At 43.1% G+C, this 59,061-nt stretch overlaps 1 protein-coding gene, 1 long non-coding RNA gene and 2 pseudogenes across 5 annotated transcripts; 3 read left to right on the forward strand and 1 right to left on the reverse strand.

The window, feature by feature from the left end:
• The first annotated feature begins 22,250 nt into the window (after nucleotides 1-22,250).
• LOC136466509 (uncharacterized) lies at nucleotides 22,251-23,602 on the forward strand. Its single transcript, XR_010761360.1, has 2 exons — nucleotides 22,251-22,739; nucleotides 22,850-23,602. It is a non-coding gene; the product is annotated as an uncharacterized lncRNA (long non-coding RNA).
• A 50-nt stretch (nucleotides 23,603-23,652) lies between these two features.
• On the reverse strand, nucleotides 23,653-30,089 carry LOC136466507 (beta-amylase 8-like; annotated as a pseudogene).
• A 168-nt stretch (nucleotides 30,090-30,257) lies between these two features.
• LOC136465018 (pentatricopeptide repeat-containing protein At4g02750-like) lies at nucleotides 30,258-32,555 on the forward strand (annotated as a pseudogene).
• Nucleotides 32,556-33,925: 1,370 nt separating this feature from the next.
• On the forward strand, nucleotides 33,926-37,602 carry LOC136462500 (protein LPA3-like). Of its 4 annotated transcripts, none has more exons than XM_066461594.1 (8): nucleotides 33,926-33,934; nucleotides 35,176-35,223; nucleotides 35,309-35,348; nucleotides 35,680-35,780; nucleotides 35,980-36,172; nucleotides 36,272-36,370; nucleotides 36,567-36,684; nucleotides 37,093-37,602. In XM_066461594.1, the coding sequence occupies exons 1-8, from the start codon at nucleotides 33,929-33,931 to the stop codon at nucleotides 37,214-37,216; spliced, it is 729 nt and encodes a 242-aa protein (XP_066317691.1). In that variant the 5' UTR covers nucleotides 33,926-33,928; the 3' UTR covers nucleotides 37,217-37,602. The 4 variants fall into 4 exon arrangements, with proteins under 4 accessions (XP_066317691.1, XP_066317694.1, XP_066317692.1 ...); XM_066461597.1 differs by lacking the exon at nucleotides 33,926-33,934 and adding an exon at nucleotides 34,054-34,078; XM_066461595.1 differs by lacking the exon at nucleotides 33,926-33,934 and adding an exon at nucleotides 34,064-34,078 and having other exon boundaries at nucleotides 35,167-35,223.
• Nucleotides 37,603-59,061: the final 21,459 nt, after the last annotated feature.

Here is a 59,061-nt window from a genome sequence, read left to right on the forward strand (position 1 = left end):
ATGCTATTACAAGCCCATCCACTACACCACATTGCTTCATGTCACAAGGTGACACTAAGGTATCAAATGATAATGTGGTTGATCATGTTGCTTCATATGATGAGCTTCCCTGGGCAACCCATTTCCCTGGGCAACACCACAAGGCGAGGCGGAGACAGCGTTTCCTACCGAGGCTTCCCTGGGGAGCCTCGCCGGGCTGTCGAGACCTCCTTCTCGGGGCTCGAGGCGAGGAGGAGGAGGACCCAGTGGGCCTGGTCGCGACAGAGAGGGGCCCACGACTTATCCTTTTGCTTTTATCATCATTATTATTTTTTAGATGGGACTTGGGCAACCCATTTGACGTTTTGCTTGGGGTACCCCATTCTAAGGTACCCGACACCATGTTAGGTAACTAGATTCTATTTGCTTCAATTGTATTAGATTTAAATTTTCCTACAATTGGTATCTTTTAGCATCTAGTTACCATTTATGCCTAGGTTTGCATTTGCATGCTTATATCTTTTGTCATGCATACACTAGGTTTTTCATATGGTAGGCTTGCTCAGTTTCATTCTTATTCCTTGGAGTAATCCTACATGGTTTAAAATTGTTTAGGAGCACGGCACATAGCTTGTCCTACAATTGTTCATCTAATATGTGCCAAAGTCCAAATTGTAGATAATTTCTCCCAAATATTGCCTTCGAAAATGACTCTCACATTCATGTGATGTCATCTTTCAAGTGGTATTTTTTTATTTTAAAATCAATGTGCATGTTTCCAACAAGTATTCCATACTTGTGTGCACAAATTTAGGGGAGGTTACTCTACAAGTTGACTGCTTTGAGACTAATACCTTTTCAAGCTTATCATGTGTGTAGTCTCATTGCAAGGAAAATAGAGTCCCCGGAGTTAAGCATCATACTTTAAAGATCCACCACCAGTTGCAAGTGATAGAAATCAAATTGGTTTCCGCATGTGGTATTTCTAAACTAATATCATCATGTTGATTTTATTTTGATATTTATATGCTTTCTCCATGCATTATATAGATTAAATTCCTGTGAGCAAAAATTTGCCAATTATGCATATGCTTTGCACTCTATCATATGTATGCATATATTTAGGGAGAGCTTTGTCTATATAATGCGAGAGTTAAATTTTGTGATCTATTTCACTCTACACACAAAGGATCATAAAGTTTGACTCTCCCTTGTGCTACTAATTTCTTCCTTTTTGGTGTTTGATTCCAAAGGGGGAGAATTTAGAGGACCAAAAGCAAGCATTGATTTGTAGTAATGGTCTGAGAAAAGGAGGATAGTGGATTATGGATTAGCCTAAGTAATGGGAAAACTTGTAGGAAGCAAGGCTTAAATCCATAATACCACATGGGGACATTTGCAAAAGAGCAAGATAAGTTTCTATATAGTCTTACAAGTAGTATCTTTTAGCATCATATAATCTTGCCCCTTGCATTGCATCCTAGCAAGTAGGTAGTTTTTAAATTTCAAAATTCTATTATTTGCTTGCTTTGGTCGTGTTGTCATCAATCACCAAAAAGGGGAAGATTGTACGAAAAATGGACCCTTGACCCATTTACTTTGGATTTTGGTGTTTGATGATCAACACAACCAAATTGGACTAATGAATTTGCAAGTAATTGTTTTGTAGTTCAATAGGATGCAGGACGTGACTTGGACAAAGGCGACGTGATGATCCAATGATCAACACCTTAAGCAAGACCTTAGAAGCACAAGAGAAGACCCAAGATATCAAGCAAAGTCTAAGCATGAAGATAGGAACCAAGCCGCACGCAAGATCACGAAGAAACGAACTCACAGAAGTGACCGGACGCTGGACCAGACGCTGGACGAAAAGCGACCGGACGCTCCGATCAGAGGCTCGGCAACAGCAGCAGCAACCGGACACTGGACCGGACACTGGCGGCAAACCGACCGAACATAGAATAGCAGTATCCGATCGAGTATAGAGAGGTTCCAGAGCGGTGAAAATGCGACCAGACGCATCCGGTGGCAAGTAACCGGACGCTGCCAGCGTCCGATCAGTTGTTCGCAGCTCCAATGGTCGGGATGATCGGACACGTCCGATCAGGACGACTCCAGCATCCGGTCAGTAACAGAAAAGCAGAATTTCATCCCCAATGGTTACTTTCTCAGTGGGGCTTATAAATACAACCCCCAACCGGCCAAACGAGTGGAGTGGAGCTGAGGAAACATACCAAGGGTGTTGATACACCATTTTAGTGATCTCCACTTGCATAGTGCTTAGTGTTTCATTAGGTGATTAGCATAGATGCTTTGTGAAGTGCTTAGGTTGATTAGACCAGTGCTTATGCGCTTGCTCTAGGTTTAGGCCTAGTGTTTAGTGAGGTTTGCATACCTCTTACCACTAGGTGCTTGCACGCACCATTGTTGTACATCAGAGGGGCTTGTAGTCTTGCGAGATCACACCAACCGCGTTTGTGGTGTGGCCACCACCGTATACCAGAGGGAACAAGGCCCGCGGTGTTTTGGCCGGAAACTTGATAGTGAAGACGGCGGGGAGCATCCGAGAGAGGCTTGCCGAAAGGCACGTCGGAGACCCACTTGCGCGTGGAGATGGCCTGAGGCTATACACGGAGTTACCCGACTAGGAGCTTGGCCCTTGTGAGGGATTCCTTGCGAGGGGCTCTAACGAGGACTAAGGGGAAGCTTGCACGCTTCTCGATATCTTGGTAAAAATACCAGAGTCGTCGATGGGAGTTTGCATATCTCTACCTTGCTCTTTAGCTTCCGCATTTACATTGATTGTATTACTCTTTTTACGGTAGAGATAGCAACACACTAGCAAAACCATAGTTGCACACTTAGATAGTTTATCTTTTACATAGGTTTTGCTAGGGTTAGAAAAAGAGGCCATAGTTTAGAGTTAGAATTTTAAGTTGCCTAATTCACCCCCCTCTTAGGCATCACGGTCCCCCTTCAGAGTGGATCATATCATTGTTGATCATGTTGGTGCATGTGTTGCATCAACATTAGAGGAGTTAGAATGCAATGCACAAGGCAAAGGTATAACCTAGGGTTTTTCATTTCATCGGTCATAGGTGTGTAGAGAAGTTGATGACCGGGTTTAGGATAGATGGCCATACTATCAAGAGGGGCAAACTTATTTGCATATCAGTCATCTAGTGCCACTCGAGTGATCTAACTTTGTATCGTTGCTAGGATCGAGTGGCATGGCAAGTTGAGTGCTTAACTCCTTAAAAATGATTGTGAAAATGCTAATACACATACACATGGTGTTGTACACTTGGTGGTATTGGCACATTTACAAAGAAGAAGTGTTTGGAGTTGAAACGAATCAACTCGGTGAAGAAACGGAGGCAAAATAGGTCACTCGAGGTGACCGGACACAGGCCTCACTTGGACCTGTGCCTCTGGTCATGTGTTCCAGTGAGCGACACTAAAAGTGATCGGACTTGCAGGAGGCAAGTCCAGTCGCTACTGACGTATGGTGACATCATGGCATGAGGAGCAATAGTGACACATGGCAAGCGGAGAAGGACCGGACGTTGGTGCTGAGTCTGGTCAAGTTGGACCTGATGCGTCCGGTCATCATTTGGTCCTCTCTGGACCTCTCTAGAAATGATTGGACGCTGGCCAACGATGCGTCCGGTCATTGATTCGGTGGCGAGCATGTGTATGGGACCTGGCGTAGTGGCGGTACGTCCGGTCAATGTCTGGTGAGTTTGGTCTATAAAGAAAATGGACCCTAGGCCCATTTACTTTGGATTTTGGTGTTTGATGACCAACATAACCAAATTGGACTAATGAATTTGCAACTAATTATTTTGTAGTTCAATAGGGTGCAAAACGTGACTTGGACGAAGGTGACTTGATGATCCCATGATCAACACCATAAGCAAGACCCTAGAAGCACAAGAGAAGACCCAAGATATCAAGCAAAGTCCAAGCACGAAGATGGGAACCAAGCTGGACGTAGGATCGTGAAGAAATGAGCTCGACAGAGGTGACCGGACATGACCCTATGAGGACTAGACGCGTCCGATCAGTTGCTCAGCAACAGCAGGCGTCAGCAGCTATAACTAGACACTGAGCGAGGCAGTGATAGGACACATGGACTTCACTATTCATCGTCGTGGCAACAACTCACAAAGTGCAGCGTAACTAGATGACCGGACGTAGCAGCACTGGATGACCGGACGCACAAAGTGCAGCGTCTGATCATATCAAGAGAGGTTCCAGAGCGGCGCAAATGCGACCGGACGCGTTTGATTGATGATGACCGGACTTGGCAGTGCAACCGATCCCTACGCGCATGCTCAATGGTTGGGACAACCAAACACGTTCGGTCAGGACGACAACAGCGTCCGGTCAATAGCAGAAAGCTAGGTTTCACCCCCAACGGCTACTTTCTCTATGTGGCTTATAAATAGACCCCCCAACCGGCCATTTGAGATATGGAGAGCTGAGAAAACATACCAAGGGTGTTGATACACCATTTTAGTGATCTCCACCTGCATAGTGCTTAGTGATTCAATATGTGATTAGCATAGGTGCTTTGCGAAGTGCTTAGGTTGATTAGACCACCGCTTATGCGCTTGCTCTAGGTTTAGGCTTAGTGTTTAGTGAGGTTTGCACACCTCTTATCACTCGGTGTTTGCATGCACCATTGTTGTACATCGGAGGGGCTTGTAGTCTTGCGAGATCACACCAACCGTGTTTATGGTGTGGCCCGTGGCATTTCGGCCGGAAGCTTGATTGTGAAGACAGCGGAGAGCGGTCTGGGAGAGGCTTGCCGAAAGGCACACCGGAGACCTACTTGCGCATGGGGAAGGCCTGGGGCTATCCATGGAGTTACCCGACCGGGAGCTTGACCCTTGCGAGGGATTCTTTGCGAGGGGCTCCAACGAGGACTAGGGGGAAGCTTGTGCGCTTCTCGATACCTCGGTAAAAATATCGGAGTCGTCGACGGAAGTTTGCATATCTCTACCTTACTCATTAACTTCTGCATTTACATTGCAATCTTGATTTGTGCTTTATTTTTCTAGCTTAGTGATAGGCTAGTTGATAGGTTTGGAACCTAGGCTGCATAACTCCTTTTTACGGTAGAGATAGCAACATACCTAGCAAAACCATAGTTGCACATCTAGATAGATTACTTTCTTGCATAGGTTTTAACTAGGTAGAATTAGAGGCCATAGTTTAGAGTAGAATTTTAAGTTGCCTAATTCACCCCCCTCTTAGGCATCATGGTCCCCTATAAGTGGTATCAGAGCCGGTTGGCTCAATTTAGACCATTGGCTTCATCGTCGTTGAACCAACGCTATTTAGAGTGGTTGGGATGGATACCTCTAGGCCTTTGCACTTTGACGGCACTAACTTCTCCTACTATAAAGCTAGAATGGCTTGTCACCTTAAGGTGGTAGATTTGAGTGTTTGGAGAGTCACTCATGATGGGATAAAATCCATTAAGAATCCTGATAAGCCCACAAAGAGTGAAGAAAAAGAAATTTATTTCAATGCTAGAGCTAAAAATTGCTTGTTTGAATCTTTTAGCATGGATGTGTTTAACCAAGTGTTCACTTTAAATACAGCACATGAAATTTGGTTAAAATTTCAAGAGCTCCATGACGGCACAACTAATGTCCATGAGCAAAAACATTGCCTAGCTAAACAAAATTATGATTCCTTTAAAATGAATGATGATGAGCTTGTTCGTGATATATATTCTCATTTGAATCTAATTATCAATGAGCTCCATTCAATAGGATTAACGAAGCTAGATGATGCAGACATCGTGAGGAAGATCATCTCCGTGCTACCACAAAAGAAATATGCAAGCATCATCACCATCCTTCATAACATGGAGGGCTTGAGCACTATGACCCCGGCCATAGTCATTCGCAAGATAGTGGCATTTGAAATGTCATGCAAGATGGGTCAAGAAAAGCCTCTTCATCAAGAAAAGGCAAAGCTCTCGCATGTAGTGAGAAAAAGAAGATGAAGGGCAAGCAAGTTGAGACAAGCTCAAGCTCAAGCTCCTCAAGTGAAGATGAAGAAGAAGATGAGGATGATGAGGATGAAGAATCAAGTGATGATGATCAATCTTCTTCCTCCACCTCCGACCTTGATGAAGAATCTATCAAACTTATCAACAAGGTGGAGAAGATGATCCAAAAACTCAATGTCAAGGGTGTGCCCATCCAAGTTCAAGATTTCATCTTCACCAATCAAAGAAATGAGCAAAGAAAGAAGGGATGCTATGGATGCGGCGAGTTAGGGCACTTTGTGGAAGTTTGTCCAAATAAAGACCACACCTAAGACAAAGAAGAAGGCAGTGCAAGGACAAAGTCCTCACATCAATAAGGTCATGGGATGATTCTTCAAGTGAAAAAGAAGACCACCACAAGAGGCACAGGCACAAACACTCATCATCAAGCACCTCACGTGTGTGCCTTATGGCACGAGGTAACAAAAAGCCTATCTCTAGTGATAGTGATGATGAGCTACCTTCTTATGATGAAATTATGCAAGAAAATCTTAACTTTGCTAAAGTTTGCACTAGTTAACAAAAGAAGCTTGAAAAATTAAAAGAAAAACTAGATAGCTCACAACAAGCTTATGCTACTTTGCTTGAGCAATATGAAACTTTTACCAATCTTAATATGGAGCTATCTACTAAAATTGAGCACCTTGAGACTAGTGCAAACACAAATAATTGCACAATCAATAATGAGCAACTTGTAAAGAAAAATGAAAAATTAAAGGAAAAGTTAGCTAGCTCACAAGATGTTTATAAAAGTTTGCTTGCTAAAATGGAAACCATGTGCAAACATTATGATGAGCTAACTAATAAAGTTGCTAATCTTGAAGCCATCGATAGAACCCTCACCAAGGCACCTAAAAAGAAAAGTTCTATCTTTGATATGCCTAAAAAGGATGCTTCTACTTCTTGCAATGATTTATGTTTAGACTCACCCTTGTGCAACCAAGTTTGTGTTAAAAAAGTTGTTGTAGATATATGCACACAAGAGGTCGCAATGGAGAATGAGCAACTCAAGCAAGAAGTGGCTCACCTCACCAAAGACTTGACTCAAGTGAAAGGCAAGACGGAGCAAGCCCAACTTCATCAAGATAACACCAGTCAAAGGAGTGAAGAAGCTTGATGAAGGACAAACCATGGTTTGCTACGTGGACCACAAGGAAGGCCACAAGTCCTATGAGTGCAAGGTGAAGAATGGGGGAGGAGAAAAGAAGAAAGAGAAAAACAAAAAGCAAACAAGCAAGCTCTCCAACACCTACACCAACAAGGTAGACAAGAAGACCTCCACACCTTATCTCTTGAAGAAGAAGAAGAATGACAAGGTGGTGGCCATCAAGGTGAACAAGCAAGCTAACAATAGGGTCAAACATATTTAGGTGCCAAAGGAGATCATTTCCAATATGAAGAGCATCAAGAAGGTTTAGATCCCGAAAGGAAAGTGAGAAGTCCGATGGACGTCGGGGAATTTAGAGACTTGGCAAAGTATGGATGCATTTCATGGGGTGCATCATTATAGACAAGGTAATTGCCAAGTGGGTTAGTAAATACTAGATTTAATTTCTTGCAATTTTAATTAGCATCTAGTTCCTTTTCATGCCTAGGTTTGCATTTATATGCTTAAATCTTTTATCATGCATACACTAGGTAAATCATATGGTAGGCTTGCTCAGTATCACTTTTACTCTTGGAGCAAACCTACATGGTTTAAATTATTTAGGAGCATGACACATAGCTTGTTTTACAATTGTTCATCTAATATGTGCCAAAGTTCAAATTGTAGATAATTTCTTCCGAATATCACTTTCGAAAATGATTCTCACATTCATGTGATGTCATCTTTTAAGTGTTATTTTTTATTCTAAAATCAATGTGCATGTCTCCTACAAGTATTCCATACTTGTGTGCACAAATTTAGGGGGAGGTTACTCTACAAGTTGGATGCTTTGAGAAAAACACATTTTTAAGCTTATCATGTGTTAGTCTCATTGCAAGGAAAATGGAGTCCCTGGAGTTAAGCATCATACTTGAAATATTCACCACCTATTACAAGTGGTATAGATCAAATTGGTTTCCATATGTAGTATTTTAAAACCAATATCATCATATTGATTTCACTTTGGTATTAATATGCTTTCTCCATGCATTATATAGATTAAACTCCCTTGAGCATTAATTTGCCAATTATGCATAAACTACATTCTCCATCATACGTATGCATATATTTAGGGAGAGCTTAGTCTATGTAATGTGAGAGTCAAATTTTGTGACCTATTCCACTCCACATACAAAGGATCACAAAGTTTGACCCTTCCTTGTGCTACTAATATCTTTCTTTTCGGTGTTTGATTCCAAAGGGGGAGAATTTATAGGACCAAAAGCAAGTCCCGATCATAATAATTTACAAGTGGTAATGGTCCGAGAAAGGGAGGATAGTGGATTATGGAGTTAGGGGGAGGCTTAAATCCATAGTGCCACATGGGGACATTTGCAAGGGCAAGATAAGTTTCCAAAGATGTTTACATATGGTATCTTTTAGCATCATATAACCTTGCCCTTTGCATTGCATCCTAGCAAGTAAATAGTTTTTAAATTCAAATTTTTATTATTTGCTTGCTTTGGTCGTGTTCTCATCAATGACCAAAAAGGGGAAGATTGTAAGGAAAATAGACCCTAGGCCCATTTACTTTGAATTTTGGTGTTTGATGACCAACACAACCAAATTGGACTAATGAATTTGCAAGTAATTGTTTTGTAGTTCAATAGGGTGCAAGACGTGACTTAGACAAAGGCGACATGATAATCCCATGATCAACACCATAAGCAAGACCCTAGAAGCAGAAGAGAAGTCCCAAGATATTAAGCAAAGTCCAAGCACAAAGATGAAAACCAAGCCGGACACAGGATCGCGAAGAAACGAGCTTGGCAGAGGTGATCGGACGCGGCCCTATGAGGACTAGACGTGTCCAATCAGTTGCTCGGCAACAGCAGGCATCAACAGCTATGACCGGACGCTGAGCGAGGCAGTGACCGGACGCACAGACTTCACTGTTCATCATTGTGGCAACAACTCAGTGAGGACCGGATGCAACGGCACTAGATGACCAGGACGCACTAAAGTGCAGCGTTCGATCATGTCCAGAGAGGTTCTAGAGCGGCACAAATATGACTAGACGCGTCCGATCGATGATGATCGGACTCGGTAGTGCGTCCAATCCCTACGCGTGCGCTCAATAGGTTAGGACAACCAAACATGTCTGGTTAGGACGATAGCAACGTCCGGATCAGTAGCAGAAAGCTAGGGTTTCGCCCCCAACGGCTACTTTATCTATGAGGCTTATAAATAGACAACCCCAATCGGCCATTTGAGATGTGGAGAGCTGAGGAAATGTACCAAGGGTGTTGATACACTATTTTAGTGATCTCTACTTGCATAGTGCTTAGTGATCCATTAGGTAATTAGCGTAGGTGCTTTGCGAAGTGCTTAGATTGATTAGACCACCACTTATGTGCTTGCTCTAGGTTTAGGCCTAGTGTTTAGTGAGGTTTGCACACCTCTTATCACTCGGTGCTTGCATGCACCATTATTGTACATCAGAGGGGCTTGTAGTCTCATGAGATCACACCAACCATGTTTGTGGTATGGCCGCCACCGTGTATCGAAGGGAACAAGGCCCGCGATATTTCGGCCGAAAGCTTGATAGTGAAGACGGCGGGGAGTAGTCTGGGAGAGGCTTGCCAGAAGGCACACCAGAGACCCACTTACGCATGGGGAAGGCCCGGAGCTATCCATAGAGTTACCCGACCAGGAGCTTGGCCCTTGTGAGGGATTCCTTGCGAGGGGCTCCAACGAGGACTAGAGGGAAACTTGTGCGCTTCTCGATACCTCAGTAAAAATACCAGAGTCGTCGACGGGAGTTTGCATATCTCTACCTTACTCTTTAGCTTCTGCATTTACATTACAATCTTGGTTTGTGATTTACTTTCCTAGCTTAGTGATAGGCTAGTGAAGGGTCGAGATGGCGGACTAGAGGGGGGGGTGAATAGTCTTTTCTAAAATTAATCTTGTCGACTAACCGAAACAAGTGCGGAATTAAGACGATCGGTCTAGCCAAGACTACACCCCTGTATCTATGTTCTCTAGCACCTTCCAAAGATACTAATCAAGTAACAAAGGTGCCGGGCTAGCTAGAGCTCACCTAACCAATTCTAGGAGCAAGGTCACACAAACCTATGCCACTAGTACTTTAAGCAACAAGGGAGCTCCTACACATGCTAGTAAGCAAAAGCACAAAGCCAACTAAGCTTACTAGCAATGCTCAATAACAAGGCAACCAATGCCGAATTAGAGAGCGCAAATACTTAGCTACACAAACTAAGCAATGTGACTAACAAGGTTATACAAACCAAATTAGCCACGCAAGGGAGCTACTTCTATGCTACACAAGCAAGAAGGTAACTAGTAAGCTACACAAGCTAACTAATTACAAAAGCAACAACACAAGCTCAATGTATATGAAAGTAATCGCAAGCTTGTGTAATGGGGATGCAAACCAACGGGAAAAACAAGGTTGACATGATGATTTTTCTCCCGAGGTTCACGTGTTTGCCAACACGCTAGTCCCCGTTGTGTCGACCGCTCACTTGGTGGTTCGGCGGCTAATTGGCATCACCCACCAAGCCCACATGTCGGGCGCCGCAAGAACCTACCCCAGAAGTGAGGGTATCTCAATGACACGCTTTACTAAAGTTGCTCTTCGCGGCTCCCACGGGGAGAGCATAATGCCCCTCACAAGCTCTTCTCCGGAGTGCCGCACAAGCTTCTTGTGGGCTTCGATGGAGACCACCACCAAGCCATCTAGGAGGTGGCAACCTCCAAGAGTAACAAGCACCACCCGCTTGTAACTCGATCACCTAGTGCCACTTGATGCAACCTCACGATGCAATCGCACTAGAATCACTCACTCACACAATCGGATGATCACTATCAAGTATGTGTGAGATGGAGGGCTCCTAAGCACTACTACACAAGCCACCAAGGCTCTAGTGTGCTCAGCTACCGGCCCAAAGCCAACCATGGCTTCTATTTATAACCCCACGAACAAATAGAGCCGTTACCCCTTTACTAGGCGTTTTTCGGGTCGACCAGACGTAGCACCGGACGCTGCACCAGACGCGACGACCGCGAATACCGGACACGTCCGGTCGCTATACCGGACGTGTCCGGTAGCTGTCTGACCGCCACATGTCCAACCATTGCCTCCAATGGCTCTCTAACACAACGACCGGATGCACAGTCCAAAATGACCAGATGCTCAACCGCTGTGTTCGGTCGAGTCCAGTAAGCCTCTAGGGCTAACCGGATGCGATAGTTAGAAACCGACCGGACGCTAAGCCTCAGCATCTGGTCGAGTACAGTAAGCATCCTCCGATGTCCGGACGCGTCCGGTCACACCAGACCAGATGCAGCTAGTGTCCGATCGACTGTACTGCCGAACACTGCTTTCTCTGACTCACACCGGACGCGTCCAGTGTGGCGATCGGACACTTCTGATCGCTGAGTACCCCGCCAAATACTGGACGTGTCCGGTCATCATACCGGACGCGTCCGGTCACTCTGTAACCAACGCGACTCACTCGTTTTCATCGCCAACTTCTTCTCCTTTGCAAATGTGCCAACACCACCAAGTGTACACCATCATGTGTATGTGTGTTAGCATTTTCACAATCATTTTTCAAAGGATTAGCCACTCAACTTGCCACGCCACTCGATCCTAGCGACGATGCAAAGTTAGATCACTCGAGTGGCACTAGATGACCGATATGCAAACAAGTTTGCCCCTCTTGATAGTACGGCCATCTATCCTAAACCTGGTCATAAACTTCTCTACACACCTATGACCGGTGAAATGAAATGCCCTAGGTTATACCTTTGCCTTGCGCATTCCATTCCATCTCCTCCAATGTTGATGCAACACATGCACCAACACGATCAATAATGATATGATCCACTTCATATCATCACATGATCATATTGGTTCATCGATCTTGACTTTACTTGCTCTTCACCATTGCCATCGTCCATCAGCGCCAAGTCTTGCTCAAGCTTTACCGCCACGCGGTCCATCACTCCAAAGCCTTCGACTTGCCCTTCACGCTTGCAACCGGTCCATCAAGCCAAGTCTTGTCTTGATCTTCTCCACCTTGATCACATGACTCAATATCATGTCTCATGTGCATTTAAGCTCCTTCATCATCACATGTGTGAGCTTTGCAACATCTCCAAGCCATTTTCACCTTTATGGCATATGTTGCTCACACACATGTATCTGTGGACTAATCACCTGTGTATCTCACATAAACATAATTAGTCCACCTAGATTGTCACTCAATTACCAAAACCACACAAGGACCTTTTAGCTAGTTGATAGGTTTGGAACCTAGGTTGCATAACTCCTTTTTGCGGTAGAGATGGCAACACACCTAGCAAAACTATAGTTGCACATCTAGATAGATTACTTTCATGCATAGGTTTTGACTAAGTGGAATTAGAGGCCATAGTTTAGAGTAGAATTTTAAGTTGTCTAATTCACCCCCCTCTTAGGCGTCATGGTCCCCTACATGGTTGTTACTTAACCATTGAGGAGGTGTCAGTGACTGTTGAGATCGGGTGGCTCTGGTCAAATGTGAGCGCCACGTGGATGATGATCTATGACCGGATGCAGGGCTTGGCGTGTTCGGTCATCATGACCGGCGCATCTGGTCGCTGTGAATTTTGCCCAGTGAAGGGGTAATGACTAGTTTAGCCTATGAGGCTATAAATAAAAGTGTTGGTCGGCCTTTGGCCGGTAGCTGAGCACACTAGAGCCTTAGTGGCTTATGTGGTGGTGTTTGGGAGCCCTCTAACTCACTCTTGCTTGATAGTGTTCATCTAATTAAGTGAGTGAGCGATTTTAGTGTGATTGCATCATGAGGTTGCATCGTGTGGTACTAGGTGATCGTGTTGCAAGCTGATGGGGCTTGTTACTCTTGGAGGTTGCCACCTCCTGGATGGCTTGGTGGCTTGTGACTTCATTGAAGCACGTGAGAAGATTATGCGGTGCTCCAAAGGAGAATTTGTGAGGGGGATTGTTCTCACCCCATAGGGATCGCGAAGAGCAACTCTAGTTGAGTGTGTCATTGAGCTACCCTCACTTTTGGGGTAGGTTCTTGCGGTGCTCGACGTGCGGGTTTGGCGGGTGATGCCAATTAGCCGCTGAACCACCAAGTGAGCGATCGACACATTGGGGACGTGGCTTGGTGGCAACCAAATGAACCTTGGGAGAAAATCACCGCGTCAACATTGTCTTTATCATCTTCTCGGTGGTTTGCATTCTGTGTAAAACAAGCTTGTATTTACATTTCATATATTATGCTTATGCAGTTGCTCTTGTGACTAGTTTAGCTTTAGTAGCTTTCTAGTTGCCTTTCTTGCTTGTGTAGCATAAGAATTAGCTCCCTTGAGTGGCTAATTTGGTTTTAGTAACCTTGTTAGTTACATTGCTTAGTTTGTGTATCTAAGTAATTTACGCTCTCTAATTTGGCTTTTGTGTAGCCTTGTTATTGAGCATTGCTAGTAAGCTTAGGTGGCTTTGTGCTTTTGCTTACTAGATTGTGTAGTAAGCTTAGGTGGCTTTGTGCTTTTGCTTACTAGATTGTGCTTTTCAAGGTGCCTGATAACTTAGATAGAGGGGTATAGTCTTGGCTAGACCAATAGTTTTAATTTCGCAGTTGTATCGGTTAGTCGACGCGATTAAGTTTTAGAAAGGACTATTCACCCCCCTCTAGTCTGCTACCTCAGCCCTACATCATGGGCTACCTGATCCCTACCAACAATAACCCTACCTTATAACTGCTGATATGGATATCCTAAATCTTGTCCAATATGATAGCTTTGCCAATACCACAAGCAACCTTAACGAAGCCACATTTTCCATTAATTATTGATGATCCTATTATTTGGATCAAGTGCTAGCTGAGTAAATTGACAAAGAAAATACATATATCATGACAACAAACCCTTTTGCTTTGGCCTTGGTCTTTCTTTTCATTTAGTACTCCCTCTGATTTTCTATGTTTGACGTTGGTTAGTTGAAAAATGAACTAGCTATCTTTGTGGATATGAGAATGAATATGGTATATATGAAGGTGAGGATTTTTAATTCATACAATGGCGGGCCTAGGAATTGAATGGAGCCTGGGTAAAGCTCAAGATATAGAGCATGCTCCATGTCTAACAGGGGTCTAACTCTGTGCTATGACGGAGGCTAGCTAGTCACCAGGCGTCGAACTCTACGTTTGCCGTTGAATTCATGAAAATATACTGGCATATCCTTAATTTGGGATAGTACCACAATATTCCTCTACTGCTCATTGTTAATACTATTTTCTGTTGCATCTATACTAGAAGGGTTACTCTCCCTATTTTCTGACAAAAATACATTGGCATATCTTGTTACCAATAGCATGAACATATATGTCCACAATTAGACAAATGAACCTTGCTATCCTACAATGCCCTATTTAGAAATGGATTGTCTGCATGCTATCATTTGATCCTTCCTCAAACTACAAAGCCCTAAAGTTGCATAATAAGAGAAAAAATGCAAACATCAGATCTAGTCTAGCATCATCACCGTAGCCCCTACCATTATGTTTCATGTTGTATGGTGTGGATAAACCCCCGATGCTCTCTACCAACAAAATCATGGGCTAAACAAATTTGCTACAAAAAATACCGAGAGGGGCTTGACCTATCTCCTCCCAATTTATTAAGTAAACATCTTTTGCACTCCCTGTGCATAGCACTTCAAGCTCCTCCAAAGGCTACGGATGTTCTAAATCTGATCCACTACTCTTGCGACCCTTGCAAACACCACCGTTTACCTTCACAAGGCTACCTTTACCATCCCATTCACAACTAGTTGTGGATGATGACGATGTTACTTGGACCCAAAACCTAAGTTGATGAAAAAATAGATACATCTCATCATTGGATATGATACTACACCAATCTTGGTCTTCTTTCCCTTCTATAGAACATGTGTCTTGTACGGAAGACACCAAGGGTTTACAATAATCCATGCGGATGAGGTGATGAATGTACCAAACAACTGCTGTACTAGATAAACCCCTTACACACTAGATTTACTCCAGTAGCAGTCACTCAAGCTAATGATAACTCAATATATCTAGCGATGTTGACCATTTCTCTGTTCTACTATACAAGTTCACTTCACTACGAACACACTAGGTCTACCGTCACAATAAACTTTGTTATCACCATCATGCTACAAAATATATATTTGGGCCTATTGTTTTAAGCTTTCTGGGAGCTTTAATTTGGGCATGCTTTTGGATTTTTCAAAAGCAAAAGAAAGTCTCGGAAGGCTAAGCTTTTGGGCTTTTGGTTTTTGAAAAGTCCAAAAGCTAGTAGTCTAAAAGTGATCAAAACAACAACAACAACAAAGCCTTTAAGTTCCAAATAAGTTGAGGTAGGCTAGAGTTAAAACCTAGCAGAAGCAATTAAGGTTCAGGCATGTGAATAACTGTTTTCCAAGCACTCCTATCTAAGGCTAAGTCTTTGGGTATATTCCATCCTTTTAAGTCTCCTTTTATTGCCTCTAGCCAAGTCAACTTCGGTCTTCCTCTGCCTCTCTTCACGTTACTATCCTGGCTTAGGATTTCACTACGCATCGGTACCTCTGGAGGTCTCCGTTGGACATGTCCAAACCATCTCAACCGGTGTTGGACAAGTTTTTTTTAATTGGTGCTACCCCTAATCTATCATGTATATCATCGTTCTGAACTCGATCCCTTCTTGTATGACCATAAATCCAACGCAACATACGCATTTTCGCGACACTTATCTGTTGAACATGTCGTCTTTTCATAGGCCAACATTCTGCACCATACAACATAGCAGGTCTAATCATCGTCCTATAAAACTTGCCTTTTAGCTTCTGTGGTACCCTTTTGTCACATAGGACACCATATGTTTGGCGCCACTTTATCCACCTTGCTTTGATTCTATGGCTAACATCTTCATTAATATCCCCGTCTCTCTATAGCATTGATCCTAAATATCGAAAGGTATCCTTTCTAGGCACTACTTGACCTTCCAAACTAATATCTTTCTCCTCCTGAGTAGTAGTGCCGAAGTCATATCTCACATACTCAGTTTTAGTTCTACCGAGTCTAAAACCTTTGGACTCCAAAGTCTCCCGCCATAACTCCAGTTTCTAATTCACTCCTGTCCGGCTTTTATCAACTAGCACTACATCATCCGTGAAAAGCATACACCAAGGGATGTCCTCTTGTATGTCCCTTGTGATCTCATCCATCACTAAGGCAAATAGAAAAGGGCTTAAAGCTGACTCTTGATGTAGTCCTATCCTAATCGGAAAGTCATCCGTGTCTCCATCACTTGTTCGAACACTAGTCACAATATTGTTGTGCATGTCCTTAATAAGCCCGGCATACTTTGTTGGGACTTTATGTTTATCCAAAGTCCACCATATAAAATTCCTTGGTATTTTATCATAAGCCTTCTCTAAGTCAATAAAAACCATGTGTAGGTCCTTCTTCTTCTCCCTATACCGCTCCATAACTTGTCTTATTAAGAAAATGGCTTCCATGGCTGACCTTCTGAGCATGAAACCATATTGATTCATAGAGACCCGTGTTATTGCTCTCAAGCGATGCTCGATAACTCTCTCCCATAGCTTCATAGTATGGCTCATCAACTTAATTCCCCTGTAATTAGTACAACTTTGAATATCCCCTTTATTCTTGTAGATCGGTACCAATATATTTCTCCTCCACTCGTCAGACATCTTGTTCGATCGGAAAATATGGCTGAACAGATTGGTTAGCCATACTATAGCTATGTCCCCGAGGCATCTCCACACCTCGATTGGGATACCATCTGGTCACATCGTCTTACCTCCTTTCATCCTTTTCAACGCCTCTCTGACCTCAGATTCTTAGATTCTCCACACAAAGCGCCTATTGATGTCATCAAAAGAGTCACCCAACTGAAAGGTTGTATCCGTATTCTCACCATTGAATAATTTGTCAAAATACTCTTGCCATCGATGTTGGATCTCATACTCCTTCACCAAGAGATGCTTCCTTTCATCCTTAATACATTTAACTTGGTTGAAGTCCCTTGTCTTTCTCTCATGAACCCTAGCCATCCTATAAAATGTTCTTCTCTCCTTCCTTCGTACTCAAATATTGGTAAAGATCCTCGTACGCTCTACCCTTTGCCACACTTATAGCTCGCTTTGCAGTCTTCTTTGCCACCTTGTACTTCTCTATGTTGTCCACACTCCTGTCATGGTATAAGCGTCTATAGCATTCTTTCTTCTCCTTAATAGCTCTTTAGACTTCCTCGTTCCACCACCAAGTATCTTTAGCCTCGCCTCCAATTCCTTTGGTTACTCCATACTTCTCTAAGGCCACCTTCCGAATGTTGGTTACCATCTTCTCCCACATGTTGTTTATGTCATCTTCTTTCTTCCAAGAGCTCTTTTTGATAACCCTTTTCCTGAATACCTCTGACGTCTTTCCTTTCAGTTTTCACCACTTTGTTCTTTCAATCTTAGCTTGTTTATCCCTATAGACACGCACCTGAAAACGAAAGTCTGCCACCAAAAGCTTATGTTGAGAAACAACACACTCCCCTGGTATCACCTTGCAACCCAAGCATGCTCGTTTGTCATTTCTTATTGCGAGGACAAAGTCAATTAGCTAGAGTGTTGTCCGCTACTGAAGGTCACTAGATGAGATTCTCTCTTTCTGAAGAAAGTGTTAGCTATCATCAGATCAAAAGCTACCGCGAAGTCTAGAACTTCCCCCTCCTGATTCCTACTACCATATCCAAAATCTCCGTGAACTGTCTCGAAACCTGGGCTTGTAGTACCTACATGCCCATTAAGATCTCCTCCTGTACAAAGCTTCTTACCAAACAAATATGACTTTAATAAAATTTCATTTTATTTTTTTATTTTATAAACTTTATATAAGTAACCTGACGAGAGAAGAAAAGTCGCCACTAGATAAGAGAATCCAGGGATGGATGGATCCCCCACCATAAAAAGAAGGGGAATCAGAAAAGCTGGGAAGCAAAACTACCGAAGCCCTAAAAAAGCAAGGGCCTGACCCCTTTTTGCTAAAGCCGGCGAGCAGGAGCGGCACATGCGCTCTCCCTGCGCGCGCAGGCCACTCCCAATATGCTCTGTTTGGGCGCCCGGGCCCACTTGCATCTGTCCCTGGAATCCGGGCCCACTTGCATCCCCCCACCCCAATATGCTCTCACTGGAAGCCGGGCCCACTTCCATCCCCCACCCCAATATGCTCTGCCTGCGCAGCCGGGCCCATTTCGACGCCCCAACCGCGAATCCCCCGCTCCCCAACTATAAAAGCCCGCCCTCTCCTCTCTCCGGTCTCCACCAGACACCACCACCCACCAGGCAGCGAGCGAGGAGAGCGGGGGCGACGTGGCTGCCACGCCTCCTCCTCCCTGTATCCAACCATTCCACGCGGGCGTCCAAACGCCCCCAATTTCCGATTCGACGCCGCGCCGGCTCGGGCTCGCTTGGTGCAGATCGGGACCCGTCGCGCCCGGCCGACGCGACGGATCCCGCCTTGCACCAAGTGAATCGGAGCCGGCGCAGCCGTACAGCGACCGACCGCCGCCGCCGCCGCTGCGCTGCCGTAGCCTGCTTGTTGCGTGTTTTTATTTTTTCTGATAAGGATCGTGCTGATTGATGTCGTTCTGCGTCGCCGTGCGGATTGCTGTGATTCTGTGTCGCCATGCGGATTTCTGTGATTCTGTGTCGCCGTTGGAATTATTAGGAGCCGTGCGGATCTCTGCTCTAGATTAAGCAATCCGGATCTGGATCTGACGCGTAATTTCGGTAGTTTGATCTGATGCGTTGGGTGATGACGTCCTGATTTAGCAGGATCCATGCTTACAGTAGACTCTGCTACTCTGCTTTAATTTTCAATGGCAAATTTTCTGTTCATAAATGAAGCTTCTGTGGTGACATCTTTTGTGGTGCCAGGGAAGCTTGGCTTTGCCTGTGGGGTGCAAAATTGGCCGGTCATGATGCCCAGTCCTGCCCCTGGATCACGGGGAAACCATGCCTGCTGGATTCAACTTCAGAGAGATTTATTGATTTGACTGCTTTTACTGCCAGGGATGTACTGCGAGCTCTGTAAGCTAGAAATTATGGCACTGCGAGCATGCTCACATGATACTTCTGAATTGTGATCAACTTTGGTGTAGTGTATGGCACCGCAAGCATGCTCACATGATACTTGTGAATTGTGATGTGATCAACTTTGGTGTAGTGTGAAGAATGGTTTCTGTGACAGATATGCTAATCATGAAAAGTTGGGTCGACCTGATTGATTGATTCTCAGACGCATCATTGCTGTTAGTGGCTGTGTGCAGGCGACATCAATTGTAGGTTTGTCTTAACTAAAGTAGTATATGCCAAATTGCCGATTACCAAAATAAGCCTAATCCTGGGTCAAATAGGCTACTGGTTTGGGGTTCGCTTTTTCTGAATACTTATGGACCTACTCCATTAAAGCGAAGCGAATCTGATTGACATGGTATAATTATTAGGCGGGAAGAGATAGGCATGAAGTTCAAATGCAATCATAAAAAAAAAAATCTAAATAAAACATTAGTCCAGCTGTAAAAGGAAAAGGGAGTAACAAGGAGCCGATCCTCCTTCTGAGAGGGGGTTGTAATTTTTAAGTTTCTGAGCTTTGTAATGTTGCTTTGTGGATGGATATCTGACTAGTCTTGTTTACATCTTTTTTTTCCTTAGTGTTTCTGGATTAGTTAACCTTTTAATTTCCAGCGACACCTAGCTATCGATGCTTAATAGGTCATGGCAAACTACTAGTGTTTATAACTTTCTTGTAGCGATTGAAATTTTGGCCCTATGTGACTAAGCTGTCGTATAATGTAATTAATGCAAATGTCGTTTATAATGGCACCTTCTCATTCAATTCAATTGGAAGATTACTATTTTTTTTTTTGGCTAGGTAGTTTCTGAAAGGTACTATTCATGGAATCATGGGTTCATTTGATAATACCAACTCTATTCTAGTGGCTGGTGGCCATTTCAGAACATCCCGTTCTCTCTGAGAAGTTCAGTGTTGTGCTAAAGAATACTTGAAAAGCAATTATGTTGTATGTATTGTACCAGTAACAAAATGGATGTGTATGATGCTTGATCATTTTTAGCACGTTTGATGCTTGATTGATGTCTATGCATAAGTATCGATTTCTGTATATGGGAATTGTACGAGTTTTTTCTGGATGTATATGTTGTGAGCTGCTTTGTTTGAAATGGTGTATCTATACTAAATTACTTGATAAATGAATAAGTATCCAGATTTGGTCCAACTGTAGGGCCATTGATTGATCTAGTTCTGTAGGTAGCTTGCTAGTAAACTACATTGGTGTTAACTGACTTCCCTTGTTATATACGGCTTCCTATGTGAGGTGATGTAAGTGGAATCCTTTTTGGATGAACCCTAGAGGCTAGAATCTGGTGAAATTGTTGCATGCATGTTTACTACTACTTAGCACCATGACAGCTAGGATTGACAGTGAAAAAACCGTTTCCTGGGTAAACAAGGAATCTGGCTTGTCTGATCTTCATCTGGAAGCCGCACGCAGTTTCCAGTCCCCCCCCCCCAAACCTGTCCAGTTTGATGTGGGTTTTCTGAGTTTATTTTCCTCCAGATTGAAAGTTTCTGGGGGCAATCCAGAAATCTGATTTGTTTCGGTTTGTGGGCTTGTGGCAGGAAAACACACCCAATTTTCAGCCCCCAAAACTGGTCTGGGTTTGGTTATGAAATCTTCATATATTTATTTTATCTCACAAGGTTTTATGTTCGAAATAGATATCAGAAAACTTTTAGCATTTTTGGGTCCTGGGAGGGAATTAGGGGTACCATTATTTCTCACTGGTTTGACAGGAAAAGGCGGAGATGGCCGGTAAGTTACCTCCCGTTTTCTTTCATTCAACAAGGTAAAAGCATGCTTAAGATTTAAGCTTAGACTCATGATTGAGATTCTGGTTGTCGGATCTGTATCATTATAGAAATAACCTAGTGCTGTTTCTACTGAAACAGATCCATACAGTGGAAACATGTTGGACCCCTTTTTTCAGTGAACATTGTATTTTTAGCTGCTATTTTTGTCGATACCAATTTTGTGCATGAACTTTGCAACATCACCCTCATCATGATTTTGTGCATATTGCTACTATATTTATATATTTGGCGATGTGTAATGCCCAAGTGGGGTATTGGGTTCGTATATATATATATATATATATATATATATATATATATATATATATATATATATATATATATATATATATATATATATAGAAGGACAGGCCTGGTGCAGTGGTGAGAGCTGTCTCATTGAGTCACCAGGTCGTCGGTTCGAAGCAGCCTCTCTGCAGATTTTGCGGGGGGAAGGCTTGTCTCGGTTTTTCCCTTCTCCAGACTCCACTCATGTGGGAGCCTTTGGCACTGGGTCTGCCCTATATTATAGGTATTTAGGTATGAGAAAGGGGAGTCAGTGATTAGGTGTCCAGGAATATATGCTCGGGGATCAAGATTCTTTTTCCATGAGGAAGAGTGGGGAAGAGACAAACTAGCCGATTGGCACTAGTTGGCTGGCCCTCCATGGCTGGCGTTTGAGCCTGCTCCAGGAAAAGCGGATTCCCTCCCTCCACTCCATAGTTGAGCTGGAGCTGATGAGTGATGAGTGAGCCCCGAGTAAAATTTGTTTACTTTCTAGCGGTTGGAATATTCGGCTAAAGCCACGACAGGCGCCCAGGAGAACATGTTCTGAAAAGCTGTCGAGGAATATAAATTACCTGGGGTCTGACACGCCCTGGATTGACTTGAATGGATGAGCAGAAGCAGAGCATGGTGGAATTCCAGCTCTGGGTAAAACATTGCCTGGTTGGTGCCAGAGGTCCAGCTAGCTTGATGAAATTTCACAGTTTTACTGTGTTTATTTATTTGATGACTGAATGCTCTCAGTTATGATGCTTAATTACTAGGAGTAAATTATATTTCATGCTGTTATGATTTCACACTTGGCACTGATCACCATTAGAGAGAGAAAAAGGTCCCCATGCATTAGAGAGAGAAAAAGGTCCCCATGCATTAGAGAGAGAAAAAGGTCCCCATACAACTCCCTTCTCTCATACGGGGGACCAAATATAAGAGATAGTTCAACAGAACAAAAACTAGCCTATGAAACAGACCAGGTACTGATCACTGATGAATTTTACCGTCTTCTGTAGCGGTGTTTTAAAGGCGTCGCCTAGGCGACGCCTAGGCGTCCAGGCGTACCCAGCTCGCCTTGAGAAACAGTGGCGCCTTGTCGCCTAGGCGTCCAGGCGTACCAAGCACTCATCTGGACGCCTAGCCGCCTTTAAAACATGGTTCTGTAGAGCGATGAAAGGCAAACGGACCAGCCACTCCACCATGCTCTGGAGTTGGCCTTTTGTCGTATCCTTGTTGTTGATGAATTCAAATTCACTTCCATGTTCCTCTTAGATTTGACCCATTCGTCGCGGCCTTTGTCGTATCCTTGCTGATGGTTGGTGAATTCAAATGAACTCTGTTCCTCATTTGTTTTTGAATTAACAAATGGTTCAGTACTCAGTGATGGGAATATGAAACTGTGTTGGTCTACTGTTGTTGCCGCAGATGAATGAACGCATGATGATCCTGGGAACAGTACAAAACCAGAGCCAGCCAGGGTGTTGGTCGTCGAATACATGACAAAATTGACAAGGACGCGGTACTTGATTGGAGATCTGTACGCAACGCAGCTGTGATGAAACAAACATGGTGGTGGGCTTTAGCCTGGGATCTGGCGGATGGATGACATGCCATGCCGGTCAGCTGATCGAGCTGGTGTCCTTTGGCCAGCAGCCGCCGTCCAGTGCGTGAAAAGCCTGGCCGGCTTGCATGGTGCTCGTGCTCGTCAGGCAGGCTGCAGGCATGGTCCCCTGCCGACTGCCTCTCATGCAAAAGCGATCTGCTATCTATCACCCAGTGGCCCCAGTCCACTCGCACTCCCGCTCTCATTGGAATCTGTGAATTCCCCTTCCCTTCCGTTCCCCGGGCTGGCATGGCAAGCTATTATTGTCGTCTCTCTGATTCAGAGATGCATGCTGCGTACAGATTTCCCTGTTGGTGATTACTGTGGCGAGCACCTTCTCTGCTCGTCCTGCACAGGGTATCGCCTCTGCTTGTGCCGTGCGGCTTTCTATGCTGCCCAGCGAGCGAACTGGAGCCGACGGGGGGCTCCTCCGCTCCGAGCAACCATCGGCTTGCGTACAGGTACAGATGTGCTGCCGAAGTGAATGAATTCAGGTACATATGTGCTGCTGAAGTGAATGAATTGTTGAACGTTTGGTAGAAATTTACATGGGATTATTAAAAGAGTTGATCTGATCTGCTGCTGTTATATTTGATGTGACTTGGTAGAGGACTCGGCCTGCCGTGGAATGGAACAACAACAGCTGGTCCAGAGTAAAATATCCTCAGATTCGCAGATCTGATCCACGTGTTCCTGATAAAAATACGTGGAACCGGCTGCATCGCAGAACGACTCGCTTCACCTGATGTGGTTGCTACTTGCTTGCAGGGTGAGGCCAGGGAGACGACAGTGTGTACACAGCAACTAGACGTAGATTGTTCTCCACTGGAAGTACTCTACAACTGAGGGTGAGGCCAGGGAGACGACAGTGTGTACACAGCAACTAGACGTAGATTGTTCTCCACTGGAAGTACTCTACAACTGAACAATGTGTCGTCATGCACGCCAAAATCTGGCGATGCTCAGCGATATCCACCAGGAAATCCACAAAACGCGCTTGTAAGAGCATAGGCTAACTAACTTAAAAAAAGAGAGCATACGCTAACTCCGTTCCAAAGTATGTTGGCGAGATACAAATGGTTCCAAAATATGTTATTAGTGGGACATAAAAGGGCGTGATACATGCACATAAATTTATTCCATCTACAAGAAATTGGCGCGGCAGCCAGGTGTTTACCAGTCCATCTGATGCTAATAAAGTTCTGGAGAATATAATAAAAATGCCCACAGCTAGTCTCCAGCGAATGCCAAGTCTCCCACAGAGTTCTTGAATACTGGGAAGCACGAGAGGACGCTGGTGCGCTGAATTCGCAGAAGCGCATTTGCTATCCACAACCATAGGTGCAGAGTTTCATGGGTCCAGCGGTCAGCTTCATGGGGCACACACACTGGGCAGGAAGAAGAGGATAACTGATCAGCATTCATCTCGCATCAGATGGCTCTCATAAACGTCTCTCATTTACCAAGTGGTTTAATAACTAGCTTCAATAAGCAAATATTATTTGCTTTGGCAGGCCATTCGTCGCTGTATACATCACCTGGGTGGCAAACAACCCATGGCATTTCCATTGTATCTTGCAGAACTCCACTATACTCCATGCGTGCTACAACAAATGGTATGCTAACTTCCATAGGTTATAAGCTATGGTAAGGCTGCAAAGGCACCTGTTCAGTTCAATGAGTAACAGGGCAGATGGCTGACAAACAGGAATCAACTGAATAGGACCTAGAAGTTTACTGGCAGCGAATCAGAATATTTGCCATCCCCTTCAAAAGTGGCTCAAATCTGAAACCCACCTACTTTGTTCCATATCGAGTCAACTGCATTTTGCTAAAAAGATTCAACCTTCTCCATTCTGGGGAGCCTCCCCTGTGGACAAATCATTTACAAAGTTATGGACAAATAATGGACATAATCCTCTCTCTACATATACTAGAACTCAGCAGTAAGTAGTAATTGCACAAGTCTCAAACTTAGTGGCTCGCCAGTCATTAATGGTAATATTTACATGAGAACATATGCTAATGAAACTACTATAAATATGAGGAAGCGACTGGAACTGATACTAACCGTGCATACACTTTACGAAGGTACAGAGCTCTGAGAAGCAAACTTCTCTCTGCAGAAGGAACTGGAGGTTGCTGACGGTAAGCAAAGAACGCGGCATGGTGACGATCAGGATCATTCCTAGGCTTTGCTGTGTCCAGGATTTGAGAATACATTTCACCACTATTGACATGGAAGAACACTCTCTATACATAGCGATAGTCCATGATCCCATGCCTGCATTCATTACCTGTGCAGTTTTTTATGTGTAGGAAATTAGGCCAAGAAATGCATGGAATATGCCAACAAAGAAATTTAGAACATCACCTGCCAGGTTAAACCTTCTGGATCCGCAAATGCTTCATCATTCTCCTGAACTGTAAACTCCGGTCCATAACAAACGAGCTTAAGAATTACAGAATGTTTCTTGAGCATTCTGAAAACTGGAGAGTATCCATCTCTATTTGTAGGATTGTAGAATCCCGCTGTAAGCTCTGCAGCATGGCTTGCAGTTCTGTACCACCAATAGATAGATGGAACCTGATGAAAGAGGTTTGCATCGTTATGGAACAGCCAAATAGGTAAAAAGAAGTCACAAAATGTGTGCAACAACTGCTGGATTTATCAGGGCAGTAAATTATACCCTGTAAGTTTATGCTGCGAAAAGGCAAAGCATCAGGCTAATGCATAATAACATTTTGACGAAGACGAACAGGCTTGGCTTCTTTTGAGCCTGAGAACCAGTTCTGTGTAACAGTTTCCTTTAATCTATGCATAGCATTCTAATTAGCTTCTTGATATACTACTTGCAAACTTGTACAGAAAATGATCTGACTCAAGTTGACTACTAAGTACTAAATTATCGAACAATTCAGGCCTGAGGTAATATTTCTCAATCAACCAAGTTTGACTTGAATTGAGTCTGCCATGCAATAAGCAACCTTCAGCTGCTTTAGACACAGCAGTGTGTCTCAATACAGATTAAACTAGAAAGTTTATGCCAAAGAGGAATGCCCTTGTTGTGCAGTCTGCTGGGGTCATGAACCAACAGACATTTCAGACAGGAAATATAAAGGATATTTCTAAACGTTAAGAGACGCTCAACCATAGGGGACATGATTTCTTGAGAAGTTAAGAACAGTGCTTCAGAGGCCAAACAATAACTATACAGACCAGCATTACACACCTTCACAACTATCTCTGCTCCATCAAATGCAAGACTAGCAAGCGACAGCACCTGATCCACATGATCCATGAGGCACTCCAGAATACCAGTTAAGGAAAAAAGCGTCCATAGTAGCTGTCATAATCGCCTCCATCACAAAAAAAGCCAGTTTCATGTGGTCTTGAATTATAATAGCCAGCATTATCAGGTCCACGTGCCCAAAACAAATGACCCCGGGACAGTGCTGATTGCCGTAAACTCTTTTGCATGTACCTGTCATAACACTGTCAACGATGGAAATCAACAAAGGAAATGCAGCCAATGGGACCATACGCATTACACTATCACACACCAAATGTGTACTCTTTGAATTTGAGTAGTAATCCAAGTCACACACCAGACAGAGTAATCTAATAATAAATCAGACAGACACAGACACGGTGATGTATAACGATCAAATCTGTTGCTGTGTTTAATAACCTGTTTGAAATGTAGTTTTTATTAGTTATTACTTGTTTTAAGAGATTTCTTGTGGGGCATGCCTCTTTATCCAAATGAAAGAACTTTAGTCCCTTGTAAAAGGACAGCAGCTTAAACGCCCCATGCTTGGCATGTGATGCACCAAAAGCCATGTTGTTATTTAAGAATTATTATGACACAAATACTGAATGCAAACAGGGTTTATTTATGTCCAGAACATAAGAGTTTATAAAGGGGAAAAGATGGATTTAGAAGATTATTCCCAAAAGAAATCCCTTGCAAATTTCAACTTGGTATTTAAGTACAAGTAAATACCTGAAACTCACCAATACCAGGATATTTCCAGCCCATTGTATCTGGACATGAAGGATATCTTAGCTCCCCTGAAGCACCCAATCCAATTTCGATAGAAGAAACAAGACCCTCTTCAGATAAGTTTCGGAATTCCATATGGAAACTCCTCATGAAATCAGAATAGACCTGCAGATGATCTCATTAAGCCTCGGTGTACTAAGTTTTTCCTTCATTTAGAGTATGGCATTGAAACAAAGCTGGGTAGAAGGTACACTAAAGATAAGTGTTTTAATACAAGGAAAATGGAAAATTGTTTTGCAATCGTGATGAATTAAATTGTAGGCACCACAGTGCAGAAAGATGGCAAAATAATGAACTAGCCAAAGTAATGTAAGGAGAATGGTACACCTATTTCTTGTAAAAAGATGAAGAGAGGAGAAAATTTACCAAGGATGACCCAATACCTCAATGCCAGTTCTCCCCCGAAGGACTCGTTCTTTGTCAATCCCCCAGGAAAGGCATTCTGTGTTTCTTCTACCTTCGCGATCCGTAAAAAATATATCCTGGTTCTCTTTTGCAATTTCCATGATCCACTTTGGGAGAGAGATTAACACATCACCTGATCCAGTCTCTCCAGACCCATGAAATGACAATACAACCTTAATAGATGTTTGTAAAAAAACACTAATTAGCCAATATAAGCAGGCCTGGTGAAAAAGGAGAAACAGGAAAGTTTACCAAACTTTTTTAAAAAGGATATTAATTATTTTACAACATTACACAATGCTTTTGATAGAAATATTAAATAATCATATAAACTCAGAAAGTCTAGTTCTTTTACTTCATAGAAAATGGAGGTCATAATTCTTATTACATTCGAAGAATAAAAGTCCCTTATGTTTGCATAGTTTGTTAGAATCTGTCCTCTATAGTTTATAGGAGTTAGGACATCAAGCATACAATGATACAACCAATCATCTTTAATCTATGCCTTGCATCCAGAACTACTAGTTTCGATGTCTTATATTTCCAAGTAAACTTCAAAACTGAGTATTAATAATGCATGGTAAATTTAGAAAGGTATGCCTAACCTGAACTTTCAGCTTGAACTCTTTAATTATACCAAAAAGGTCCCTGTAACCAGACCATTCATACTTCCGAGGAGTCCAGGCTTCCACAATCCCCCACCAACAGTCAACAACAACCCCATCCACGTTCAGAGACTTCAGATGTCTTAGTTCAGCGCGTACACTCTCTGGGTCAACTAACTGGCAGTGACTATTAATAATGCCCATCTGCAGTAAACAGTAATAGCAGGGGCTTGGAATAGGTCACAAATATGGAAATTTTAAGAAACAGATGTCTAACAGACACAATCCTTGCCTTTTCAGTTCTCAAGATTTTTTTTTAACAGCACATAAACTTAATACAACATGTTTGATATTGGCAATACAACTTAATGGAGCAGTCACAACAACTAGCAAATCCAGTAAAAAAGTTTCAGAACTCTGACCAGACAATACAAACTCAGTATACAACCATTTATATATTGATAGTTGTAGATAAAAAATAAACAATTCGACACCACCAGATAATCACATTAGACATCAAATCAAGGACTAAGGAGTTTGCTGGGAACTTACAGGCAGAGAAGCATAAACTGGTATATATGGAGTTTTGGTGTAATCACCGGGGAACACTACTGATGATCTCATTAACTGCTACAGATTCAACAATCAGAGAAACATTGTCAGTCTAGTGTAGTACGGAGTGACTAATAATGGAAAGGTGCTACAGAAATTGCTTTATGGTGTGACTAGAACACTACTGCAAGCTGAACATTGTGAGCACTAATATGGCTACGACAGTGGCACACAAATGGAAGGAATACGTAAACCCCGAGTCATTGTAAAGAACGATAGGCCTTGAGTCCTATCAGCAAGATGAATTGAAGTATCATCTTATCGTTTAGTGTCAAAACAAAATTGTTTTCATTAGATGTACTGAGACGCGAGATATACTTGATGTACAAAATCAGTTGCTTGAGCAACTCGAAAGAGGAGGTTGCAGTAATGACAACTTTTTTTTTTGATAACACAGTAATGACAACTATTTCATGACAGTATATGAGCAGATCTGGTTTATTCCAACACAAGATGTAGGTCACCTGATCATTGTCCATACAGTTGAGAGAGCTGACTGAACTGGAATTCCCGTAGTTCTCAGTCTTTATACTTCGGTCTGCCACAACTGAGTCCAGTGAAGATGGTGACAGACTGTCATCTGTTTGTAGGGCAGATGCCTGAGAATCTAATGGTGTTCCGATGGCATAACTGCTCAGAGTGGTGAGTAAAGCTGGGGTTTCCACAGAAGCAACCTGAAACACTCCATGCTGCAAGTAGCACCAATTACAATCTGTTAGGATAGCAATGCATGGATTATAAGCAGGATACTAGTACAGCGCTAAAATTAGCAGGCCGGTATGTAATTTTACTAGACAAAATTGAAGTACCACTAGTAAACAGAGGCAACAAAGGAGAGTTGGGAGCAGGTGCACGGACCAGCTGGGGAGGAGGTGGAGGCAGGAGTGGTTGGTTGGAGGAGCGGAAGGTGGTGCCGTCGGGTTGCACAGTCCAGCCGGCTGCGCGGGCGAGGGCGGCGAGGACGTCGTTCATGTCGGCGCGGGCGGGGAGCGGGAAGTTCCCGTGCTGCCGGAGCCCGGCCAGCATGCGGCTAGTGATGGCGCGCCGGTGCCGCTCCCGCATCTTCGTCCGCTCCTTCTCCCGCTCCCGCTCCCGCTCGCCTCGCCTCCGCGGCGAGCCCCCCGCCGCCGGCGCGGGAGCGGAGGCGAACCCGCGCGGCCGCCTCTGCGGCGGAGGGGACGGGGAACGGCTCCCCGTCGCGCTGCGGCGGGTGCTTCATGGCCCTGGGTCGCTTCCACCAGCCGACTGCCGGCGCCGATCTGCGGCCGCGAGCTAGAGGCGCCATGCCCGCAACCGCAACCGCAAGCTGCTGCGCTGCGCCGTGGAGTGGGCTCCTTCCAACAGCAGTTTGACCGCGACCGGAGTGGATCCATTTTGCCACGTGTGCGGTCGATCACGGCCGTTAATTACAGATCGAACGGTGCACCTCGCATGTGATGGAGAACAGAGCAGTGTAGTGTGAACAGAGCAGCACAGCAGCCCTTGTTTAGTTCACTCTAAATTCTCAAAAAATGCTACATTACCTATCACATCAAATGTTTATGGCCCGTATGGAGCATTAAATATAGAAAAAAAACTAATTACACAGTTTAGTGAAAAATTACCAGACGAACGTTTTGAGCCTAATTAGTTCATGATTGAACACTAATTACCAAGCTTCCTCTGATGATAGGCTTCCGAACATGCTAGGAACCTTCCAGAACCTTCGGCGTCTGCTCTGCTGGCCCCGCCGCGCCTCACTTCTCCTCCACCGCTTCTACACCCGCGCGCCGCGGCCACCGCCGCCTCGTCACGCGGGCGACATCGGCCGATGGAACCGTGCCATAATGGCGCATTTCCGCGCCGGCAGGGTCGGGGCGGCGCGCCGGGTGTTCGACGAAATGCGCGAGCGGAACGTGTTCACGTGGAACTGCATGATCTCGGGCCTGGTCAGGAACGGGATGCTCGCCGACGCGCGCGGGGTGTTCGACGCGATGCCGTCCAGGAACTCCGTCTCGTGGGCCGCGCTGCTGACGGGCTACGCGCGGCGCGGGAGGGTGGCCTGAGGCCAGGGAGCTGTTTCGACCGAATGCCTGACCGGAATGTGGTCTCATGGAACGCGATGATCTCTGGCTACCTGCGGAACGGGATGGTCGACAGGGCGCGTGAGCTGTTCGACGTGATGCCGGCGAGGAATGATGTGTCGTGGCTCACGATGATCTCTGGGTATATGAAGAGGAAGCGGGTCCGTGAAGCGAGGGAGATCTTTGACTGTGTGCCTTTCGCCGCCTGACCTTCAGTGTGCAATGCTTTGCTGTCTGGTTATGCCGAACATGGTTACCTGAAGGATGCAGAGGAGCTGTTTGGTTGGATGCAGAGACCGGACCTTGTTTCTTGGAATGCAATGATCACAGGATACACACGGGCTGGGATGATGCAGGTTGCACGGAGACTCTTTGATGAGATGCCTGAGAAGGATACTGTATCTTGGACAGCCATTGTGCGTGGGTATTTACAGAACCGAGATGTTGATGCTGCGTGGAAGGTGTTCCAGGACATGCCTGATCGTGATGTCCTTGCTTGGAACACAATGATGGGTGGTTTTGTGATGAGTGAGAGGTTGGATGATGCGTTGAGATTGTTTGCTGACATGCCTGATAGAGATCTGGTATCATGGAATACAATCTTACAAGGATACGTCCAACAAGGGGATATGGATAGTGCTAACTACCTGGTTTAGGAGAATGCCATGAGAAAGACGAGACATCATGGAACACATTGATCTCTGGGTACAAAGATGAAGGAGCAGTAAGTTTGCTGTCCGAAATGACCCGAGGAGGATATAGACCAGACCAGGCCACTTGGAGCGTGGCTATTTCTATCTGTGCCTCTCTTGCTGCTCTCGGGTGTGGAAGAATGGTGCACGTTTGCACGATCAAAACCGGCTTTGAGCATGATGCTTTGGTGATGAGCTCATTAATATCTATGTACTCCAAGTGCGGGCTAATTACTGAAGCTTCCCAAGTTTTTGACCTGATTGTGCAACGGGACACAGTGACATGGAATGCCATGATTGCGACATATGCTTATCATGGTCTAGCTGCTGAAGCTCTGACACTCTTTGACAGGATGACCAAAGATGGGTTTAGCCCAGATCATGCAACGTTTCTGAGTGTGTTGTCTGCTTGTGCACACAAAGGGTATCTATATGAAGGCTTCCACTATTTTAGAAGTATGCAACAAGATTGGAACTTGATTCCAAGATCTGATCACTATTCATGCATGGTCGATCTCTTAGGAAGATCAGGTTTTGTACACCAGGCTTATAATTTTACCAGAAAAATCCCTTCCAACCTTCAAATAAATGCATGGGAGACACTGTTTAGTTCATGCAATGCTCATGGGGATATCCAGCTTGGGGAACTCGTAGCAAAAAATGTTCTTCAGTCGAGACCTGCTGATGGAGGAATGTATACACTCTTGTCAAACATATATGCTGCTAAAGGGATGTGGAGCAGTGCTGCTAGTGTTAGAGGTCTCATGAAAGAACAGGGGTTGAAGAAGGAGACTGGGTGTAGTTGGATTGAGCTGAAGGGGGACGTTGTTTCCTTCTCATCAAATGATAATGCACATCCTTTGATTGAGCAGATATGCCAAGAAGTTGATAATCTTTCTATTTTGATAGAAGAGGCAAGTTAAATGGCAACATCCTTTGACATGGTTATCAAAAGGAATACAGATGGTTTCTTTGAGACTATTCACAATCACATGGATTCAAACACTGATACATGGTAGAAGCGATGAATGCTCGAATTGACAGCCTTTGGAGGAATTGCACAGTGATGGTTTGCTGGAGCTCAGTCTTATCTTGTGCATATTCCTTCAAGATCACAATCAAGGAATTAAAACAGAATGATGGTGACATCCTTTGGAACCCTGGTGGCTGGCTAAGTGAGTCAATGTGAGGTAATGGACCCTCAAACTAGATCCTTTCAGTAGAATTTATCCTACTATGGGCCATTGGGGCTCAGAGTTGGTGATTGATGTTTTCTCTGAAGATCAGACTGAACAAATTTGGCCATGCAAGATGATTGCTTGGTTGCCTGACTGAAGTTTTTTTTTCAGTTAAATTGCATACATATTAGGCATAGAAGTGCAGGATCAGAGGGCAGCGAGAAATGCTTCATCTTCAAGTCACTCTGATAATGCTACTGTTCAGTGGTTTTTGTATATGGAACATACAGGCATTACATAATTTCAAAAATGTTCTTATGGAAATTACTCCAGAATAGTTTATTTTTGAGGTGCAATATCAAAAGCCCTGATGTTAAACTAGACACAATGTACCTGACCTGCTAGAGGATGGATGAAGATGGAGCTTCGGAGCTTATTCCCTCTTCAAATGCAAAGCAGTATGTGCTTGCTGGTGACATCACAGAGAAGAGCTGAGGTGTAATGGCGGTGCTTAACAGCTATGGAAGTTGTGCTGAGTTTATGGGAGAGGAAGCAGAAAACCAGATTAGGATCTTGGTTCTCATGTTGATGCGGTGCCAGACAAGAAATAAAATGAACTCTAAAGAAAGAATGCAAGTACAGCCGGAATTTTGCAAAGTCAGTGGTTAATGGAATTGATTTTCCATCTTAAGAAACAGTAACCAATTGAATTTTCTTTTCAGCTACATGCAGGCCAGGGGAAAAGTCTACTTTTCAGCATGTTCACACAATCATGTACCTGTCAGTAACAGACAAGATGGTCCCCACCACAGCAACTGGAGACCACACAGTAGGCCCCGCAAACACATTGCTATCCAATTTTCCCTTTAATATTTGCACACTTTCTCTTCTCTCCCACCCCCACTCCTCCCCACCCCCAGTTCCCACGCACATATTCGTCCACACACAGAATCCATGGCCATGGCAACCAGTTGTGGCTCCATGGCTAAACCTCCAATTACCTCCAAAACTCCCTTTCTCAATAAACAAGTACGCTGCCCCAGACAAACTATATATTTTGTCTTTGCTTACTCTTGTTTTTAGCCTTTCTCATTCTTTTTCTTGGTTTCATTAAAGGCCTCTAATTGGATACCTGCTACAATCAGCAATGGCATTGGTGGTATGTTCACTGTGGCAAGCAGAAATTCGAGAAATGGGGTTCCAAGTTCGTCTGTCACTGGAGACCTGGCTCTCGTAATGCGTCTGATGTAAAGTTCCCAACTGATTACACGAACTTCTGATGCAGGTAATTGGTGGAGAACTCAAAATTCTTGAATATCGCTAGCTTTATGGGCTTGCTTGATCCTGTGACCCACTGCCAGTTTTGCATGCCTATTTGTTGCTTAGCAAGGATGTGCCTCGAGTATTCAAATGGCAAACTCAACTGGGGGTTAGGGTCTCCACTTAACCTTACCTTATAATTTATGTCTCGAGTATGTGAGCTCACTTTTCAAGAAGGCAAGTTATTTAACAGCAATTTCATTTAGGTATACTCATGATGCAATTTAACTATCAAATGGCAAACTGTTATTGGGATTTGTTATGGCCGTGAGCCAGGTCCATGCAGCAGGTTAAGTTAGGAACAAGTCAAATAAAGGTAGGAGATTGCTATGGTTTATAGGAAATAAAGGATTTAAGGAATAGGTCTTAGGTTTATTTTGGAGTTGTAATTAGATTAGATTCTAGTTATAATAATCAATCTATTAGAAGTCTTAGGGGTCGTCTTTCCCCTCCATATGTATAGAGGGAGCTATCTCAGTAATGATTAAGCAGAGTTAGCACTGTTCATCAGCGGTTACTGTTCACGCGACGGTTACTGTCCCCTTGTCCTCTCTGGGCTCTCTTCCCCCAAGTGAACATCTGACAGATTGGTACTCAGGCCTAGGTGCTTCCGCTGCAAAACGAACTGATGGGAAGTTAACAATCAGATGGAAACTATGGCTTGTATAATGTGGAATTACACCAATAATGTGGAATTTCCCGAATTTGACAATAAAATTATGACGTCACAGACACTAAAAATATTTTGGGAAGGATGCGTCCACACCATTCCATCCTCATTCCTGTTAGAGAGTGATAACAATCCCCAAATGAAACATTCTGACAGATTATCTAGTTAAGAAAGTGATGAGGTTTGTTAGAAAATTAGAGACAGAGATAAGTCTGGATCCTGTAGTAGTAAAGGTTAGTTTCTTATTTGTCAAGTTGGTCCTCCCTATATATAAAGGGGGCCAAGTATTCCCAGTCTTCAAACCCTTACCCTAGTCAGTACCTTATTATTTGGCATCACATAGCCACTGTTCCTTCTGCCGTCCACCTGCTACAAATTTCCACCATCGTTGTTTCCCCTGTATCCCTTGCATTTAAACTGTACCTTTCAGAATCTCAGATGACAAAAATTGTTTGCACTTTGGGCCATGCTTATTTGAAATTAAAAAAAAACTAGATAATTGGATGACTAATGGGATACACCTGTAGTGATTTCAGGCTAAAGAAGCTGCTGAATCAGCTTTTAAGGATGGAAAGCAGCTGCTGGTTAGCTTCAATCTGATCTTTTAATTGAATTCTTTTATTTTTTGTTTGTGTCAACTATTAAGAGGTTGTGATGCAACATATACAGGAAATCGAGTTCCCTACAGCTGGACTACAAACTGTGCCAGGTTCGAGATTGATGACCTTCTGTGTACCTACTCCCTCTTGATTCTGAACATCAGTCGTTTTAGACTTGTGCATATGAACTAAGAAAGTATTGAAGTGACTTTAATGACCTGCACTTATTACACATTGCAAAAGATACCCCACTCATGGGAGGTGGTACCATTCAGTTAACAAAGGCATAAGGGTGAAAATAATTATGGACAGTTGCCTAGAGACAATGATGATTTACACTTAAAGAGTACGAAGTCTAAGACGACTTATTTCAATTTGGAGGGTGTACCTTGGTTCTACTTCAGTGAAAATGCTTTAGTTTGTTTCTATTCTTACTTTTAGGTGATGGCGAAGGAGGAAATGAGATGACTGGAAGCATGCTTCTCATTAGAGAATTTTGTGATCGCTTTGTACCTGCCGAGAAATCAACTCGAACCAGAGTAGTATGTTCTTATCAGGATTTTCTAGTCATTAATATGTATATTTGTGAATGATTACTGCCTCATTTAGAAATGCTGGAATAGCAAAAAGCAGAGCTATGCATGGCTTTGGCAACTTTAACAAGAGATTAGTACAAGTAGATGTACTAGTTATGCTCCAACTCTTAGTTGATCCGATTTGTTCATATCTCACATGTTTCAGTTCTTCCCTGAGGCAAATGAGGTTTCTTTTGCAAGACAGTCAGCCTTTGAAGGATGTTCACTGAAGCTAGATTATCTTACAAAACCATCCTTATTCGAAGATTTTGGTTTTACAACAAAAGTCAAAATGGCAGATCGTGTCAAACCAGAAGATGAGACATTCCTTGTGGCTTATCCTTACTTCAATGTCAATGGTTTGCATTCTCTTTTGCTTGAGTTTGAGATATCCCCTCCATTAGCACTGATCTATCAAACTTGAGATTTCCTTTTTAGTAATATATGGTGGTTTACAGAAATGCTTGTGGTCGAAGAACTTTACAAGGAAGCAGTAGTTGGGACCAACCGTAAATTGATAATATTCAATGGAGAACTAGATCGAATAAGAAGTGGATGTATCCTTCTGCATATATGAAGATTTGCTTATGCATTAGTTAATGTTTGCTTCTTATGTTAATCACGTTGTTCTACATTTCTATTATGGGAACATCTTGCACTGAGAAGCACTTTTGTCAGCAGAAAAGTTCTTGTGCTAACTATACCTAAAAATGTATGCTTGTGAACTCTAATTCCTTTCCTTGACTAGCAAAGACTACCCATCATTCTTCTACCCAAAACTTGCAGAGCTTTCCAAAACATTTCTCCCGAAGCTGGATACAGTTTACTATATTCACAATTTCAAGGGAGTTAAAGGGGGAACGCTTTTCAGGTTTGCATTCTGATCCTATGCCTGTCACAATTGGTTCTCCCCAAATCTAGCATAACGTGCATTTACATAAGCAAGGTTAGCATAGATTCATAGATAGCTAGAGACGCTTCATATGCATAAAGCGTTTGTACCCAGAGTTGTATTGATATCATTTCAGTAGTCAAAGTCGCTAACAACGAAATCATTTCAGAGTTGTACCCAGACTTATTATTGTGGTATTCAAAAGTTGTGATGGCCTCACCTGTCACACTTCGCAGAGGACCCTAATTATGTGGCTAACTGTAGTTCAGACTGAAACAAAACCTGACCTTGTAATACGATTTTGTGATGGCACAAAGACTACATTACTTATCTTTGTGCAAACCAAGCCTTGACATCTTATTGTGCCAAACCACTGTTATCTGGCAGGTGTTACCCTGAACCTTGGAAGGTCCTGAGAAAAGCATCGTCTGGCAGCTACATCTGCCTGCATCAACAAGAGGAAATGCCTTCACTGAAGGAAGTGGCCCTCGACATCCTTCCTTCTGTATAGCTAGGATCTTTCGAGAGTTACATGGCAATATGAAAGTTTACCAGAAAAAGGCATAAACTGTTATCTGGTCAATGCTTCATGGCTGTTTATTCTTTGTTCTACATAGGAAGGTAGAAAGGATACAAGCGATCAGGTCTTCATTTCCCACTTGTTGCACAAGAGAGTAGATTTTGCTGACTGCTAAGTTGAATATTGCCGCTATCAGAAGATGCCCATGGAGCATTATAGAAAGCATCAGTCATCTCTCCTATTTATAGCAAATCATCTCTCCTATTTATAGCAAGAACTGGTCTATGGTCAAGTCCATATTATAAGCAACAAATATAGCTTTTTAAGACCATTGAACAAAACATATATTGACCTTTATATCTGAATATACAACCAGCTGTTATATATTTAGTTAAGTTCCTTTTAGGTGTGCTTTTTAATAAGCTCTAGTTGCTACTGATATGAGAATGAGATATGGCGAATCATTTAATTCACTTGAATACTTAACGCAGAGATCACTTTAGCCCCTCAATAGATCAGAGTTCACACTTATTACTGATATAGACCAATGAAGATACTTTCTACAGGACAATCTACTCTTAGTTCACCTTCACCAGTGTTTCAGGAAGAAGAAAGAGGCAGAAACTTATCTAGGCCTTTTAGCTTGAAGCACTTGTAAAAGGTTTTATTCAGGGCCCAGCTCGTGATGCGGGGCACATGTAAAAGGTTTTATTCAGGGCCCAGCTCGTGATGCGGGGCACAGCTACTTTAGTTTTGGATGTGTTATGTTATTGGGATATCTCCAGATGAGTTTTTGTGAGCTTTTCAAAAGGAAAAGGTGTAACAACCCAGGTTTTTCAATAACCCAAAAACCTAAACTTAAAATTTTTTCTAACAAAACCCATGTATGGTGAGTGTGCATACTAGGAAACCACCTATGTAGTTGTACAAGTTGAACCCAAGTTAGCATGGTTGAGCATTTTGTATTTTAATTCCACGTGTGAGTTGCTTCTTCATGATTTTATGTGATGCAATAAAATTAATTAAACCTTTCAATAAACTATTGTGTGTGTTGCCAAATCTTTGGCTTGGACCCTAAAGCCCTAGATGACCTCTAGTGGACCCCACTAGGGTGTATACATGTTGGCAACACATGTATACATGCATAGGAGCCCTCTGTGTAGTGTGGAAATAGAAATAGAAAAGGAATTGAAAAAATGGAGGGAAATAGAAAAGAGAAAGAAGCCCAATAGCAGTAGCAGCCCGCGAGCGGCCCAGCGCCCGCGCACCCCCGTCGGTCCACGTCGCCCGCCGTGGCCCAGCACCTCGCCCCGCTCCTGCGCGCGCGTCCGCGCCCACGCGTGGCCGAGCCAGCCCAGCAGCAGCCCGTCATCGCGCTGCGCCCGCGTCGCTCCCTCCCGCTGCCGCTGACAACCCGACCCCGCCTGTCATCCCCTACCTCACCTCCCCTCTCTGCTTTAAGCCGAAGCAGAGTAGAGCGCCACGCCGTGCCGCTCGCCGTCCATGCCCTACCCCTTGCCCGTACGCACCCTGGATGGCCGCCACGTCGACGATCCGCGCCACCACCTGCCCAGCTGGCGTCCGCCTGCTGCTGATGCGAGCTCCATGGCCCACGCCTCTCACAGCGCGCCTGTCGCGCCTTGCCACCACCGTACCCACGCCCTTGACCATCCGCCGCTCCAAATTGGAGGCGCGTAACCACCCCGCACTCCCACCGAACCCTAGAACCCTAGCCAGGAGCCCCGATCACCCTACACGTGTCCCCTCTACCTTCCCCACGGTTCGCCGCCCGCCATGGGTGAGCTCGGAGTATAAAAACCCCTCTCTAGTGCCCTAGCCCCTCTCCCATCCACCCCGTCGCCGCTAGCGGTTTCACCAGCCACGCCAAGCTAGAGAAGGGAGGAGAAGGAGGAAGGGGGAAGCAACGCTGCCCGCCGAAGCTGGTCACCGCCACGGATGAAAGCTCTAGTTTGGTTTTGGTAAATTGATGAAACCCTAAGTGCTAACCTAGTTTATCAAAGTGATCATGACATAGGTTGCACTATTTCAAGTGGTGGAGAAATGGTGAAGATCATGATGATGGTGTGACCATGGTGATGATCAAGTGCTTGGACTTGGAAAAGAAGAAAGAGAAAAACAAAAAGCTCAAGGCAAAGGTGAAACTTGATAGGAGCTTTTTGGTTTGGTGATCGAGACACTTAGCGAGTATGATCACATTTAGGATCGATAGTTATACTATTAAGAGGGGTGAAACTCGTATCGAAATGCGGTTATTAAAGTGCCACTAGATGCTCTAACTCATTGCATATGCATTAATTGTGAAAATATGCTAACACACGTGCACAAGGTGATACATTTGGTGGTTGGCACATTTGAGCAAGGGTGGAGAAGTTGGTGAAGTCGGGGAGCTCATTGGAACTGATCGGATGCAGAACCAGACGCTAGACCTACGCGTCCGGTCAGTGTTGGTGAAGTGGCGCGGTCTCGGCCTTGTTGACCGGACTCTAAAGGTGAAGTTGACCGAACTTGCTAGTGTAGCATCAGGTCACTTGTGACGTACACTGACGCAAGCAACAGAGCGAAGCTGAGGAGGATCTGATACGGTGTGCGTCCGGTCATGCTTGATCGGACGCGTTCGATCAGAGAAAACTGTCTCTAGATCCTTACTAGATCCGATTAGATGTAGAGGGGCGCTAAGTTAGGTCGCGCGGTGGCGTGTCCGGTTGCAGTATGGTGGCAACGTGGGCACGCTTGATCTGACGCAGTGGCGGTGCGTCTAGTCGCCCTTCGGGTGCATCCGGTCGCCACTAAGTGATCGCGCGGGAGTTCTTGACCATTGGGATCGGGCGGTCGCCACTAAGTGATCCACGACCAGACGCTGGGGTGCTGCACATCTGGTCACTTTGACCGACGCGTCCGGTCACCCCGAGAAGTGTGCAGTGAGGAGGCCAACGACTTTATTTTGAGGGGCCTCTATTTAAGCCCCATGGTCGGCTTAAGCTCACTCTCTTAGCCATTTGCATTGACATAGCAACCTTGTGAGCTTAGCCAAAACTCTCCCACTCATCTCCATCATTGATTCATCATCTTTTGTGAGATTGGGAGTGAATTCAAGTGTATTGCTTGAGTGATTGCATCTAGAGGCACTTAGTGTTCATGTTTTGCTGTGGGTTTCACTTGTTACTCTTTGTGGTTGTCGCCACCTAGATGGCTTGGAGCAGCGAGGATCGTCGAGTGGAGGAAGGTGATTATCTCTGGCTTCGATCGTAGTGATTATGAGGGGTTCTTGACCTTTCCTTGGCAGAGAGCCAAAAGGTACTCTAGTGGATTGCTTGTGGCTTGTGTGATCCTCATCTTGTGTTTGTTGTGTGGCACCCTATTGAGGGTTTGGCATATGATGCTAATTAGCACGTGAACCTCTAAGTGAGTGAATCGCCATAACGATGACTAACTTGCTGGCAAGCAAGTGAACCTCGGTAAAAAATCTTATGTCATCTTGTCCGAGGATTTCTTAGTATTCATTGTGATTGATTGTGATTGATCGGCTCCATTATTGTGATTGGCTCAATTCCTCTACACGGTGGTATAATCATCACATCCCCTACCTTGCATTTATATTTCTAGTGTTGCTTCGCTCTTTAGTGTAATTAGTTTTGAGAGCAAGTTTATGTAGGGTCTAGCGATTAGTGTGGCTCTTTAGTTAGTGTTTGAGAGCACACTAACTTAATGTATTGACATAGCTATTGTGTGTTTAGAGATAATAGACACTAGAATTGTGGTAGGTGGCTTACTTTTTAGTAGGCTAGCGCAATACTCGCTTCGTCATTTAATTGTCTAACATATTTGCTAAGTGTTGTTGTAGAAATTTTTAATAGGCTATTCACCCCTCTCTAGCCATTAGGACCTTTCAAGTGGTATCAGAACCGTGGTCACCATGATTTAAAGATTAATAACCTTCGGTGTCAAAATGGCTCAAATCAATAACACCAAAAAGCCACCTCAATTTAATGGCTCCAACTATCCTTATTGGAAGGCTAAGATGATAACATACATCAAGTCAATCAATAGAAATATGTGGAAGGTGGTGGAGACTAAGATTGAGATTACCAATGAAGAGGCTTCCACCACCGCTGAAGAAGTGCTACTCTAAAATAATGACATTGCTTTTAGTGCCATTCATGATGCTTTAGATGAGAGAACATTTGAGCAAATCAAGTGAAAGCATCTAGGCCCCTAGTTAGATTTTGGTGATTAATGACGACACAAGATTACTATGACTAATGTGTGTTTTGCAGAGGCAACTTGAGTTAGGTCATAGTAATGATGATTGTTTGGGCAATTATAGTTTTCATGCCCCTATCTATGGAAATCATTTCAGTTTTCAAAGGATGAACAATAAAGTTAAGGACGGAGTAGTTCTAAATGTCGTTTGGCATTGGAGAGACACTTAGAGTAGTTTGGAACTTTATTTTTCCTTTGGCCATACTATTAAGGGGGGTATGAACGAGTAGCTTGACCTAGGTAAGTCTAATGGTTTAGATGTGGTGCACACTTATCAAACTTAGCACTAGGTAGCTCAAGTATAGCCCTAAGATCGATTGAAGACAAACTCATTCACGAAGATGTTGAAATTGGAAGTGAATGGAGTGTTGTTTTTATTTACCGGACGCTGGTTTGGTAGTGACCGAACGCAGCAAGGAGAATCCGGTCAGTTTATTTGCTCAGCAGCAGAAGGTAGACTACGACCAGACACTGAACTATAAACGACCGGACTCACACGCTACCGTGTCCGGTCAACATCAGTAAGGTTCCAAAGAGGAGATTTGAGGACCGGACACGTCAGGTCTAGATGGAACGGACGCTTTAGTGCGTCTAGTCTCTCTAATCGACTTGTCTGATAGGGTGACACCATGTAGCCGTTGGCTACTGACTAGACATGTCCGGTCACATGGACTTGCGCATCCACTCACCCCGATATCGGCTAATTTAGACCCCAACCGTTATGTTTTGAATGAGGGGTATAAATACATATCCTACTCATCCAATTGAGCTCTCTTATCCATTTGTTCAGCTGAAAAACACCTTTGGAGTGCAAGGGAGAGCAAGAGCCTAGTGGGGTGATTGAGATTTGATAATCCAAGATTAAGGACCTCATTAGTGCATAGGGAGTAGCAAGTGTGCATCCATCTTTCTCATTAGGCTTGTCTTAGTCAAGTGAGAGTTTGTGCTTGTTACTCTTGGTGATCGCCATCACCTAGATGGCTCGGTGGTGATTGAAAGCTTGGTGATCATTCAATAGAGCTTGTGGATGACCCAAGTCATGGTGTGAGCGGTTGTGGGTGATTCACCATGATGGAGTGTCAAATAATGAGCCCATAGAGAGCACTTGAATCTTGCGTGGATCAAGGGGGAGCTACACCCTTGCGCGGGGGCTCCAACGAGAACTTGTGGGGAGTGGCGACTCTCTGATACCTCGAAAAAATATCATCGCGATCCTCTTCTTCTCTTTACTTTAAACATTTATATTTGAGCAATTCAATTCATGTCTTTACATTCTTAGAATTACCATGCTAGAGTAGGATTGGAACCTAGGGTGCAAAAATTTTTATGCAGTAGAACAATAGAAACACTTCTAGGCACAAGGGGGTGAAATGGGCTAAGTGTAGGGCTTAATTATTGCAAGAAATTTAAAATTAGCCCAATTCACCCCCCCTCTTGGCCATCTTGATCCTTTCAGTTGGTATCAAAGCCTCGTGCTCCTTAAATTAGGCTTAACCGCTTATAGCAAGATGTCCCACGGGGATAGACCCCCTCCCGTCTTTGAGAGAGATGATTTTCCTTATTGGAAAATTCGCATGGAGGCATATCTAGAGGCTTTAGATGTTGGAGTGCTTAGAGCCACCACACAAGGTTTCCCAACACCTAGAGATCCCGCTAACCTTCACGGTGATGAGGTTCACTACGAGAAGTGGAATGCAAAGGGTAGAAATACTATCTTTAGAGGCCTTTGTAAGGATGTCTTTAACCGTGTGCGGAACCACAAAGACACCCATTCATTATGGTTGGATATTTGTGTGCTCCATGAGGGAACCAAGAGTGAGCGTGAGGAACACTATCACCTTGTAATGAAGAAGCTTAACTCATTTGAAATGCTTCCTAGTGAAAATGCTAATGAAATGTATTCACGTTTGAATATTCTTGTAGAGGAAGTAAATGGGCTTGGACTCACTCAAATGTAACCATCCGATGTTGTGAGAAAGATTTTGAGTGTCCTCCCCATTGACAAGTATGGGCATATTGTGATGATGCTTCATCAAGGTGATCTTTCCACCGCTACGCTAACTCAAATATTGGGGAAGATCAATGCACATGAGATGTACATACACATCACTCCTCAAGATTGTAACACCCATGTGTTAAGCTTGCATAAATTGACTTGCATTGCATGAGCATGAGCATCAAGCATTCATATTTAAGCTTTTACATTTGAAACATGTGATTGAAACATATGAAACATGCCTTGCTATTTCATGTTTTCTTTGTGTATGCTTATGATCATGAGTGAATAGGTGTAACTAGTTGATGTTAGTTACTAAAACATCTTAGCTACACTGAGGATGACTAATGGAACATCGTTCATGAAGATTACTTTGTCTAATTAAGCTCTTAAGTGATGCTATGTATGTTGACCTAGAAAGTGAAATGTGCAATCAATGTATGAAATGTTTGAGTGACCTTAGGAATAGCTTAAACATGTTTAGAATGTCATTATGAATAACTTTAGTATTCATGGCTAGGGCTAAATTGGTCATTATGTCATAGTTCAAGTGTTAGTCATCATTTGAATGTAGTATGTTTGACCTAGTTTGAACGATGTGATAGAGACTTTGCATGGATGTGGTCACTAAAGAAAAGTTGTAGTATTTGGTGAGAGGAACAACTTTTATTTTTGGGTCACAAGCTAGTTCAGCTCCTAACATGCTTGAAATTGGCTCACAAAAATCAGCTTTGCACTGTTTTCAACACTTAAGAAAAATTTTCTAAGTCTTATACACTGACGGTTCGACATCCTCAACTTGGTGATGATTTTACTCACTAACCGTTGAGATTTGGACTTTGGTCTCTTAAGATAATTTGTAGATGGTACTTAGGGCTACAAGATCGGTTCAGGTTGTTTTCACTAACAAGCTACGGATTGGGAGATTTTAACGCTTGAAATCACGTCATCAGGTAGGTTTTCAGACCCTGATGAACGCCGCGCCGCGCCCGGATGTGGCCGACCGGCCACAGAGCTTGGCCGCTGTGTGGCCACTATTGGCCGATGCCTGGCCCTCGATGCCGTGTGCTGACAATCGATATCTACATGCCCCGCACCTCATTTCCACGCACCCGAGCTCACTCACTCTCCATTGCCTGCTTTCGCTCTCGCCGCGGAGCCAGAGCAGCGCCATCGAGCACAGCATAGCTCCATCGTCGCCTAGCACCCACGCCACCGTACCATCGCCGCCTCCATCTCGCCCACAGCTACGCCACACTCCCCTCTACCTCCTCGACTTGATAGCAGCAGCTTACGAGCTTCGGTGAGGGCGTATTCGCCATTTTCTTCCTCGCCGGAGATCTCAGCCGCCATGGCTGCCTCCACGGCGAGCTCGCCGCCGCACTACTCGCTCGAGCATTTGCTTTGATTCCTTGCGTTAGGACTTGTCTAGGATGCATTCTTTCTTGTTGCATGATGTTACCATGAATAGTGGTTTCATCGGCGCGGAACACGGCGACCCGCGCCGCCGCGCTCACACCTCCATTCCACCGCGCACATGGCCGGAGCACGTCGTGTCACCTAGATAGCTGTAATCGATCCGTGTAGTCACCGTGGTTCTTGTACGCTCCTCGCTGAGCCCCGCCGTGGCCTTCCATGGCCGACGCACCGCAGCACCGCACCGCCGTGCCGCCATGGCCGGCGACGAGCACGCTCCTGTGCACGCGCGCCTTCACTACCTAGGTCACCCGATGCGCCTTGGTCTATAGAACACGTCTGTGCAGTTGGTTTGGCCGAAGAGATCACCAGCGACGAGCTAGGGCTGAGCCACGTCGAGCTACGCCGCTCCTCTGTTTTTGCCATCGCTGACACGCAGGCCCGTCTGATGCGTGGGTCCCGACTGTCAGCGGCTCAGTCATAAAAGATAGCTCAGTTATTTTCAGATTTCATGCAAACTTTGAAAAATGATAAGTGGAGTTTTAGAGATCAAAATCTTGTGAATCAAATTTTGTAGTGTTCCTTAGGAAGTGTAGTATTTTATAAAAATATGATATGGATAGTTTCTAATATTTTTATTGGGGATTTAAATATGTTTAGATAAATGCTTTTTGTATGTTTACAATCTTGTAAATTAGATATCTTGAGCTAGAAAAATGATAAAATGGTAATTCCAATTTTGTGGGTTTTGTATTGAAATGCTCTAGCAAGGAAAAATAATAAGCTTGCTATAAACTTGATTTAAATATGGTCTTTCTATTTATTTATTAATAAATGGTAGTTTAGGGATAAAAATATGTAATATATTGCTATGCAAATTTTTGTACAGTAGCATAGCACTCATATGAAGCTAGGAGAAATAAGTAATCTGTTTCTTGACACTTTTCCATAGGGGTTTCTATTTTCACTAAAATAACCCTTGCTATCTTCTCATTTTGTATAGGATGTTATACATGTGCAAATGGTATAAAATTTTCACAGTAGTCTATTGTGAGCATTAGGAGTCTACTGTAATTTTCTGAGAATTAATTGTGCAGCTTTGGTGTATGTTTATTATTTACCCTAATTATCTAATTAAATTAATAATTGCATTTAAATAAATAGATTGGGATTGACCATGATGTTTTCTATGATTCTTATGTTGCATAGTAACCGTTGATGTCAATAGTGAGGCTTAGAAGCAATGGATTGTATACAACTAACTAATTATTACCTTATAATTCAAATACAAGGCTGCATGTACAGTTTTGTTGGTGCGTATGATTTCATGTGGATAATGATCTTTGCTGTAAAACTTGTTAATAACAAAGTTGTAGATAACTTACTAATCTACCTTGTGTTAAATATTCATGGCCATAGGACTTAAGGTTTAAGAGTTCTAGCTGTTACAAGTTTGCTGTCTGAAATGTTTACTTTCTGGATAGATTTGATTGACTGATTTGTTTGACCTAGATAACTATTTAATCACATCAAGAGTATTAAAATAAAGTTGTAGACAATTTTATAATCTTTCTAGAATGTCCACAATCATATGATTTCGATATATATAACTCCAGTTATGAGTAAAACAAGTAGCTGCTGTTTTATGGTATAGTAAATAAATTGTAGATGTGTTTGATTAAGTAATCAAGAAGAAATATCACATACTCAGTAAAATGTGATACACTTGTTATTACTTTAATACCATGCTGTTAAGAATACTTACAAGAATACATTCATCATGTATCATCATATAATACTTGTTAGTATGTATGCATTCGCAATACCTTATGCCATATTCATGCATATAGGATCGACAGAGGAGATAACGTTGTTGGAATTTAACGAAGGAGTGGAGCAGACCCTAGAAGAGCTTCCAGAGTGCCCTGATCACTGCCCCACTTCTTTTCTGAAAGGCAAGCCCTAGAGCATCCTAAGTCTCCTAGTGTTTTATAAAATATTACTTGAGTCTTTTATGATTGATGCATTAGGTTATAAGAGTTGACTAGAAACACTTGATGTATGGAACTACCTTGTCTAGATATATACACCTTTTACCCTATGTAGGTCTAGGATCGAACATATGCTTAGCCATGCTTAGACCGGTAGAAGTCAGGTGATTTCCTGTCACCTGCGAGATATAGGTGGATACCGAAGCACGGTTGGCTATATTTGCTATCGTGGAAAAGAACCATGGGGTAATGTAAATCGAGGTCAGGCGGAGTCTATGCATAGGTTGACTCATGTGATTCTGTCTGTGCCGATTAAGGACCATACCATTGTTGGACCTTTTGACAAGATTGAACGCATGCCTATCACTTAGCAGGTCAGATAACTTGTTCCGACCACAAAGCCGAGTAGCTCAACTTAGGTTGGGCCCTGTTCTGTTGTGCGCTCCTTGTGGGGAGCCAGACGTGAGCCCAAGGGCAGGGTAGTCCTAAACGTCCTGGCAGCTGGTTGTCCTCGATTGTGCAGCGTGGTACGAACCCGCGAAATGTGTACCCGAGTTGTACCAAAGGTGACCGTTGATCTAGTCTGCCTAGGTTTGTGTTAGGAATAAATTCCCAGCTGGTTGAAATCGATTCGAATCGCCATCTCTCCCGGATAGTGAGAAACTTGGCTAGCTCCAACATTATAGTAATTGTATTATGGAAGATGATGGTTTGGATAAATATGGAATTACTGCATCTGCTATGGTTACTATTGTATGCTCTTAAAATGATATACCACATGTTTGGCACAGGATAGTTGCTAATCTGGCGATGGATAGTTATAATTAACTTGATGATAGAACTATAATTGTATAACTGAGTTAATTGCTTTTTAAACAAAATGTTGTCAAGCTACCTCCACTTATACAACCTTGCATAATCCTTGGAGTCAATTTATTTTTGGTTTATGATGGATAAGTCTAGCTGAGTACCTTCTCGTACTTAGGGTTTTATTCTCATTGTTGCAGATGGCACAGTATATCATAGATATTGCAAGAGTTGCTTCTATCCCGCTGTGGATGAGGAGTAAGCCTTAGGCAGGCTTCTTTACTAATCCCTCTATATGCTTTTGTGGACTATGATCGTATGTTGGCACTGTATTAAACTATGTTGGAAACACTACTTTCAAACTTAATTTGCTTCCGCTATGATCTATCAAACTTGGTTTGTAATAACTTTATTTCATACTCTGATGATGGAAATGTATCTACGAACTTATTATAATATGTGACATGTATATTGAATCATGTACGATCTTGGTTGTTTGTGGATCGTTTATCGAGACCCATTATGGTACTCGATAGACTACCGGGTTTATATGGGCTCAAGTATGATAGTGCGACCGCTTGCGGGCTGTCATTGTACTTGTGCTCTTATAAATTAGACGGTTCTACGACAAAGATGGCTCCTCTTCTACCAAGAAGAAAGATTTGGCTTTCAAGGCTAGCCAAGAGAAGAGGGGCAAAGTAAAAGTTGATCATGATAGCTCAAGTGATGATGAGATTGATGATGCAAGCCTTGCTCTCATGGTGAGAAGAACCGCCAAGTTGCTCAAGAAGCTAAACAAGAATGGTGTCAAGTTTGATGGCAAGAAAAAGAAATTTTTCACTAGTAGTAGAAGGAAGCCCATCTCCAAAATGAATTGCTACAATTGTGGAGATCTTGGTCATCTAGCTCATCAATGCCCCAAACCCAAGAAAGACAAGTATAAGAAGTACAAGGATAAGAAAGATGACTCAAGTGATGATGATGATGAGAAGAAGGATGGCAAGAAGGAATTTCATAAGAAGAAGAAGAATGGCAAGGCCTATATTGTTGATGATTGGCTCATGGACATTGAATCTTCAAGTGGTTCATCTGATGATGAAAGTGAGAAAAAGAATGAGAAGATGTCCGCTCTTGTGATTGGTTCTTCACTACATCCACTGACACCACTGTCATTATCCTCTACACACCTATGCCTCATGGCCAAGGGTGAACGAAAGGTATAAAATGATGATGATAGTAGTGGTGATGATAATGCTAGTGATGATGAGAATGGTAGTGATAGTGATAAAGAATTTGAATCACCTTCTTATGATGATCTTGTCAAATTGTTAAACCAATACACTAAAATTATTAGAAAGACAAGAGCTAAAAATGAGAAGCTAGAACTTATGAATGACTCACTCTTAGCAAAGTATGACATAGCTGAAAAGCTAATGACGAGCTTAGAGAAGAGAACAAAATTATGTCATCCAAACTCAAGGAACTCAAAACCTCTAAAAGGGAGCTTAGAGAAAAACATGATAAACTTGAGGAGATACATAATGAGCTCACCACTAGTTACAACTTGCTAAAAGAAGAGTACACTAATCTCAAGGTTAATCATGATAATCTTGTTCTTTCTCATGAGTTATTGCCAAAAGAGCCACATGATGCTACTAATAATATTCTTAAGATTGATATAGCCACATCATGTGATGACTTGATTGTTGAGAGCATTGAGCAAGGTTCTAGTAGCAAAGGCAAGAGAGTGGTTGAATCCGACAACTATGATGATTATGTTAAGCTCAAGAATGAAAATGAAAAGCTCAAGAAGGATCTTGAAAAGCTATCAACCACCAACACAATTGTGATAGAGAATCTTGACAATAATCATGATATGGCACTTGAGAATGAGATGCTTAGAGAAGAGAACAAGAAACTCAAGATGGAGAAGAACCATGATGAACTTAGAGAAGAAAACAAGAAACTTAAGTTGGAGAAAGAGCATCTCAAGACTAGTTTGAGCAAGTTCACAAGAGGCCAATATCTCTAAAGTGAGCTACTTATGAACATCGTGATGAAGATAGATAGAAGTGGTATTAGGTTCTTGGAAAATCAAGAGAAGAAAGCTCAAGTCCAACATCCACAACAATACAAGTCAAAACCTAAGCCAAAGAGATGCTTTGAGTGTAGACAAGAAGGTCACTTTGCTCATGAGTGTGAAACTCCACCACCACAACCCTTGCCCAAGCATGCTAGACCATTTGTCTTCAATGCTCACTACATGCTTAGAAAAAATTATAGTAGAAAGATGAAAGTCATGTTTTTAGGTCCACCCAACAAGAATAGGCCTAAACAAATTTGGGTTGCTAAGTCACTAGTTGAGAAAGTAAAATGCCCTCATCAAGTTTGGGTCTCTAAACAACAAGCTTAATCTCTTGTATGTGTAGGTGAACTACGAGACCGGTGGAAGTCATTGGGTTATTGATAGTGGTTGTACTCAATATATGACCGGTGATCCTCGTATGTTTACCTCACTAGATGAAGAAGTAGATGGTTAAGAAAGGATTACATTTGGTGACAATTCAAAGGGCAAAGTACAAGGGTTGGGCAAAGTTGCAACATCAAATGATCACTCAATATCAAATATGCTATATGTTGCTTCTTTGAGCTTTAACTTGCTATCCATTGGTCAATTGTGTGATCTTGGTTTTTAATGTTTGTTCACTGAGAAGGAAATAGTTGTGTCAAAGAAAGATGATCATCAAGTTATATTCAAGGGCTTTAGATACAACAACCTATATCTAGTGGATTTTACCTCCAAAGATGCAAACTTAAAGACTTGCTTATTCGTCAAAACACCACTTGGGTGGCTTTGGCATAGAAGACTTGCATATGTTGGGATGAGTTCACTCAAGAAGTTAATAAAAAATGAATTGGTGAGAGGTTTGAAGGATATAAAATTTGAAAAGGACAAGCTTTGTAGTGCATGTCAAGCCTGCAAGCAAGTTGCAAACACTCATCCAACCAAAACTTACATATCAACAACAAGAGTGCTAGAGCTTCTTCATATGGATCTATTTGGACCAACAACTTATAAGAGTTTGGGAGGCAATCTATATTGTCTTGTGATAGTTGATGACTACTCTAAATACACTTGGGTATTCTTTCTTCATGACAAGACCGAAGTGGCCACATGTTTCAAGAAGTTTGCTAAGAGAGCACAAAATGAATTTGAAGTGAAGCTCAAGAAGATAAGAAGTGACAATGGAAAGGAATTTGACAACACAAACATTGAAGCATATTGTGATGAAGTTGGAATCAAGCATGAGGTCTCCGCAACCTACACTCCTCAACAAAGTAGTGTAATAGAGAGAAAAAACTAGACACTAATTACCCTTGCAAGAACAATGCTTGATGAGTACAATACATCTCAAGATCTATGGGCAAAAGCTATCAACACTGCATGCTATGTATCCAACAGCCTATTTCTCCAAAAGTTTCTTGGCAAGACCCCTTATAAGTTGTTCAATGGGAAGAAGCCGGACATCTCATTTTTTTGGGTGTTTGGTTGCAAATGCTACATCTACAAGAAGCAGCAACATCTAGGGAAGTTCTAAAGACGTTGTGATATTGGTTTCCTTATTGGTTACTCATCAAAGCCCAAAGCATATCGAGTATTTAATCATACCGCCGGCTTGGTTAAAGAAACATATGATGTGGAATTTGATGAATCTAACGGCTCCCAAGGAGCACATGAGAATCTTGATGATGAACCATTGAGAGAGGTCATAAAGAGCATTCCAGTTGGAGACATCAAGCCCAAAGATGATGAAGATGTTGTACAAGTGATTGATCCACCTTCTTTATTAAATGTGTCATAATATGATGATAAAGATGGAAGAGTAGAAAATGAAGATACTCACGTCTCCCATGACCAAATGGTGGCACAAGCCCAAAATGTTGATGCTCCACATCCTCCTCCTTAAGTGGTTGATAGAAGAAATTATCCTATACTTCAAGCACATCCACAAGATCTCATCATAGAGAGTCCTTCTAAGGGTGTAATGACTCGCTCTTAAAAACTTGCTTCATTTATTAAACATCACTCATTTGTTTCTTACATTGAGCCTAAGAATGTAGCAGAAGCTCTTCAAGGTCTAGATTGGATAAATGACATGCATGATGAATTGAACAACTTCATCCGCAATAAAGTTTGGACACTTGAAGAATGACCACAAGATACAAGAGTCATTAGAACAAAGTGGGTGTTCTGCAATAAGCAAGATGATCATGGCATCATTGTGAGGAACAAGGTAAGGCCAGTTGCAAAGGGGTTCTCTCAAGTTGAAGGGTTGGATTTTGGAGAGACCTTTGCACCGGTTGCAAGACTTGAAGCCATTCGTATCCTTCTTGCATATGCATCTCATCATAAAATGAAATTATATCAAATGGATGTTAAAAGTGCATTTTAAATGGCTTTATAAATAAACTAGTCTATGTTGATCAACCTCCTGGGTTCGAAGACCCTTGATATCCTAATCATATTTTTAGGTTGTCCAAGGCACTATATGGCTAAAGCAAGCCCCAAGAGCTTGGTATGAGCGCCTTTGGGATTTTCTCATTGAGAAGGGCTTCACCATTAGGAAGGTCGACACTATACTATTCACCAAGAAGCTTGATGGAGAGATCTTCATTTGTTAAGTATATGTTGATGATATCATATTTGGCTCATCAAATGAAGATTATTACAAAGAGTTTGATGAATTGATGTCAAAGGAGTTTGAGATGTCTATGATTGGAGAGTTTACATTCTTTCTTGATTTTGAAGTCAAGCAAATGAGAGAAGGGATTTTTATCTGTTAAGAAAATTATACCAAGAATCTTCTCAAGAGGTTTAAAATGGATAAATGTAAGACAATCAAAACACCAATGCCATCTAATGGACATCTAGACCTAGATGAGGGAGGTAAATCGGTTGATCAAACTCTCTACCATTCTATAATTGGTAGCTTGTTATACTTGACCGCATCTAGGCCCGACATCATGTTTAGTGTGTGTATGTGTGCTAGATTTTAAGCTAATCCTAAGGAGGCTCACATGGTTGCCGTTAAAAGAATCCTTAGGTACCTTAAGCACTCACCAAGCATTGGTCTTTGGTATCAAGGAGCTAGATTCCAACTAGTTCGCTATTCCGTTTTGGATTATGCCGGTTGCAAAATTGATAGAAAAAGCACATCCGGAGGGTGCCGTTTGCTTGGTAGATAACTAGTGTCTTGGACCTCTAAGAAACAAAATATTGTGGCCTTGTCCACCACTAAGGCGGAGTACATTGATGTGGGTGCTTGTTGTGCACAAATCCTTTACATAAAGCAAACTCTTCTAGACTATGGTGTAGTTCTAGAAAAGTTACCTCTTTTGTGTAACAATGAGAGCGCGGTAAAACTTGCTAATAACCGGGTTCAACACTCTCGCACCAAGCACATTGATATTCATCATCACTTTCTTAAAGATCATGTTGCTAAAAATGATACATCACTAGATGGTGTAAGGACCAAGGATCAATTGGCGGATATCTTTACAAAACCACTAGATGAAGCTACGTTTTGTCGGTTGAGAAATGAGCTCAATGTGCTTGATCTAAGTAACTTCACCAAAAATGAGCTTGTGTTGTCCCTTGCATTGCATTGTAATATAAAACATGTTTAATTTTTTTTGTAATGCACTTAGGGCTTGTCTAACATGGTTAAGATAACTGCCGAAAAGCATGTGAAGAAGCTTAACTTTGGATCAAACTTGACAAGCAACTAGATTTTCTTTCAAGTATTCCATTGCATATGCATGTATGTTGCTTTGTCTTTTCTTTTCAGTTATCTTTTGAGCATTCGCTGTGTTCATCCACAAATAGGGAGAGCATTTGAAGCTCCTATTGGTTTGGGTGGCCACAAGTTGCTCCTCGACTCTTTTGTTGCTTATTTTTCTAAAATAAATTATAGCCAAAGGCAAATTATTTTGAAAAATTTGAGGGTTTGAGAGGTCTCCCGTATCTGTCCTAATTGGTGGTTATTTTGGTCTTATCGAAGTTGGGACTTAATTGAGAGAAAGCATCACGAAGAAAGGAGAAGAAACTGCTGCAAAAGATGGACCGGACGTAGCAACCGGACTCGCCCATAGCAGCGTCTGGTCAGTACATCAGGAGGAGATGCAAGTGCTGAAAAAGACCGAATGATGAATAGTGTTCCATCCACGTCCAGTGACAAGTTGAATCCGTGTCCCGTTAGGGCAAGTTGGAACACAAGAATGACCGAACTTAGAGCTGTGTCCGGTCCAGGGTAATCAGACGCGTCCGGTCACGTTTTGAGACTCTCTAGACCTCTCTGTACTTGACCGGACTCTGGGGAGCAGCGTCAGGTCATTTTTACCTGTGTGTCTGGTCACAACTTTGTTCGCATGATCTACTTCAAAACTCTAACTGCCACATGGGGCCCGTACCATCACTTTCTTTCACTTAGTCAGCAACCGTTCATGCCCGTCTCTATCCTTCCATATGCCGCGCCACCGCAATCCCCTAAGCCCTAACCATCACCGCTACTGAGCCCTCTCCGATTGCCGTGACCTCATCCTCATGTAGCCGCGCCCATGCCACGCCGCTGCACTCGCCTGTACACTAGTGTCGCCGTCGCGTCCTCTCCGGCCACCGTGCTTGCCACTCTGGCCACAGTTCTTAACCCAGGTGATCTCGTAGGCCATCCTTTCGGCGTCCAATGTGAGTTGCTTGGTTGGCATTTGTTCCAACCAAGGTGAGCACGACCCTGCCATCTAAGTGCTTGATGAAATGCCCCAAAGCCAACTCCTCGCTGTTGTGCCCAATCTTTTCTGTCATTCCTCACAGAAGTGACGTGTCGGCCCTCATGACTTCTTTCTTGTGCTGATTGGTCATCAGTTAATCGTTGTTAGTGAGTTTGGGCAGTGAGGTGCTTGGTTAGTATTTCAATGGTAGATAAACTCGAGGCCAAGTCCACGAGTGCGGATTGAGGCCAAGCCTCACAAGTGTTAGCTAACAGTGGTTCTCTGAGTCAGGGGGAGTTAGTGCTAGATGTTCTTTGTCAGTGGCAGTGGTCCTTTACTCATCCGTTGAGTTCCTTGTAGTGTCAGTTATGGCTTGTTGCGGGAATGTCGGGGGTGGTCCCAGCGATGATGATGAGAGGCGTCCGTCTCGCCTGACAGCGCAGGAAAAGGGAAAGGGGCCAAAGAAAGTAATTGCAAAGAAGAAGTGGAAGAGAGGTGACATAGAGACTAAGAGAGCAGCAGCAGTGGCCGCCGCCGTAGAGCTTGCTGAGAGAGGTGGCAAAGGCAGTGGTATTTGCATTGGGGATCAGTTGTCGCCAGCTCAGAGGGCCGTAGTAGAGCAGCTTAAGACTAGTCTTGGTAGTCCACCTGGTACTATCTTGCTTGGAGGTCGGCGTGTTTCTCTGGAGTCTTAGCGGGGCAAAACAATGACATTTAGGTCTTTTTAGTTGTAGAGAAGAGATATATACACACACGCACGGTAAGCGAGCGCGTGACCCTATTGTCTATAGCTCATGGTGCAATCCCTCTATTAATCAATGACATGGGATCACGGTGTTAGAAGGGATTCTCTTAGTCGTAATGCAAAATGGTAGGAGTAGCATGAATGTGCACTGTACGGAATGCATCCGTTGATGTGCTCTGTATGGAATGCATCCATGGCAGCCTCCATCTCCTCGCCTCGCCCCGCCTCGCCCTAGCGGCCAGCGTCGCTAATTTGCCACCGCGAGGCCCCTAGGAGCACACATAGCAACCCCGCCACCTCCCCGCCCTCCCCGGCGGCCACCGCCTCCCCACCCTGCCCGCCCTGCATAGGCATCGGTGGCCACCACCTCCTCGTGTAGGCCCGGCAGCCTTTGCCTCCCCGCCCCAATCTAGCGGCCACTGCCTCCCCGTCAAGGCCTCGGTGGCCATGGCGGCCACTGCCTCCCCGTCTTGCCCCGGCGGCCAGCGTCGCCCCGCGCAGGCCCCATTGCTCCGCGTTGTGAGATAGAGAAGGACGTCGTCCAACTATGTCGATGTGGTTTGCTCGATTTGGAGGGACGAGGTTGACCCGCATCTAGCAACATATTCCCTACTAGGTTGGACCTAGTTTCACCCAACCCGCAAACCAAATAGCAGGCCATCTGGGTCGAACCCAGGATATCCACTCCAACCCCCAACCCAAACACATGAAGTCCAAAGTAAAAAATATCGAGCAACTTCATATAATTTATTTCCATACCACACACAAGCATTATTATATTTTCTAATATATATACTTATTTTAAAATTAGTTAAACTATAACTATCTACACTTCTACATGAATCCAAAAGGACAATCTATAAATCCCTTTATAATATTCCCACAGCAACACATGAGGTGTCATTTAGTGTCATATAATTCATATGTCATTTTTTCAAGATAAGGTGACGTTCAATTGGGTTGAGATACATTTAGTGACAAGTATGAGAAAAAGAAAAAATATATATCTTGAGCATGTGTTTTTTTCCCGGGTCCAATAGTGGCATAGGCTATCCTATTCGAACATACCAGTCCAGTGCGATTTTTTTTATTTTTAACATTTTTTGTAAACTAATTTTAAATTTAACATAGTTTTTTTTTTCAAAACTAACACTTTTGGCCGCGCCTATTGCCATGACGCGGCGAAACGCCTGTGCCATATCATGCATGGTGACGTGGCGGGAGGATGACATGACGACGACCGGAGCTACTGACCGGTGACGTGGCAGGGTCTGCCGCGCCACTGATCTTGGTGCGGCGCTGTGCGCCACGGCGCATGGCGCGGCCACCTTTGACACAGAGAGACGGATGGCCCATGCTTCCTAGAAAGAGTCTGGTAATTCTGTCGCTTGTGTCACTCGATTTTTTTGGCCGTTCGATCGTGGGGCTCACACACCCTATGCCGCGCTCCCCTCCGACACGGGACGGGACTGGACGGGACGCTGCAGAGCTGTGAGACAGTGGAGAGGGTGGAGATGGCGTGCATGGCGGTCAGGCGTCTCGATTTTGCGGGCAGTGCTGTGTGCTGCGGTGTACTAGGTGGGTGTTTGGTTACTCCTCCTAAATTTTAGTCGTTGTCCCATCAGATGTTTGGACACATGTACGAAGTATTAAATATAGACTAATTACGAAACTAATTGCACAGTTTACGACTAATTTATGAGACGAATCTTTTAAGCATAATTAGTCCATGATTTAACAATATGGTGCTACAGTAACATGTGCTAATGATGGCTTAATTAGGCTTAAAATTTTTGTCTCGTGGAGTACTGATGGATTATGTAATTTATTTTTTTATTAGTATTCGAACATCCCATACAACATCTTCATTTGACACCTCCTAAATTTTAGTCACCGGATCCAAACACTCGTAGTGCTCTACTCTGTTTTGCCATGCATCAAGTGCGCCTCGTTTTTTGCTGTCCTAAACCAAGGCCTCGTTTAGATTATAAGTTTTTTCACTCTCTCTCTATCACATCAAATCTTTGGACACATACATGGAGTATTAAATGTAGATAAAAAATAACTAATTATACAATTTGATTGTAAATTACGAGATAAATCTTTTAAGCTTAGTTAAACCATAATTAAACAATAATTATTATATACAAATAAAAGTGCTATAGTGTCAAATACTAAATACTAATTCCTAACCCCACTCTAAACTAGGCTAAGACCACCGGCATGCATGTGTGCAGCTACCTAGTAGTGTTGCAGCAAGGCTGTTTTTTTTTCTGTCTCAAGACCACCGGCTAGGCATGCATGCATGTGCTGATCCGTCGCTATCACGTCACCTCGCTCTTGATACATATTTATTTTTTAATAGGAGCATATTACATTGTATTGAACCGCATTTTACTATTTCTAGTTAGGTGTAAGTTTTATATTTAATTAATATAAATCGATTATTCATAAATAAGAATAGTCAAAATTATTCGAAGAGTTATTAGATTATTTTTTTTGCTTTTTTTTGTTCTTTATTTGTCTGTATGTCTTAAGATTTCAAAAGGAACCAAATAAAACATACAGATAAACAAAAAGAGCAAAAAAAATGATTTGATAACTCTTTGAATAATTTTGACTATTCTCATTTATGAATAATCGATTTACACTAATTAAATATAAAACTTACACCTAACTAGAAATAGTAAAATATGGTTCAATACAATATAATATGTTCATATTAAAGAAATAAGGGAGTGTTTGGTTCTTTAGTCGTTCCTAAAATTCATGTCACATCGAATGTTTAGGTACTAATAAAAAGCATTAAATATAGATTAATTACAAAACCAATTACATAAATAGAGGCTAATTTGCGAGACGATTTTTAAGCCTAATTAATCAATCATTAGCACATGTTTACTGTAGCGCCACATTGTCAAATCATGGCCTAATTATGTTTAAAAGATTCGTCTCGTAAATTAGTCATAAGTTATGTAATTAGTTTCATAATTAATCTATATTTAATACTTCATGTATATGTCTAAATATTTAATGTATTTTAAGAGGCCTTGAAACCAAACATGCCTAAATCTATATCAAGGACGAGGTGACGTGATAGCGACGGATCAGCACATGCATGCATGCCTAGCTAGTGGCTAGCCAGTGGTCTTAGGCCTGGGCCTTGCACCCAAAAATACCAAAATTTTCAAAAATTTTTGTCACATCGAATCTTTAGACGCATGCATAGAGCATTAAATATAAATAAAAAATAAAACTAATTACATAGTTTAGACAAAATCCACGAGACGAATCTTTTAAGCCTAATTAGACTATGATTGGACACTAATTGCCAAATAACAACGGAAACGCTACAGTAGCGTTTTGCCAAAAATTTTACCATCCAAACTGCCCCTGGTTAAGTTTGCAAATTTTTTAGCGAAATGGCACTGTAGCACTTTCATTGTTATTTGGCAATTAGTGTTCAATCATAGTCTAATTAGTCTTAAAAGATTCGTCTCGTGAATTTCGTCTAAACTATGTAATTAGTTTTATTTTTTATTTATATTTAATGCTTCATGCATGCGTCTAAAGATTCGATGTGACGAGAAATCTTGAAATTTTTTGCAAAATGAAGTGCAACTAAACATCCACTTAGGTTTGGGACAGAAAAAAAAAACAAGGCGCACAGCATGCATCCCAAAACAGAATAGCAGTACTGGTACACCGCAGCACACAGCACCGCCCGCAAAATCGAGGCGCCCGACCGCCATGCACGCCATCTCCACCCTCTCCACTGTCTCACCGCTCTGTAGCGCCACATCCAGTTCCGTCCCGTGTCGGAGGGGAGCGC

This window comes from Miscanthus floridulus, chromosome 7 (genome assembly GCF_019320115.1).
Source record: "Miscanthus floridulus cultivar M001 chromosome 7, ASM1932011v1, whole genome shotgun sequence".
Classification (NCBI taxonomy): Eukaryota; Viridiplantae; Streptophyta; class Magnoliopsida; order Poales; family Poaceae; genus Miscanthus; species Miscanthus floridulus.

What these genes read in the sequence shown, in the direction of transcription:
- LOC136462500 (XM_066461594.1), top strand. An exon ending in TCCTTACTTCAATGTCAATG is followed by an intron (nt 36,173 to 36,271) that starts GTTTGCATTCTC and finishes GGTGGTTTACAG; the next exon opens with AAATGCTTGTGGTCGAAGAA. An exon ending in AGATCGAATAAGAAGTGGAT is followed by an intron (nt 36,371 to 36,566) that starts GTATCCTTCTGC and finishes TGACTAGCAAAG; the next exon opens with ACTACCCATCATTCTTCTAC.